This window comes from Halichoerus grypus, chromosome 12, assembly GCF_964656455.1.
Source record: "Halichoerus grypus chromosome 12, mHalGry1.hap1.1, whole genome shotgun sequence".
Taxonomy (NCBI): domain Eukaryota; kingdom Metazoa; phylum Chordata; class Mammalia; order Carnivora; family Phocidae; genus Halichoerus; species Halichoerus grypus.
In genome coordinates this window covers 29,348,017-29,420,105 of record NC_135723.1, presented here as the reverse complement: position 1 = coordinate 29,420,105, position 72,089 = coordinate 29,348,017, and the positions used below count along the sequence as shown (strand labels likewise).

General features: G+C 34.8%; 1 non-coding gene and 1 pseudogene across 1 annotated transcript; both read left to right on the top strand.

Annotated features, from left to right (window-relative positions):
* The first annotated feature begins 14,646 nt into the window (after positions 1 to 14,646).
* On the top strand, positions 14,647 to 14,720 carry LOC144379737 (U4 spliceosomal RNA; annotated as a pseudogene).
* A 35,587-nt stretch (positions 14,721 to 50,307) lies between these two features.
* LOC118544037 (U6 spliceosomal RNA) lies at positions 50,308 to 50,409 on the top strand. Its single transcript, XR_004921376.1, has one exon. It is a non-coding gene; the product is annotated as a U6 spliceosomal RNA (small nuclear RNA).
* The last annotated feature ends 21,680 nt before the right edge of the window (positions 50,410 to 72,089 follow it).

The following is a 72,089-nucleotide window of genomic DNA, read 5'->3' as shown; positions in this document are numbered from 1 at the left end:
TAAATGTAAACAATGCTAGCAGTTATATGCTTATTCAGTGTTAATCATTGTAATTGCTGTGGTTGTTTATACCTCCTTGGAAACCTCTATGGTTATACAGACATTTTTCTTGCTATTATTATATCCTTCTCTTTCTCCCTCAACTCCCTTTCCCTCGCCCTTTTTTGCTGTTAAATAAAACTAGTATGGAATCTCACAGAAAATTACAGCTAGAAAAGCTGGGTCATAATCAGAACAAGAAAACAGCAAGCGATGCATTTTTTTTTTCTTTCTGCTCTCATAATGACTTTGACCTCTGCTTCTCTCTCTCTCTCTCTCTGGTATGCTTTATTAATCTTTTTGCACATGACACATGACACAAACATAATGCCACTCCAAAATAGTGGTCTAGAATCCCAAATCTGTATATCCCTATCTACTCACTTCAGGTATCTGGGAGAGAAAATCTAATTGGCCCATGTTATGTCAAGGGTCCACCCCTACTCCAGTACCTGTTTTTGAGATGAATAAGTTCTCTAAACAAAAACAGAACGATTGGCTTCTTTAAAAAACACTCCTTGTACATACTTATGCACCTGGCCTTTAGGAAATGTCTCTTGTTTATCTTGTTGATTGGGAGAATCGGGTATTTGCTTTGTGCTGAATTTCACTCACTAGCAAATTTTGTTAAAGTATTTCTAGGGTTTATGTTATTAATAAACTGAACTATTCTTACATATTTCAGTGACTTTAATAAAAAAATAGGTGTGGTTGATGGGGAAGATTGAAAAAGCAATCAAGGCTGAAGTAAGTTTATAGAGAATGAGAGGGAAATAAAGGAAAAGATAGAATATTCCAACAGAAGGGGTGCCTGGCTGGCTCAGTCAGTTGAGCGTCCAACTCTTGGTTTCACCTCAGGTCTGATCTCAGGGTCATGGAATTGAGCCCCGCGTAGGAATTAGCGCTGGGCATGGAAACTGCTTAAGATTCTCTCTCTCCATCTCCCTCTGCCCCTGTGTGGGTTTTTTCTCTCTCTCTCTCTCAAATAACAGTAGTTCCATCAATTGTTCTCAGTTATCCAAAGAATTATGAGGATGAGAATTATAAACATTTCTTTTTTTATATGTAATTAATCTTAAAAGTAATTTTTAGATAGTATTCAAAACATACATATTTCTTTCTCTTAGCCATATCCAAATTTCTAGGAGTGTGTTTCATTTTACCTATTTTTCTAAGATTTTATAAATTTCATTTTATTTGAAGCGATCCATGCAACATGACCAGTATTAATTTAGAAAAATTCATTTATAAGGTCTTACAACTGAACACAATTTGTTGCAATTCAAGGTACTTAATTTTACAGTTGTCTGAATAGTGAGTAGAATAATAACCAGAAGAAATAGGCAGAAGAGAATCTTTAAATATACACGTAAATAATTTTTAAAATTTTTAGTCCGAATTCTTAGTCACGCTTTTTACCAACCAGAAGACAAGCCAGGTCTTAATTATTAGTGTATTGGTAAGAAAAGAAAAAAAAAAAAAAAAACTAAACTAAATAGCAGCAGTGGAATAGGAAAAAAAGTGATTGGCAGCTTCTAGGGAAACAAAACCTTCACTACAGGAAATGAATGCCATTCCATTTTGATTTTACAAACAAATAGCTTAATTGAAAAGATTCTTAGTGTGTTGGAAAACCTGATCTCCTATTACATATTTCTAGTTCCATATACCATTCCTAAAAGATTTATTGATCCAAACCTGGTTAATAATACTGAAGTTCATCTGCCTTCAGAAATGTTTACAGATTCTCAGGTAAGTGGCTTAAATATTGGTTTTTAAATGAATGAAGTTTGTGTGCATGTATATACTTATACATATACACTTGTTATATCTATTAGTTTTCTTGTTAAATTAAAATCAATTACTACTTTTTAATCACTAAATATCAGATATATATAACATAAATGTCTTTCTAAACATTTTAGATTGTTGAAACCCCTCTCTATTTTTTCTCACAGCTTAGAAACCTACTCCTAGATGATAAGAGTACAATATAAACAAATACTTTTGCTCTTCCACATTTTTCTTTTCCAAAGAGACTCCCGGAAATTTTCCAGGGGAATTATCACTTGTTATGTTGAAAACCATGTGAAAACCAAAGAACTAGTTAACTTTTGTCTAACAAATTTTGGTTAAAATTTATGTTTTACATAAGTTATTTAGCATAACACTAAAACTGTCCATAGACAAGCAAGTGTTGTGATAAGCAAGTTTGCAAAACAAGTCATATTTGTCTTGCAATAGTCAAAATACTTGTTGTTTGTTCTTCCTTCCCTCTGATGTCAGAATCCAAAATTTCCTAGAGTCCACATGAAGGACTTTCTGATAAATGCCCCACAGTTGACACCTCATCTCTAACATACTCTTCTCATCAAAATACATCTTACCAGTTTCTTGATGCCACTTTCTCTGCACTCTAAGATTATTTTCTTGTTAAAATATTCTGCTTTTACATTTCTAGACAAAAAAAGAGATAAAAATAGGTTAGCCATAGAGCGGTGTATATTCCAGAATCACCGTTTGGTCACCCAAAAGAAATACAAAGCAATTCCATACTTTGTTTAGGACACTTGAAAGACATGGCAGCAAATCCAGCATCATTTATAGCAATAACTTACTATCTTATTTTTCTCTCCTATCTTTTTCCTCTTCCACCTCCTATAGGTGAGGCTTTCTTCTTTGGCCACTCCTCCCCATACATACTGTTATCACTTCCCTATCACTTCCCTCACTCTTAATATTTAATTGATGGTTCTCCTTTCCTCCCCTATTTTGCTTTTCTTTCTCCCCCATGGATACTTTTTCCTAAAAGACTATTCTCAATCTCTTATCTCAATCAAAATTTCCATTGGCCTACAGTTCTATTTAGATGACCATATAATCTTTCTCTCTAGACTGGAGTTTGATACTAAATTCTACACTCTGTATTTTAAGTGCATACTTTGGTTGGCTCTGACATCTATCCATAAAGTCTCCAGGCTATATTAGTTAAATTATCATTTTCCAAACACCTGTACTTTGACTTCTCCTCTAATAATGACTTGCTAATTTACCTCCTAATAATGACTTGCTAATTTCTATAGTTATAACTTACTAAAGCTTACATTTGCTCCATCTCTTCCATTGATATATGTACCAATTTATTAAAGTTTTAATCACTGCCACCTACATGTTTATAGTTCCTTCTTAACCCCTCTGTCAGTTTTCACACTCTTACCACTTCAAGTAAGACTCAGAGTGTCTCAGATAGATATTATTAAGCACACAGTATTAGCCCACTGAAAACAGAGAGAGAGCGGAGAGAGAGAGAATTTGCTCATAATAGCCAATTAAATTTGAGTAATACCAAAATCTTCAGAATATCATTCACTACTCCCATACCAATAATCTCTGTCAACCTGGCCTATTTATGGTATCAAATTTGTCTTTGCTTATAATATTGATATCATTTAGAATGCTCTCTTTATCTTGGTCTTTTAAAATCCTATCCATTAGTTTAAAATGATTTGAATTGGCAATTACATTACGGAGTTTTTTTTTTTTTTTTTTTTTAACTCTTATCTATTTAGAAAACTTTATCCCAAAAGCATTTTTTAATTTATTTTTTTTTTTTACTTTGTGCAGTTCATTTAAATTTTATGCCATGACTGCCTGTATGGTTATTAAAATAAATAGTGCCATTACCAATGCAAGATCTTACTTGGCTCAGTATATTTTTCCTTATTATTATCTCTAAAGAGGTGAATGGGAGAGAGGGATGTGAGGATTGAACTGATGAGAAGTGTCTGATAACTGTATTCCAGTTTCCCCAAATTTCAAAATTCTATTTCATATAATGTTAACAGTTTATTTCACATAAATATAGCACCTAAAACACCTCAACTTATTTATTCTAATATTATGAAACTAAGTATTTAGTTTATGACCTTGGGCAATTTTTCCATATGGATTTTTTATATCATACATCAAAAATTTAATAGGAAACAGTACATAAAACCTACAAAATATTTTCCCAGGTAACATTTTAGCTGAAAACATCATTTCTTGCTATTGTGCTTTTAGTCTCCAAGAAGCCATAGCTGTAAAATGATAAAGGAACAATGCTTATTTTGTTGCTTGATAAGATCAAAATACTGTGAGTTTATGTATACTAATTCATTGATTTTGCACAGTTGGAATGTAGTTATCTTCAATTTTATGCTAGAAGAACTTGAGTGTGAGAGAGATTAAGTAACTTATTCAATATTACATAGCTTCTAAGAATCCCAAGTGATATCTCCAATCTGTGATTTTTCACTATACTGTTGTCTTATCTAGACAAGGGCACTACACGTTTTGAAGGTGAATACCTAGTAACAGAATGCAAAGGCTTTTGTTGTTTTGGGTTGTTATTGCTACTGTCTTATACTATAATTATATAAAATTAATTATGGGATTTGGGTAGTTAAAATATCAAGATTTCCATTCATTTACATAGTGGATAGCTATTTGTAGATACTTCCATGTTAGTGGATATGAACTTCTACTGATTTTTCACTTGATGCTATTGTGGTCAGAAAACACACTCTGTATGACTTTAGTTCTTTTAAATGATTGAGATGTGTCTTATGGTCCAGGATATAGTCTGTATTGGGTCAGTTAGATGCTGTTGAATAATGGTATTGCTGAGTTCTCCTATATCCCTAATCTTCTTTTTAGTTGTTCTATTGATTATTGAGGGAAGGGTGTTGAATCCTCAAACTCTATTTGTGGATTTGTCTATTTCTCCTCTCAATTCTATCAGTTTTGCCTCACATATTTTGCACCTTTATTGTTTGATGCATGCATGTTTATGATTACTATGACTTCTCTATGGATTGCCCTTTTATCATTATGTAATGTCTCTCATCATCTCTGGTAAATTTCTTCACTCTTAAGTCTCATTCATTAGATATTAATATGCTGCTTTTACTGTTCTTAAAACTGTACAATGTCAGAGAAAGACAAATACCATATGATTTCACTCATATGTGAAATTTGAGAAACAAAACAGATGACATAGGGGAAGGAAAGGAAAAATAAAATAAGATGAAAACAGAGAGAGAGGCAAACATAAAAGACTCTTAACTATAGAAAACAAACTGAGGGTTGTTGGAGGGGAGGTGAGTGGGAGGATGAGGTAACTTGGTGATGGGCATTAAAGAGGGAATTTGATGTAATGAGCACTGGGTGTTATATGCAACTGATGAATCACTAAATTCTACCCCTGAAACTAATAATACACTATATGTTAACTAAACTGAATTTAAATAAAAAAAATTTTTAAAAAGAAGAAAAAAACTGTACAGTGTAATAGTTTTTCTTATAAAGTATATAACTATCACCATAATCAATTATTAATAATGTATTATATGTAACAATTATTATATTAATATAAATATTAAAATGGAATAGATGCTTTACTGATTATAATAATAAAATAAATCATCATCCTTCTTCTTCTTCTTTTTCTTTTTGTAATTAGGGTGGCACCTCTATATTTCTGTCAGTATTCCTCAGCTGGCTGTGGCTGACTCATTAGTCTTCTTTGCTGCTGCATACTGTGCTGCTGTCGCCAGAAAACTATACTCTCCATGGAGACCAGTGGTCTAATGTCTAATTTTAAGAGGATAAGGGAATGAATACCATATCCTGCTCCTCCCAAAACATCAGCCAAAGTGACTCAGTTACTACACTGTACAATTTCTCAGTCAATATGCTTGAGCCTTGTTATGGGCCACATTGTATCAACATGTGAAGGGACTGATACTTCTGCAAGGGGGCTGACAGTCCCAAGGATAGGCTGCTATAGCTCTCTTAAAAGCAAACCTGGATCCCTCCAAGATGGACTGGGAAGCCATGGAAGGAGATGGTTGATTATGAGTCAAGACCTGGAGACTCCCTGCCCCCTTTCCCTGTAGCCACCCAAAGAGTCATGCTAAGAGTTATTGAAGAAGAGGGGCGCTTGGGTGGCTCAGTCGTTAAGCGTCTGCCTTCAGCTCGGGTCATGATCCCAGGATCCTGGGATCGAGCCCCGCATCGGGCTCCCTGCTCTGTGGGAAGCCTGCTTCTCCCTCTCCCACTCCCCCTGCTTGTGTTCCCTCTCTTGCTGTGTCTCTCTTTGTCAAATAAATAAATAAAATTAAAAAAAAAAAAAAGATTTATTGAAGAAGATAAGAAGTGAGAATAGTGACTAGAATCCCAAAACAGGAAAGGAAAAAGGGAGATTGTTAGGAAAAGACTGCCAGCCTGGAGGGAGAGGCAGAGTCATGTCAGAAGAAAATTCAGAGCTGTGTTAGAGGGTGGTTTCAATCTGAGCATCTCTGGGTTGTGGGCCTGGTACTCTTCCACTGCCCCACACTGTTACTTATGGCTCTGTTTCAACAAAAGCCTAATCCTTAGGGTTATAGGGGAAAACATCCATAATGCCCTCATGGCACAGCAAAGGGGCTAATTCAAACCCAACTTAAGTCAGGTTTGGAGGCCATAAAACATACAACAGTTGTCCCTAATCCTGACAATATTGATTTGAAAACTCTAGGGGAAAAAATTTATCAATACGATCAATGTAAAAAGAGCCACCACCCCTCTTCAAGTATAACCGGTGTGCCGCCCCCCCCCCCCGCCCCGGAATTAAAGAAACCTGGTAGCAGCGGGAAGATATTAAAAAAAAACAACAAACCACTATCTGTATATGTGTGTGTATATATAGCTCAGCCCAGTATTCAACAGAACCACAGAAGCATGACCCACATCACTCAAGTGGGCATCCACTTGGGAAGGATACCCTAATCCTACAGTGGAGATGATATCCCCCACCCCTGGTTCAGGAGCTTACTACAGGAGAGGAATTCACACTGGACACTGAGACCACTGCCTTAGCAATGCTCAAATGCTGCCTCTCCTAAGACTCTGAAATTTTGGACATTGGACATTTGTTTTTCTTCCTTTGGTGTTAGGGATTCTATCATATTTCCTTAGCTCACTGTTTCCTTAGCCAAGATAGCTGCTCTCTGTCAAAACATACTACCCTATGCTCCCATGTCTGAAAGAAAATCTTATAGAGGTAACTACTATTTGTGCCATTCTAAAAATGGAGATTACTGCTTTCCTCAGGAGCAAACTGCCTCATATGGGTCCAGGCCTTGACTCTGTGGGAGAGGACCTTTCACTTCCCAGAGTCGTCTTCTTCTTTTTTTTTTTTTTTTTAAGATTTTATTTATTTATTTGACAGAAAGAGACACAGCGAGAGAGGGAACACAAACAGGGGGAGTAGGAGAGGGAGAAGCAGACTCCCTGCTGGGCAGAGAGCCCAATGCGGGTCTCAGTCCCAGGACCCTGGGATCATGACCTGAGCTGAAGGCAGTCGCTTAGCAACTGACCCACCCAGGAGCCACTTCCCAGAGTCTTCTTTCTCTCCCCACCTCAGCTTTTCACCACAGCTTCTGGCACTGCATCTCTGACCATGCCCACCACAACTGTCCCTTTCCCCTTGGCTACACCCAAATTTTACATAGACTTTACTGAACTATCAGTTCATATCTTCAAAAATCTAACTGCTGGACCTGACTCTCTGCCTCAAAGAATACACCAAGATATTGTCACCATGGGAATATAACTCAGACTTTTAACACATTTTGTAATGCCTCCAAGACACTGTTAGAAACCTCAGACATTTCAGATCTGGTTTCCTTGGCTAATGCCATATAAATGGGAAACTTGGTTATGGGCTGAACTACAAGGATTCTTTATGCTTCTACTTATTGTCTTCCTTTTTACTCTCATAATAAAATATTTTCTAGAAAGATAAGGGCAACTTATGCCCTACATTCTGGAATCTCTTTTACTAGTTGGGCCCCTTGAACAACCCAATAATTACGCTCAGAACTGATGTCAAGACATCAAAGAGTCAGTTGAAATATTGTTTTATTTTGTTTTGTTTTTGAGAACTTGGCTAGGGACTGGGTCAGTTCTTCCTCTTGAGCAACTGATTATGTCCACATCACTAACTCTTCAGTTATTGGGCTCTCATAATTTCGGTCCACCGTGCACCCACCCTAAATGCCCAGGACTTGGGTACCAGGTAGCTACGTACAGATCCTATTCCCCAGAACTTGTGAAATTACTCAAATTAGATAATCCACAGAGAGCTCACAAAACATACCTAACTCCATCCCACTTACCATACATAAGCTGCCCTCTACAACTTCGGCGTGCTGCTACAATGACTCCAGGTCCAACTCCCTGTGTGGCAGCCTTCTCTTGTTTAGAAACATAAGTACCAAAGAGTTCTGCTTTCATCAGTATTATGTACTGCTATCAAAAAAGTCCTTAAATCTTGTAAAACAGTTGTGTATACCTCAAGTCTGATATACTATGCTATTAATTTTGACTCTTTTATTAAAATAATAAAAATAATAAAAGGTAACCTCTGTGAACATTAGAAAATTCCTTCTTCTATTTACCAGTCATTATTCTTTTCACATAAATTACATGTTTAGGGATGCCTGGGTGGCTCAGTCGGTTAAGCTTCTGCCTTCGGCTCAGGTCATGATCCTAGGATCCTGGGATCAAGTCCAGCATCAGGCTCCTTGCTCAGCGGGGAGCCTGCCTCTCCTTCTGCCTGCCGCTCCCCCTGCTTATAATCTCTCTCTCTCTCTCTGACAAATAAATAAATAAAATCTTAAAAAAAAAATTACATGTTTAGATTTCTTCAGTTAGAATAGATTACATATTTTTGCACATTTACTGCACAAAGTATCAAAGGTATCTGCATTAATATAACAATTAGAACATAGAAAGGGAAATTATGTTTCAGAAATGGAATGTTTCAGATCGTATTTTTCTTTTTCTATAATCTTTCCACTCTAACCATTAAACTATTATATATAGCCTAAAAATCATTATCTATCTGAAATTGCCACCTAATTAACAATATTACTTTAATTATGAAAGATTATGGAAGTCCACAGATTAGAAGTTAACTCACAAATTTTAGTAAAGGAAATAAATTTGGCATTGAAATTTTTCTTATTGTTTACAAATTAAACAAAATAGTTAACAAAAAATACTCTATCTGTATGTATAGTATATAGTTCCATATGAGAACTAGTAGAATGAGCAACAGAGAAAGAATATATAAAACTAAAAAAATATGAAACTACAGAATTATATTATCATTGATTTCACTGTCTTAAATAATCAAGTAAATTAAACTTTCTACATTTTTTTAAATTGACACTTAAAATAGGGTTTGCTTCAATTTTTAGAGAGGCAGAGAGATGAGAGAAAACAGCTTAAACCCAGGGAGAAAGTCTCACCCTGTAAATATACACCACAAAACCACTGCAAAGCCCTGAAAATTATAGAGCTTTGGAGGGGCCCAATATTCTGTGTAGTGGGGTTTTAATAGACACCAGTGAGGCATTCTGGCAGAATGACAATTCCATCAGAATAGTGACTAAAAAGCCCTACACTTCCAGTAACATTTTATTTGTAAACTCCTGTCTTTCAGAGTTAAGCAGATGCCGTTTTGTTTAAATTTGACAATAATAAGCCAAAATTGAAATAGAGAGATGGAGATTTTAACATGTACTATGTTACTTTCTTACAGGAAACTAAAAAAAATATCTGATCATTACAGAATATGTTTAAAAATAAAGTTGGATACTTTAGAGGGAAAATTTAAAAGAAGTAAACATAAAGAATCAACTATTGCATCTGTATGTTGATTTAAAGTGTTCTAGTTATGTGCAAAACAGTTTCCTTCATGTCAATACAATTTATTCTGTTACATCAGTATCTTATTCGTTTTTCTCTTGAAATATCTCTTTTCCTTCATTTGCTACATATGCCAGATACTTCTCAGTAACAAGTACCTTTGGGTAAATGAATCTTATTTATATAAAAGTGATCTAGACCAGAAGAAGCAAGCAAACTACAGCCCTCATGCCAAATCTAACTTGCTGCCTGTTTTTGTAAATAAAGTTTTATTGGAACATAGTCATCCCCATTCATTTATGAAATGTCTATGGCTGCTTTCCCACTGTAACAGCAGAGCTGTGTAGTTGCAGCAGAGACTGGACAGCAAAGACTAAAATATTTATCTCTGGTCCATTACAGAAAAAGTTTGCCGATCCCTGCTCTAGACCAAGTCTGTTCAATAGAATGTTCTGTGATGATAGAAATTTTGTATCTGCGCTGATCAAAAAGGTAGCTACTAGCCACATGTAGTTATTGAGCAAATATGGCTACAGTGATTTAGGAGTTTAATGTTTTTGATATATTTTTAATGCCTACATTTTATTTTGGCAAATCAACCCTAGTGACTCTGAGAAGTTTCTACCAGTATAAATCTGTGCATATAAAAAACTTTCAGCACTAATACTGAAATGATTATTGGTGCTGCGATGGAAAGTATGTAGTAATTATAACTCTGCTTGTTAATATTAGATCTATCTAGTGAATTTTCTTTATTTCCTTTTCTGAAGACTAATTTATACCTTTCTCTTTCCTCAAACCTCCAAATTGCTGTTCCTTCCTTCACCATATCTCAATTTCGGATCTCACCTTTTAATTTATTGAGAAAATAAAATAAAAGGATGGAAGCATCACTATCTTCCACTATCAAATCGGCAAAACAAGTCTTCCCTCTGCACTCAAAGTTTTATATTCCTTCCTGTTACACTCTATATCAGTTCATATAGTTTGTTTATTCATTTTAATCTCTCCAGAACACTCTTATAACAATACCACAGTTTATCTGTTTTACTGCTAATATGCATTTGAATTTTTTTTTATACTAAGCTGTGTACATCTAGGTAAGCTGACAAGAGTTTTTCTAAGATACATTCCTGGAAGTGAGATTTCTGTATTGTAGGATTTAGACCCTTTTAAGTTTACTTGATATTGCCAAAGTGGTCTCCAAAATGACTGTGCCTATTTACATTTCTCCTACCAGTGAATGAGAGTTTTTCCTAAACCCTTGCAAAACTTGATATTGTGGCATTTTTAAACAAATTTCAAGGTATGAAATGCTACCTTAGTGTTAATCATTTACATTTTTAAAAAATTTATTAGTAAAAGCAAATGTCTTCCCATCTGTATAGCACTAGTTCTTTCAGCGTATCACATTGCTACATGAAGAACATCTATGTACTTATTGATAACATTTATTCTCTTTGCAATAGTGCATTATTACAAACACTGCTCTAGTGAAAGTACAGGAATGTCTTACTATCTGTATTCTCACCATCCAAGTATTTGCTATAACTTGCAAAACTTTCTATTCCAACGTCATTATTTTTTTAAGGGGGTGCATGCAGAGGGAGAAGGAGAGCGAAATCTCAAGCTGACTCCCCGCTGTGCGCAGAGCTTTACACAGGGTCAATGTCACCACACCGAGATCCTGACCTGTGAGCGGAAATCAAGAGTCGGACACTTAACCGACTAAGCCACCCAGGTGTCTCTATTCCAAAGTCATTACTGAATCAAGAACCTGCACCTTAGTCTGGGGTATAGAATGCACTGAAAACATACCTTGGTTGTTTATTAGATAGGATCGGGGTTATGCCTTATGAGTGTTGTTTGAACATATCATGAATCAACACTCATCTTCGCAGCACTTTTTTAGAGAGTGTAGCCTTTCCTAGGCCCTAGCATGAACCTTCCAGTTTCCTGAACTACTTGACACCATGTCTTCTCTTCTCTCTTCAAATTGTCAACAACTTTGTCCAGCCTGCAGTCTCAGTAATGACCTTCCTTATAATACCACTCTGATAAAAAAAGAAGGAAATCTTCAAAATCACTTGCATCTGTACTTATATATTAGGTCTTTTTTTTTCCTGTTCCTATGTACGAAACATCACTGCTGATATTGAAGATTAATCTCTCCACAGCTTTGCTAGATCTTGTCATTAAACTCCTCAGAGCTTTGTTTCCAAAATATCCATTTTGTTTCTACTACATAATCAGATTTTCACTCTTTCCTAGATTATTTCCATCAGCATATAGCCATATTCAAAAAAGCTTTCCTGGAACCCACATTCTTCAGTTACCACCCTATCATTGTACTTCTCTATAGCAACACTCTTGGAAGAAATTATCAATTCTCTTTGTCTATTTCCTCAGCTTTCATTCTTTTTTATCTTAATAACTGCATTAATAATCACCAAATTTCCAAGTCATCAGTCCTCATCTTACTTAACTTCTCAGTAGCTATTAATTTCCTTGCATCACCTTGAAATTCTTTCTCCAATTGGCCCCTAAGTTGTATTCCTACCTCATTAGCTACTTTTTCATGATCTTTGTAGCTGACTTCTCCTTCTCTCCTGTATTTCTAAATTATCAGGTGCCTCAGAGCTTACCCTTGGCCCTTCCTTCGGTAATTTCACACACTCCCTACAAAACTTTATCCAGTCTCATGACTTTAGATACCATCTATCTATTTTTGACTTCCAAATGTATATCTCCAGGCCTAACTACTTTCTTGATTATGATGACCACTACATAACATATTGAATTATTAAATTATTATATTGTGCACCTGAACCTAACATAACACTGTATGTTAGTTATACTTGAATTAAAAAAAAAAAAAAGTAGAATTTTTTTCCCCACATATCACCCCAGTCTGCTTTTTCTCCCCATCTCAGGGAATGGCATCACCTTTCTCTTGTTGTGTTAGATCAAAGGCTTTGAAGTCATAATTAATTTCTCTTTTCTTCATATCCTATATGCCAACAACAATTTTTAAAACTATTTAATATGTAGAATGAGATACACACTGTGTCTATCTGCAAAAGCAAGAACAGTGGTTTACAGTATAGATGCTCGTCAAATATCTGTTGAACGATGAATGAATGCAGCAATAAAATTGTTTTTGTGTGAAATATGTAAATCTTAAACCATAGTTAGCTTTCAGAACAAAAGGAATGAGGTGTAGCATTGCTTTTATATGCTTATGTAAAAAATGCTCTAGAAATAGTCAATCGAGATTGTGATTATTTATGTTTTAAATTGATATTCCACTGGCATAATGGTTATGTTCTCTACTTCTTCAGGTGTGTTGTTTTTGGCTTTCCTTCCTGGGTGGATTTCCTGATACTTTATGCTATTTCCACATCTTTCAATCTAAATATATAATTTAAGAAAAATTAGCCATTTGTGGAGAAAAGATAGTCCCTGGTGACGTTCCTGGGTATCTAGCAAAAGAAAAAGGCACACACAATTATCCAAGATGGATTTATAGTACTTCTGACAGCACAGGTTAAACAAATAGTTAACAAATTCAAAACAGAGCAATTCCAATTCTTCATTAGAACTCCTGAGTTCTGGTGATGAAACATACAGTAGTAGTTAATTATTCTGATTTAGACTATGAACTACTCTAAGCAATAGTAGGAAGGAAAGGACACTCTACATTGTTATATGAATAAAAAACATACTTTGATGGGTCACAAAATCTTTCAAATATTAAAGTTTGAGCCTTTTCGCTAATCTACACTTGAGTAGTGTAGTGAGTATCTGTTATTTTTATCTTGCTGGCATCCTTTTCTTTGCTGCTTTTCCTTTGAGAAGGGCAGTTCCTTCTTTCTCTGGGTGGAATCTATAATCACCTGTTTTCACTTCCTCAATTTCATTGTACATATGAAAGAAAAAGATCCAATTTCCTTTTTAAATATTGATACAAATCTTGGGAAAGGGATGCTATGCACTTTCCTCTGGCATTGCTAAGTGTAAGTATAATCCAAACTATATCTGATGATGGCAAGGAGACAAACTGCTTGAGCATGAAACCATCATAGAGTAAAATTGAGCATAGAGAGGGTACAAAAAAGAGGCATATTTTACAATATTTGATTACATTATTTGTATTCCTGGATCTAGCCATGGCCAAATGATCCCTGAATTTTTATGTTTCTGAGCCAGTATATTCTAGTACTTACTGATTTTTTTGTCACTTGTAACCAAAGTGTCCTTACAAGCGCAAGATAAGGTTTCTATGTAAATATTTATGTAATTGTTTTTAATAATTTGTAATTAAAATGTATTAAAGTCATTTTCAAAGTACTCAATATCACTAGAAACAGAAAATATAAGCATTTAGAACATTTGAGTTTTATTTGAAATGACAACATAGCAAATTTTTTCAAAAAATCAACTAATAATACACAGTCTAAATGTAATTCTCACATTGCGGATGTACTAAGAAGGGCAGGATTATATTAAGTGATTGGATTGTTAAATGCATGTGATTTTCTTTATTCTGTCACTGGTACTTCTTAGTCTTCTTTCTGCATCCCTTTCTCTCAATTGCTTTTATCACTCTTTAAACTGTGTGTTATTTCATCCACCTATATGATTTCACCCCTGACCAATATGCTGACTTCCAAATTTGTATCTTCTCCCTGATTTTCAAGTTTCTATATTCAACTGTTGCTGGATATTCTTTCTTACCAAAAAAAAAAAGAGTATAATTTATTTCTGTTATTTCTTAGTCTCATGTGAAGTCATTGTTAAAATTACTGGGTAAATATCAAGAAAGAGGAAATATGAGGAAGTAACAGCTTTAAAATCTGTTAGTGTACAAGCTTTGCGCAGTGGCAGTATCGTAGCCAATGAGGTTTATCCGAGCAATTATTGCTAATTAAAATCTGTTAGTGTACAAAATGATATAGTTAAATAGCAAGACAGAAGAGGCTGGGCATGTACATTAACTCCTTCTCCCCTGGGTCCCTTGCTGATCTACTTATTCTGGGTAATTAAATCTAACACTAATGAAACAGGTGTTGGGTGGCATACCCAACTCATTTCCCACCTTCTCTTCTCAATGCTTTTCTAGTCCTGTAGGGGCCATCTAAATTAACAGCCACCATATTCAAATTCTGGGAGTGGTTATTGATTTGTCCCTTTCCCCAAGTCCTGAGAGCTAATCAAAGAATTTCCCATTTCAGTGTTCTCCAGTCATTTCTCTGTTCTTCAGCCTGGATCCTACTATCCTCATATTTTGTCTAAAAACTACAGCAACCTCACATTTAGCACATATCACTTTATGTGTCTGTCTATTCCTCTCGATGAAGAGCAATTTCCCTTATTATCATTATTCAGTGTGGAAGAGGTAAGGGATCTTAAGTCCTTTGAAAATATGGCAAATAGCATTTACCAGGTTTTATTTCAATTTCTATTTAAAAGTACCATTGCCTGGCAACTGACCAATGAAAAATCTAGGGAATTTATCTAAGTTGTTAAATTTTTTTGTGTATTTTCAGCATTATATCTAGGGTTAATAATTTGCTTCATGATCCTCAGCCTTTTATACACTTACTCTTCAACTGATGGCTATGTGATGGTATTCCTCAGATTCTGTGACTTTGTAACATACTCAAAGTCATGTTTAATCCTCTGGATTATGAGATCTGTAATAAACCTAAATGAAATTCCTTTTGAGCCTTACATAATTTCAGATTTTAGAACCTGAGTACAAGTTGAGACATTCCCTTTGATGGAAATTTCCTTTCCAAGGTCATCTCCTTTTCCTCATTTCACTCTTTTCTCAAATGTCACACCTCCAGAAAGGCCCTCCTAAACCATAATTGCAAAATAGCTGTCGGGCGCCTGGGTGGCTCAGTCGGTTAAGCATCTGACTCTTGGTTTCAGCTCAGGTCATGATCTCAGGGTCCTGGGATCAGCGTCATTATGGGCTCCCTGCTCAGCGCAGTCTGCTTGTCCCTCTCCCTCCCACTCTTCTCCTTCTGCTCATGCTGTCTCTCTCAAATAAATAAATAATTAGAAAAACATAGCTGTCAATGTTCTCTGTGCTGAAAATCTTCTGCAAATCGCTATGTCTTCTTACCTTATTGTAAGAATTGCATAAAATTATATTTGTTTCATTTCTCCCTCTGTATTGTTCATTAAGGTATTACATTTTTTTGTTTGCATTATTAATCAATAAATTTATTTCTCCTTCCCAATTTCAACCATATTATTGAGGTAATCATTTCTCCATTTAATATAAGCATAATATATAAACATAATCATTTTGCCTTTTGCCTTACCATTTTGTTTTCCTTGTTTTTAGCTCAGCATCTTTGGTGATATCCTTCTCTCCCAGTACATTAACTAAGTATTCTTCCTTTACTTATTCGTCTTATTTTTGATGCATTTAATTTTTATGTATCTTTATTAAAATATCTCTTTTCTTACTTTATTTCTTGGCTAAATTGCAGAGGATGTGAAAAAACTATTTCTTGGTTAGTTGTAAGAGAACATTTGTATTTGGGAAAACTGTTTTCTCTTGGTTTCATCTCCTAAATTTAGTCTTATGGGGCAAAGAGGAAAAAGATGAACCGTTAGTTTCACATCTTAAATTACACTGTCTAAGAATGACAAGTAAAAATACAGCAAAGGATTTGTATAATGGCTGTGGAATGACACCCACAGTCCATTCATTCCTAAACAAAAGCGAACTCTGCATAGTGACTAGAAATGAGCAGGGTACTTTCAAATTATTGGTTAACCACATTAAAGGTGATGAACTGTAAAAACGCAGTCACCAATGTACCGCAGTTTACACTGCGTGGACATTGCATTCATCAGTCACTCTTTATGACTGTTGTCATGCTTCCATTTTCTAAATCTCAGGGGAGCTTGAGGTATAGGTGTTGGAAAAACAAGTAAACTCAGGAAACATTTTCTGCTCAAGTTCTTGGTAACTGTCACACTTGTGTACTTTGATTCATGTTAGGATTTAAAGGCAAATCTTTTTTTTTTTTTTTTTTTTTTTAATTTTTTTATTGTTATGTTAATCCCCATACATTACATCATTAGTTTTAGATATAGTGTTCCATGATTCATTGTTTGTGCATAACACCCAGTGCTCCATGCAGAACGTGCCCTCCTCAATACCCATCACCAGGCTAACCCATCCTCCCAACCCCCTCCCCTCTAGAACCCTCAGTTTGTTTTTCAGAGTCCATCGTCTCTCATGGTTCTTCTCCCCCTCCGATTTCTCCCCCTTCATTCTTCCCCTCCTGCTACATTCTTCTTCTTCTTTTTTTCTTTCTTAACATATATTGCATTATTTGTTTCAGAGGTACAGATCTGAGATTCAACAGTCCTGCACAATTCACAGCGCTTACCAGAACACATACCCTCCCCAGTGTCCATCACCCAGTCACCCCATCCCTCCCACCCCACCCCCCACTCCAGCAAGCCTCAGTTTGTTTCCTGAGATTAAGAATTCCTCATATCAGTGAGGTCATATGATACATGTCTTTCTCTGTTTGACTTATTTCGCTCAGCATAATACCCTCCAGTTCCATCCACGTCGTTGCAAATGGCAAGATCTTATTCCTTTTGATGGCTGCATAATATTCCATTGTATATATATACCACATCTTCTTTATCCATTCATCTGTTGATGGACATCTTGGCTCTTTCCACAGTTTGGCTATTGTGGACATTGCTCCTATAAACATCGGGGTGCACGTAGCCTTTCGGGTCCCTACTTTTGTATCTTTGGGGTAAATACCCAGTAGTGCAATTGCTGGATCATATGGTAGCTCTATTTTCAACTTTTTGAGGAACCTCCATACTGTTTTCCAGAGTGGCTGCACCAGCTTGCATTCCCACCAACAGTGTAGGAGGGTTCCCCTTTCTCCGCATCCCCGCCAACATCTGTCATTTCCTGACTTGTTAATTTTAGCCATTCTGACTGGTGTGAGGTGGTATCTCATTGAGGTTTTGATTTGGATTTCCCTGATGCCGAGCGATATTGAACACTTTTTCATGTGTCTGTTGGCCATTTGGATGTCTTCTTTGGAGAAATGTCTGTTCATGTCTTCTGCCCATTTCTTGATTGGATTATTTGTTCTTTTGGTGTTGAGTTTGATGAGTTCTTTATAGATTTTGGATACTAGCCCTTTATCTGATATGTCATTTGCAAATATCTTCTCCCATTCTGTCAGTTGTCTTTTGGTTTTGTTGACTGTTTCCTTTGCTTTGCAAAAGCTTTTTATCTTGATGAAGTCCCAATAGTTCATTTTTGCCCTTGCTTCCCTTGCCTTTGGCGATGTTTCTAGGAAGAAGTTGCTGCGGCTGAGGTCGAAGAGGTTGCTGCCTGTGTTCTCCTTTAGGATTTTGATGGACTCCTGTCTCACATTGAGGTCTTTCAACCATTTGGAGTCTATTTTTGTGTGTGGTGTAAGGAAATGGTCCAGTTTCATTCTTCTGCATGTGGCTGTCCAATTTTCCCAACACCATTTGTTGAAGAGACTGTCTTTTTTCCATTGGACATTCTTTCCTGCTTTGTCGAAGATTAGTTGACCGTAGAGTTGAGGGTCCATTTCTGGGCTCTCTATTCTGTTCCATTGATCGATGTGTCTGTTTTTGTGCCAGTACCATACTGTCTTGATGATGACAGCTTTGTAGTAGAGCTGGAAGTCTGGAATTGTGATGCCGCCAGCTTTGCTTTTCTTTTTCAACATTCCTCTGGCTATGCGGGGTCTTTTCTGGTTCCATACAAATTTTAGGATTATTTGTTCCATTTCTTTGAAGAAAGTGGATGGTATTTTGATGGGGATTGCATTGAATGTGTAGATTGCTCTAGGTAGGATTGACATCTTCACAATATTTGTTCTTCCAATCCATGAGCATGGAACGTTTTTCCATTTCTTTGTGTCTTCCTCAATTTCTTTCATGAGTATTTTATAGTTTTCTGAGTACAGATCCTTTGCCTCTTTGGTTAGATTTATTCCTAGGTATCTTATGGTTTTGGGTGCAATTGTAAATGGGATCGACTCCTTAATTTCTCAGGATTTAAAGGCAAATCTTAAAATCTGCCAACTATTAAATCTTTCTTGAACTATGATTTTTTGTCTTTGGGTTCATCTATTTCCTAACTAGTAGAAAAATACATATGCCTATTTTAGCCTTTTGAGAGGAAAACATGAAGGTGCTGTGGTATTTGGAATGGATATTTTATAAATTGGAATTTGATTCTAATTTGACTTGGTTAACACTCTCTCTCTCCCTCTCTCTGGATTTGGAATGAAGCTCTCTTGAAAATTAAGTATTTTTGAGTATGTGAAGTTGGGTAGGGGCATGGATTCTGAAAAAATTGCCTGTGTAAAAATCCTTTCTTTGTTCTACTTCCTACTGATTACATGACCTTCAGCAAGCTATGTTGTCTCATTCTTTTTAACTATAAAATGATTATAATATTGGTACTTAAATAATAGTGTTGTTGAAGGACTTAAATATGTTAAGAGGTGAGAGTAGGGAATGACATATTAGGTGCAATGCAAGTATTTGGTGTTATAATTACTTCTCAGATTTGCATTAGAGATTATTAGCTGTTATTTAGAAAAAAATAAAAGCAAATCAAAATATAAGTGTTGTTTAGGAAAAAAATAAAAGCAAATCAAAACATGCATAAAAGAAAATTAAATCACTCATTTAATATGGTCAATAATTGGATGGGTAAGGAAGTTTTTAAATTTATACCAGTTGGAAGCCAAAATGAGTTTAGGCTATTAGACCTACTTATGGAGTATGCATTTTTATGCAGTTCATAACATTTAAAATATTCCATACAGTTTAAAATAATTATTCGACAGAAAATGGCATAATTAATATCTACATATTCCCATATTCCTATTTCTCTGCAATTTGGAAGCTTGTCTAAAAATAGAGGTGCATATGCCAATTTGTAAAAATATGATCAAGTAGGACAAAGGATGCCAGCTGACTTGAACTCTTTAAAGGAGATTAGTGGCTCCCTATCTTGTAAGTAAATTCAAAGTAATATTTGGTTTTGATAGGGGAGGAAATTTTTTGTCTTAATGTTAATTTGTTAAATCAAATATTGATAATACTCAGCAACTGAAATTAAATTTTTTAAATTGTTTTTATTTAAAATACTGAAATCACTTTTTAGAAAGAGCACTATCTTAGAAAGAGATATCTAATATCTCAGGGTACTCTGAAATACCTTTCTCAAATACATATCTTTAACTTAGTGCCTATTGATTTAATTAGATAATTCTATTAAAAAATGTGTAGTAAATATTAGAGAATAAACCTGGATCTCAAGAGAGGTTTGTTCTAGGGACACAGTGGAAGATATCTTTACTGTAAAATGCCTGGCAAATCTTGGGAGATTTTAAATATTTCCTTCAATAGTATTACTTTGAACAAAGGAGGGGATCCAAGTTTTGTGGAGCCTAAAGCCTAAACAACCTTGGGATTCTTCTTTAAGAGGGAAAAAAAAAAAAAAACAAGGACAAAATTATAAATACAACAGTGGGTGCCAAGGGATATCTTGAAGAGAAAAAAAATACAGCAAAATATAAATACTTAAAAGCTTCAAGTCTATAAGGATCACATTCATCATCAATAGAATTCATCATAGTCAATTATAATTTTTTGTCATTAAAATAGGGATGTTTATTTCAGTTCACAGTATTTTTATTCAATGATGAGATGGTCATGATTGTTTGGAGGTGTTTCATGAATTTAATAGTATCTTCATCAATGTATTTTATATCTAATTGCCAATAAAATATTTTTCAGATATTTTCATGTATTTCTCTTCTCTTCATTAGATTATCAAAACTCAAATGGCTTATTTGTTACTTTCTTTTGAAATGAATATCTTCTTAAAGAATTACTACATCTAGTATTATCTTTAAAAAAGTACTTTTATCATTCATCTTTACTACCTTTACTTCATATCTCATTAATATTTCATCTACATTTTTCTCAGTCCTTCAATAAATAAATTTTAAAATGACAAAAGAAGACAAACTACAAGAAAAAAATGTGACACAAATGACTAAAGCCTTAATGTTAAACTGGAGTCATTAAGACTTCACAAAAACACTAATAATATGTGAATTATGAAACCAGTGATATAGTCTCAAACTGACCCTCATTTTTTAGAATCTAAGTTTAAACGTTACTCATTCATGAAGGTTTAGATAAAGAACTGTTCATTTTAGACTGATTGTATATTTATATGGGTTAGATGATACAATATTCAATATACTCAACTATTTCATGCCAAAAATTCCTTCATTTTATAAATGTTACTGAAATAAAAATATAATAAAACTCAGATCAAAAAGTAATGCTGCAATGAAATAAGTATTTAACCAGTGAGTAAATTTCATATAGCAACTCCAGGAAAACATAAAAAAATGGTTACCTTGAAAAAAAAAAGTATAATCTTCATTAAATCCTAAAAGTACCTTCATTCCCAAATTGAATAGTAAAGAATATTAGCATTATACTGCATCCTCTTTAGTCCTTTTCATAACCTAGGTAAACATTAAAAGGTTGATTCTAATCTGAACAGGGAAGTGTTATTTTGAAATGAAGGTTGACGAACATGTTGATAATCCCATTAAACTCAAATGATATAATTAACTTAAATTCAGAAAATTAAAAAGGTTTGTTGGCTCAGGGGAGTTGGTTTTTAAAAATCAGACCTTTCACCTTTATGTTACCATTTTGAATCCAAACCAGATAAAAAGAGACCGAAAATTGCTAACATATGATGTTAAGTGATGGTTTATAGGAAATGGGTTGGTGGTCTCAACTTAATCCCATGGACAGGTATTCACATCATTAAAAAGACCATCAGAGTTTGCAGTAATTTCTCTCTTTACATCCAGGCTTAAAAGAAACAAAGGAATTACTTGTAAAAAATCTGTCAAGGGCGAAAAAGCAATTGGTTGAAATAGATTCAGAAAAAAAAATGTTTCAAAATAAAACTTATTTTTACAAATGATATCTGAACAATAAAAACTCTAAGATTAATAGTTCAATTATTTTGATAAATAATCTATACATTTCAAAGATCCTTTGGATTTGTCCATATTAGGGGATAATAAGGGAAAACAGATCAAAAGATATTTGAGCAGAATTAACACAAAATTGAGTGCATGTGTGTGTGTGTGTGTGTGTGTGTGTGTGTATGTGTGTTTGTATATGCCTGAGAATGAATAGATTTTCATAAAATGTATTTAAATTTTCTCAAAATATTCAATGTAGAGTTAAATATACTCCTATATCTTTTAAATATAATAATTTTAAGTTCAAGTGAACTATTTTATAATGTTCATCTGTGTGATGAAAACGTTTCACATTCAGTAAACCGAACTCTGTTTCTGTAAATTAAAATAGTCCTGAAATTCAATATAAAATACACTTGAACTAGGATTTACTTTAAGTCGTTCAATTAAACTCAAACCACAGAAGCTGAAAATCTCGAACTAGAAACATCCTTCACTATTTCCTCATGCAACTTTCCTTTTTTCCCATTTGACATTTGAATTTCCTTCTTTAATTTGTGGTCATTTTTTTTTCCTTCTACTTCAATACATTTAGGAATGGAGAAATTATTTTTCATAAAACATCAAGTTCCATTCTGACGTTGCTTGAGTGAATATTCTTATATGTATTGCATTGAAAATGTATATCCCAATCATATACATCAGTGGGTCCTAATTCTGCCTTCTATGGTGACATCTAAAAAGTATTTTGTCTTTTCCCAAAAATGGTATTTCAAATTGATCCTACCTTTCAGGCATACTCAGTTACTGTCTAAAACTACATAGCTAGCAACAGTTAAAGTAGCAATAGAAACTTTGGCTTGGCACCTTCACCAAGTCCTGTGCTTTTAACCATGCTGCTATCCTGCTTTCACACTGCTGATGAGGAAGAGAACAATGGTTTCATGAATGAGAAAGAAATAAACACATGTTGCATAAATACCACTCTGAAGACATTTGATAAGGTTTTAAAGGGACAAGGCTTGGACAAATGGCTGGTTACAAAACTGCAGAATATTGGGCAGGACCAGGCATGAGTAATTTACAAATCGCGTGACTGGTTGGGTGTCTCAGGGTCCAGCAGGGAGAGGAGGTAAACAAACTCCAAAATTCTACTTTATTATATTAAGAGATGTGGCACAATCAGCCAAATAACGTTCTCAAGAGAAAGTACAGATTGCCCATCTCGGTGGAGATAAGTTTTCCTTTTAGGCTTCCATTACCTAAGATTGGGGGAAAAGAGGACTTCTTTTTTTAGCTTTATTGAGGTGTGACTGACCAACAAAACTGTAAGATATTTAGAGAGTACAGAGTGATAATTGATACACATATACGCTGTGAAAGAATGCCCCTCATTGTGTTCATTAATACATCCATCAACTTACATATTTACTCCCTACCTTTTTTTTCTTCTTTTTTTGATGAGAACATTTATGTTCTTCTTTCTTTGTGAATTTCAATAATATAATACAGTGTTACCAATTTTAGTCTTTGTGTTCTACATTAGACCATCAGACCTTATTCATCTTATAACTGAAAGTTTGTACCCTTTTACCAGCCTCTCCTTATTTTCCCCCCAGCCATTGCCAACCACTTTCCTACTGTTTCTGTGTTTGACTTTTTCTTTTTCTTTTTTTTAGATTCACATATAAGTGAGGTATCAGACAGATTGCATTTTAATAAGTCTAAAATTTTAGATAATTGGAATAAGGATTCTAAGATGAAATTCCAAGTGAAATTGAACATATTTTGGTGAACGTGTATTTTTAAAAAATAATTTAATATTCCACCTGTGAAACAACAGTGGATTTAACAGTTTTCAATTCTTTCACAAAACAATTCTATTGTAAATATTTGAGTTGTGGTCAGGAATTTCAAATGTGTTAATTACGGAGACTCAAGTTTTTAAAGACCTTAGTGGATCTTTAGAGATGTTATGGAACTTTAAGATAATGTAAGAATTTAAGAAATTGAGGTCCACAGAGATTGATTCATCCACACATAATAGCTAATAAATGGAAACTCTAGAAATTAAATTCAGAAAGGTAGGGTGGATCAAATCTGAAACATTTTATACCAATGGTTTTATGCCAGTAAGTCACAGATCACAGACGCTTGAGGTTTTCATATAAAACCGCATGTCTGTCAGAGGACTCTCACCCTGCTTTCCTTTGTAATAAATACCCTTAAAAAGATCAAAGCATTTTTGGTACCAAACAACATAATGTAATTGATGGTTTTCTTTATTGAACAAAAAGCCTATATCCATAGGGTCAAAGTTCTGCACTTTAGGAAAGCCTACAACCTGGGACATATGTAACTACTGAGCAGGTCAGTTCATGTGGAAGTTATACTTGACAATAAGCAGGATTCTACTATTGAAGAAATTTTTTTTCAGTAGGATGTAGGATTTAAAGCTTAAAACCATTTGCACGACACATCAAGATATCATGCTTATTGCATATTTAAATGCATACAAGAGCCAGCAGCTATCTCAGATGAGTGAAATGAGCTTGGTAGGTAATAAGGACTGGTGAGGACTGTGGCAAACTAAAGAAACCACATCACAGCTCAATTCCAGCCATGTGGGAATGTAAACATAATGTTACCAGATTTTTGGTTTTCTTTCAAGATCATTTGGAAATTCATGGTTTTGAGTTTTGGTTTTGTTTTAGGTGGAGGAAGGTGGGCTAGAAAATATACTGGCTTTGCACCTTAACAACAAATAGACTTCAAAAACATTTTATTAACCCAACAAAACATAACTCTAAATTGCATTTAATCTAGAGTTCTTTAATTTTCTATCTCCACTGTAGCTATATCAAATATTTTTGAGATGATGGAAAATAATGACAGTGAAAGCAAAGTATGCAGATTTTTTTCTCAATTATCTTAAATCCTATGGAAAATTGTGAAAAAACACTAAGCATATACAAGAAATAGTTTCTATATAAGGAATGCATATTCAGGTCTACTATATGAATATACTCTGTATATGTTATATACTAATGAGATTGAGAAATATTTTGTTTATAAATGCTTTATTTCCATCCATTTGGTTGATATACAGAAACCTGCCAATAGTAATTCATGTCAATAGCACAGCTACTGGGGGAACGCATCTTTTTGGATGAAATGTGGGGCCTGGGCACAGAGAGCAAGTATCTGTGCTTCCACACTGCTAGTGAACTGCTGTGTCTTGATTAACTGGAGGTAGGTTAAGATCTGGAGACAGAAAAATAAAACTGAATTATCTGTCAGGGACAGGAGACAAGATGCTTGGAAACACAGAAATCAGGGTTATATTGTGAAACAGATGCAGCAAAATGAAAGTGAGACTGAACCCTAGTAGCTTATGTCAGATTGCACACGGCAGATGAGATACAGGGGAGGTCAGAGGGAGGAGGAGGGGCAGAAGAAACTTGGGCTGAGGCTCAGAGACTGAAAGAATTTATAGGCAGATCATCAAAAGACAGCAGAGTATCTGGAAGGCTTGGATACCTGGCAGGATATAGTGGTGAATCCCCCACCAAGTCTGGTTCACATTAAGATGTGTGTTTCAACTTGTACACTTCCATTCTTGGCCAGCCAGGACAACCTGGACCTAGAATAGAGGTGAACACATGGCAGTATTTTTATACCTTCTCTTAATGCTAGGTTCTGAAAAACAGACAACAAATCTACAAATAGCAGTCAAGGTCAGAGACCAGGGACTGTTTTCTGTCTTTTCACTTTAACTGCTCAGTCCACTTTATCGTCAGTATGTTTGATCTCTAAGGACCCTTTTTAACAGACAACACATCTCTTGGTTTTAGTTATGGCATTGAGAAAAGGTACGGTTGGAGTCCAGTACGTTGAACTGTTTCATGTGTCTTGGTTAAGGACTAATAACTACTTTGAATGAAAACTTTTATTTAACAGAATGATCTGGTTAACATTCTACAATATTGTAGCAAATCAGGTTTCATCATTTTTTGAAGACATTTTATGAACATGTACTATGTGTCATGTATCATCATTGCATTCTGAAATGAAGAAGCTATACACGGTCCTAGCCCTCTGAGATTTCAGGTTCAAGAGAGAAACATATCTGCAGACAAATGATCATAATAGCATGATAAAGCACTGTTAACGTAGATATTAACAAATGCTATGTGAATACTGAGGAGCAAGCTGATATTTACCTAAGATTTAGGGAAATCTTTATACTGCACTAAAAATAATAATCCTTCAAAATCTTCCTATAAACTTCTCTTTTCTCTGCCCACCTGATTATTTGATATTGATGAATTAATTATTGATTGATACTGAATTTTGTTGCAGTAATTTGTTGGGAAGGTCATAATATGGCATTGCAAACTAAGTGGCTTCAACTCTGGAAATTTATTTTCATTGTCTCACAGTCTGGAGGCTGGACATCTGAGATGAGGGTGTTCCACAGGGCCATGTTCCCTCTGAAGGTACTAGGGAAAGATCTGTTCCAGGCCTCTTTGCTAGATTTTGGTAGTTTCTTGGCTTGTGATAGTGTTAACTCCAGTCTTTGCATGATGCTCTCCCTATATGTGTGACTCTGTGTCCAAATTTCTCCTTTTTATAAAGATACCAGTTGTGTTGTATTAGGGTCCCACCATACTCTAGTATGACCTCATCTTAACTAACTACATCTGCACAATCCTATTTCCTAATAAAGCTATATTTTGAAGTACTAGGCATTACAATTTCTGAATTTGGAGGGGTCAATTCTACCCATAACATTTATCTCAACCTTGTTTATTTGATAAAAGGCCTGAGTTCCCTGCAAAGGTAGGATACCCCGAATCTGAACTTAGACGCTAACATTACCCGGTGCATACAGACCCAGGTGTGCTTTCTGTACACTCTGGGCACTTGAGAATACTGATAATGAGGTCTGCAAGTGACCTGGTGATTTGAATGATTTGTGTAAGAGAAATAGATGATTACAAGGTGTTCTAAGATCTAAGTCTAGAAAAAATTTCCCTACTAACAGCAAAGTTTGTATTGGATTTATACATTTTTTTAATAAAGTCCCCTTCATATTTTGCTGGAAGTTTTGTATGTTTTTCAGTTATACTAGGAATTGAGCAGATCTTCCATGGTTTCTTGCAAAAGAGAATCTGTGGTAATACAAAACTATTTGGTTAGATGCATTCAATTTGGAAGGAGTAAGAATAGGTTCACCACGGCTCAGTTTGGTTTGTCTGCCAGTAGGTGTTATATTGAAATGGTTAGAAAAGTGAGAGAGACAGATTGTTTTATTTATATAAAGAAGGATAAACTATGGTTACTCTACATAAGCGTTGGTAGATTACCAAAGAGTGATTGGCATATGCTAATAAGAAACCTATGTTTCATTGTGATTGATTTATCATATTGAAATATAGGGCATAAACTTTGCATTACAGCAGAGGCCTGTTACACAGAACCTGGGAGGGGTCAGGGTTGATAAACAGGAAACTTGTAATTCTCACCACTTTGACACAAGTGACACATTTGAAGAGGTGGCATAGCCAATACTGAAATTAGTATGTTGTTAAAAATTTAAGTCATGAAGTTTGTCTCACTGTTGGATAATAAAGTTTGTTGTTTTTGTTTTATAAAAACAGAATTTGGGTACTTGGTGTTGGTATAGCTTCTGTCATTTCTGACTCATTGGTCTGAGAGTAAAAGATGAGAAATTTAAAATTAGCAGTAGCGATGATATAATCAAATTTGACATTTTCATAGAGAACATTACATCAAAGGAACACCTGTAGATACTCAAATCTTTAAAAGAAAAGTTTAAGAGAAAAGAGAGAGAGAGAGAGATTAGCCAGAAGAGAAGAGGTGTAGGAAATTAAAATCCAGAGAAACAGCATAGATCCTGCTTAAGGATACACTACTGGGAATTTGAACACTTGAGGAAAGTAAACTTAAAATGAAAGTAAGATGTTAGGGTTTGGGAAGAATGAAAGGCAAGTGATAAAAGCCTGAAAAAATGACTTTTAAGGATAATGTTTGAAACCAAAAAAAAAAAAAAAAAAAAAGCCAAAGTGATCCCCAAATGCATAATAAAACAGCTCCCTTGAGATCAGCATATCAGAAATGCAAAATCCATTGGAGATTGATTTGATCTATTAGACCACTTTGTTGGGAATGAAGCAATCCAAAGAGACTGCAAAGAATGCAAAGGAATTGAATGGGTGCTTTGTGCCTGGCCTTTCCTCCAGGATGATAAAGAAGTGTCTACCCTGGAGTTACTTTGTACAGAGAAGGTGAAGAACTGTCAGAGAAATCAAAACAAAGACCTGATTGAAAAAATATGAGAAATTAAGTGGCCATAAATCACTAAGTTCAAATGGTCTTCATCTAAAACTTCTGAAGAAGTTAAAGAACGATGTAGCTAAGCTACCACCAAAAATGTATCAACACCTTCCATCAAAGAGGAGGGTGATGAATGCCCATCCATCCCTAAGAATAGTCCAGTGTTACTTGTAAGGTTAGGTTTTAATAAAAAACATGGTGTTGTTTAGAATTATTCATGCCTTAAAAAAAGGAGTTTACTTTTTCCCCTGTGGAAAATATATATTTTAACAATTAGTTTAGTGTTGTTGGAGGATATTTCTCCACACATAGGCTTTCTTCCATTTTTGTTTTGTTTTGTGTTGGTGGTTGTTGTTTATTTCTGAATGTGTTTCTGTACAAGTTTGCAACCTTGAACATTATTGAACATTACTTACTAGACACACGCTGATGGGTTTCCAAGGAGAGGATTGTAATCCAGCCTGAAATAACTCATGGCAACATTTGTTGGTTGTCAACTTGGTCTGGTTGATAAGCAATAACTTTATTGTTACAACATGTGGTGGGGTTTTAAATACTAAGCACCATGCTGAGAAGAGTACAATAAAACCTGCTTGGCAAACTTGATTACCCAAAGTAATGCATGCATCGACTTTGCTTGAGAATTTTCTCACATATTGGGAGAATTGTTATGTTTAAGTTAGAGCAATTCCATAATGCCCAAATTAACTCAAATTAATAAATGGCTTGTGAACATGTCAGAGTTTCTGGTGACAAATTTAGGACCTCTCCTTAAAGACCAGGCATTGATTGCACAAGAGACTGCAGATCTCTGTTTAATTCTTAGCAGGTGGGCACAGGCCAGGCCTTCCCAGCTTGCATCGCCAGTGAACCTCGAACATGACCTCTCGAAGGGAAGGAGGGGAATTCATTCACCATGTTTACTTTATACTGAAACTCTTTTTAGATAAAGGCTCCTAACTGTGCAGAATTGTTCTTAGTTAAGAGTGTGAGATGTGTGGCGTGACTGGTGTTTTTGACAGTCTCGGGAACAACTCCAAAGCCTGACCACCATACCTAAGGAATAGGTTCATGTGATACACCTATTAAATCAAATGAGCTTCTTAATGGACTTTCCTAAAGGATGTGATATCTAAAAGCGAATTCACTTTGTTTTGCTAAAAGAGATTCAGGGCACACTCTCTTTACTCCCCCATTCTTGGAATTGCCAATATAAGCCAGGGTATCTCTGTTTCAAAATTATGGCATGGTTCCTTAAAATATACATCTGTCCTCCAAAAGAAAAAAATAAAACTTAACAAGGATAGAATATTGCATTAGGTGGTAGAAAGGAGCACTGGTTCAGAGGATAGTCAGGTGTTTGAAGACAGCATTGGATCTCAACTGACAACTTTGAGAGTCTAACAAAAAAAATATGGACACATTCATCAGAAAAATGTACATGGTATACATTTAGCAATGCAATTTCCAGTGGCTCATAGACCTGCCATAGCTGTGTTCAGATTAAGGACCGTGGACCGGTTGATAAATTGAGTACAATAAATTACTACTTATAACCCTCATTCTGTACAATGCCCTATAATCCTCCTCTTTGCTTCAGGGATGTTGCCTAGCCACACTGAAACATGTTGCCTACTTTTTCATCAAATGAAAGTAGAAGATGGTCTACTACATATATGAGATGTAGTGGAACCATTGTTACATTGATCATTAGGAAAACTAAATCTAACTCCCATTCTAACTGCAATTGCTGTAATGTACAGTTTTCTTAATTCTCTGAGCAATACTTTCTTTATCAATAAATTAAAGAGATTGGATTAGGTTTTCTCTAAGGTCCATTCCTGCTTAGAAATTATATGACTACCTATATTTTTCAGGAAAAATTTCCTACTTTTATTGACTGCTCACTTAATAATAACAGAAGTCTTTTATCAATTGAGAAAAATTCAGAAATGGTAGAATTATATGAAATTGGACATCTGGATGTTTAAAAAGAAAAATTTTAAGTTGTTTTTAAATTTATATTTTTACAAGTTTATGTATGTCTCTGTTTATGTCTGCCATTGGATTTTGTCTCTTTTTATTTCCTATACATAATCACTACAACATATATATATATATATATATATATATATATATATATATAAAATATGTATATTATATGTATAATTTATTTTTGTCTGCATTAGTTTTTGAAACATTACCTATTATGTGCTTAGTAGCAAATATAGAAAATATATCTTGGAAACTGAGTAAAATTTTCAAAATTTCATAATTTGATCTTTATGATTTTTAGAAAAAATGAATTTCCTTCTTTTAAATTTATATTTAGTTAAGGAGGCAGAACATCCTGACCAGGAAAAGCCAAGCATTGCTTTAAGCTGCCTAGTTCAAATGCTGAGTCTGTCCTCACTAACTCTATGACCTTGAGCCTTCTCCCCTGTAAACTGGCACAGGTAATAATAGTGCCTACTTTGTAGGGTGTTGGCAGAATTAGATGAGAGACGTACATCTTGGTAAAATCTTAGCTCACCAAATGTGGTCTATAAATGTTAACTGTTAAACAAACAAAAAAAGTCACAAAAAATAAAAAAATAAATAAATGTTAGTTGTTATTCTACTTGATTTTTTTTATTTACCAAGAGATATTTTAAAATGGGGGGTGTAAAACTAAAACTGTATTCACTTTAATTTCTTGGTTCCAAATAATATAAAAACTCCAATATACACATTTACTTATGCCTCTGATAAAGAAAGTCCAAATCACTAATCCAGGGAGAGTGTGATCTTCTGGGTGTTAGGAACCTGGGCTCCCTCTGTGTTTTTCTCTAGTATTTTCAGCTTGCAGTTTTTACTACATTGTCCAAGGAGACTACTCTAGCTCTGACCACCATGTCTGTATTTCTGCACATGGGAGGTGGAAAGAATGGAGAAGGATATCTTGCTGTTTTTTTAAGGACATTTCTCCTGCTTGTATCCTATGGGCAACAACCTAATCACAGGCCAGTCTTAGCTGCAAGATTTATGCTAGGTGTTGTGTGCCTGTCTAGAAGTTGGGGTTCCAGGGCGTCTGGGTGGCTCAGTCAGTTCAGTGTCCGACCCTGGGGTTCAGCTCAAGTCATGATCTCAGGGTCATGAGATTGAGCCCCATGTCAGCCTCCCTGCTTGGCACAGAGTCTGCTTGGGATTCTTTCCCTCTTCCTCTCCCTCCTGCTTTGTCCCTCCTCCTATCCCTCCCCTTGCTCACGTGCTCTCTCTCTCTCTCCAAAATAAATAAATAAAATTTTAAAAATAGATACATAAATAAATAAAATTGGAGTTCCATTAATAAGGAAAAAGACAATGTATATTTGGAAACAATTTAGTGTTTTTGCCGCAAAAAAACTAAATAGATTATTTTTAATAACCAAGATTGAACTAAATCCACATAAAATACAATGTAGTTACTTCATGGTTTAGTGATAAGTAAGAACAGTCCTTAGTTTCCTCAACAGTCATTAATCCCTCTAATTATTGAATAATGTTGTGAACTTTTTTATTACTCCTTCCCCGTTATTCCCTGCACTTATTGTATATAACTGAAATATTTCATCTCTTCAGGAAAATTTTCTAACATCTCTTATCTTATTTATATACTTCTTCCCTGTAATTCAGTATCTTTCACATCATGCTCTAATCTTAGCAGTTATGACACTGTAATCATTAGTTACATGCCTATATCCCTTATTAGAATACTCCTTGAGGGCAAACTCTACATCTGACATGTTTTTGTAACCTCAGCCCCTAGCACATTCCTGAAACATGGTACATTCAATCACTGCCTGTTGAAAAAAAATGAGTGGACTGTGTGAGGTAATTTATGTGCAGCAGCATGTAGAACACTAGTAATTGCTTGATGCACGCATACTAGAAATCAGCTATTAAGTATGCCACGTATATTTGCTTAAGCTACACTAGTAATGTAACGGGACTTTGAATTATTGCTCTTATCTAATGTAACAAAAAAGATAAGCAGATTAAAAATATCCCCTTTCCCTCCCTCCTCCTCTGCCCATCGGTCAGGAAGTGAGGAATATGAGAAGCCAGAGCCATGATTTCAATTTAGCGTGTGTGAAGACTAATGTCAAAATTCTGGCCCCATCTTTTGTAGCTGAAAGAGTGGACAAATGACTTCTTAGTTTTCAGCTTCTTTCGTATTCTGGACAGACCTGAGAGGTTCACTCTGAAATCATTGGTAAAGGAAAGGTATTGACATTCTTTTGACCTGACTGCCAAAATGAAGTACTGTCCCAGAAAAGAGCAGTTAAAAAAATATTTCTTACTCTTCTGGGTTCAAATTGTACTGTTTCTGAGAATGAATTTTTGTCTTTAGAAGGGGTGTGTGTGTATGTGTCTTGGCTCTACCATTACTGCCTAGGCAAGTCTTTCCCTGGGTGCATGACATGAATTACCCATAATGTGCAAGAGAACTGAGTTGTGACAGGGACTGCACATCTAGGTCAACTCACTAAACAGCGAACACATGACATTGACCATCTAGTCTCAGAAACAACATGCACAGAATGGTCTGGTGGAAACTCATGCCGTGAACACACTTTTCTCTACCCATTTACCCTTTTCTTTCTGTTCTTTTGGAGACCTTGAGCTCACATTACAAGACTGTCTCTCTAACGTCTCCCCAGTTTCCACACTCTTCTTTTTTAATTTTTTTTTTTCTTTTAGAGCTTGTCCTTCCTCTCAAAACCATGGATCCTTCCTGTGTTGCAGCCCCACCTTACCCACAATCCTTCATCCTCATATTCGTAGTTCAGTCTTTGATGGCCTAACTGTGGTCCAACTTTCCGTCAATGATGTAGTCTCTCCTTTCAGGTGGGATGACGGACATCCCATGTCGCTCCACCATTCTTGTTGTCAGACTCTTGCAACCTGAGGTACCAGGCCCAGACCTGCTATGGAACTCTTAGTCTTCACCAGCTCATAATGGCTCTGATGCTTTGATCTTGGAATCTTCCGTTTTCCTTTGTTAGTCTTCCTTCACCACCAGATTTATTTTAAAAGCAAACCTCTTTGTGTCACATATTCATTGACAGTTAGCCCTATTCTTCCCTTCTAAGCTTTTCCTGGACTGCAGAGAAGGAAAGCTGGGAATTACATTTCCCCGCCTCCCTTGCCTGTCAGTTTCTGGTTCAGCTCCAAGAATGAGAAGCACTCATACAAAATTTGGAAGGCAAAGAAGGAGAAGACATTGTCCTCTGGCAGCATTTGCAGACTGGGTCATAGGAATAAGTTTACAGCCAACTGGGGATTTGCCAAAAACTTTTTGGGAATCCCCCACCATAGGCAGTCCAGCCATTGGTTCTAGCTTTTTTGTGACTCCTGCACTCCCTGATTTCTTGGAGGGAGTCTTCCCAACTTTCATTTCTCCAGTCTTTCCCCCTTGTATAAGTCTCAATTTTGACTCCATAAAGCTTGTTCTTTCAAAAATGCCTAAAATGTCCTTCACATTCCTGAAAAAAAGCCTTGATCCACTCCTTACTTAAGTTAAAAAATGTACAAGTGCTGCTTGGACATATCAGAAATGGCAAAGGTAGTACATAGTTTACTAACATTTGGGAAATGTCATTTTGGGAATAAGGAAAATAAACAGGCAAAATTACTTTGGCTGGTGGGTAGATTTCAATGTGCATCAGACCTGAAGAGGACTGGTTGGGGTCTCAACCATCTGATGGCACCTGGAGCATTTCTCTGACAAAAGAACAAAAACTCACATGATTTCAGGGGGCAGCAAGTGGGAAAAATAAATAAAACCAGCAGGATATAACCAATGGAGAATAGCAGTTCTATGACAGTCTAGAGGTTGCACACTTTTCTTCTGAGGGATGAAGCCACTCCATGGTATCTAATTGTTTCCATGTAGAAATATGGATCCTGGGTTTCTAACTTTCTCAATTTATTAGAAGACAAGAATTGAACTTTTTATACAAAATCTCCAAAATTTAATTATTTGGCAATAAATTAAAAAAAAATTTCTGACCATTGTGTTTTCCCCCAAAGTACAGTTTGCCAGCCATTTCCATAGGCTGACATTTTCTGACCTCTTGTCTAATTCAAATATGGAGAACACACCACTGGAGGAAGAGGAAAGGTCCTTAGTCAAAGTCAGTTTATATTAAAAAGGATTAAATAATTCAATGATGGGTAGAGATTTAAAACATGGAAATATGAAGAAAGGCATCTTTTATAGTGGGGTGCACAAATTTGAGACCAGGGAATCTAGATTAGGAAATGGGTATAATAAGAGACCAGGTTCCTCTATGGCTTTAATTACTAGGTTAATTTACACCTGAACGATAGGAACAGACGTTTTACATCAGTTGCACATTTTTCATTCTAAGTTATTATTCCTTTGAGTTACCTAAAGCCTGATCAACTCCTGTGGACCTGAGAGGTTGTGTGGAGAATGAATTGGCAGGGCAGTAAGGAGAAACGTGGCCTTACCCATCTTGATACCAACCTCTCACTGTGTGAGTCAAGAAAACATGGGAAGGGCTGCAGTAGAAAACAGTGCAAGGTGAGCAGTGAGGGGTCCCTGCCAGAACCTGAGCACCAGAGGCAAGCACAAACAGAGGCTTCCTGTGGGTTAAACAGGAAGGATATGAAATAAACCACTCCCAACAGTACCCTGGAAGAAACTGAACCTTGTAAAAAAGGAGGGGGTTATAGACAACTCATACTAAATAAGTAAATTTTAAATTTTAGATGCCTCTAAAAATGATTAACTTTTATTAGTATGATCACACTATGCTTATTTCAACATAGTTTTGATTAATGTCCCAGAGAAATAAAGTATTTCCTTCTACATAGTTTTCAACATACTGAAAGAGGCAATATTAGCCCCTCTCGGTTTGGAAAAATTAATAAATATAAGCTAGTTCAAATGAAGGCTATATATTTTGGGTAAAATAATAAATTTTAGAGCCTGTTGAGATAAATTCTACCTTGTTTACATTGTCTTATGTTAAAGATAACCTATATGAAGCAAGAAATTATTCTTAATTCTTAATAGGTCATTCTCATAACTATTGCATTGCTTTTCTCCACATTTGTATGAAGTAAAATACTATATATCTCTGGCTCACTCTTTGATTTCAGCATCCAACACAACATATGGCACAGAGCAGGAAAGAAGTCAACAAATATCTATTGAATGAAGAAATAAATAAGTGAATTATGAGAACATTGTTCTGATTTTTCTTAGATGAGGAAAATTTGTTATACAAAGAATTCCACATTTCAGAGTTTCCACTCCTAGTGCTTAGAAGCATGATTTTTGAAGACAAATGTAGATTAAAATACTCTTCAGGACTGAGTTGTGTAAGTACAGACAGAATACTCAAAACCTCAGAATTTCATTTTAGTCATCTTTATACCTAGAATGATACCAATGTCAAAATGTTGCTTTGGGAGATTTAAATGACTACTCTTCGACAAAGTGCCTAATAAATGGTTAAGCACAAAGTAGGCCAGAAAATGCTAGACATTATTTAATGTCTATCAACATTTGATGACTACAGGGCTTTCTTGGATTCTGCTTAACTTAAAAAGCCTAGTTCTTGACGTCTAATGGTAAAGTCTGTTAATTGTCATCCACTGTTTATCCTTCTCCTTATTTATCTCATTATTTAGTTTTTCATATTCATGGTATTGTGCATATTTATTCAAGACCAACTCTAAGCATCATGACCAAAACACATAAAGCCACTGCTTTCACTGGGTTTGTAATTTAGTCAAAGTGAACTATGTTCAAAACAAAAATAAAATGCAACTTTGGGAAAATGATATTGCAAATACATGCTTTGAAGCTCACCCCATCCCACTTCAAATGTATAACCATGACAGATAAAATATAAAAAAGCAAATATTAAAGAAATTCACTCAAAAATGATGAAAAAAGATAAATATCTCCAAGTTCAAGAAGTTGAAAAGAATTGGATAAAATAATCAGAATTGAATCTGATGGCCTATTGGATTCTAGATCTGGAAGCAGTCAGAAGCTGCTAGGAGTCTAACTTCTGTGGAGCAGGAAAGACTGAATGTATTTGGGGTAAATACTGGGAAAACAGCCAAACTCTGCTGGAAACCAGTTGCCAGAGTGGGGCTTTCCATCCCGCACATAAAGGAGGGGAAAAATATCTGGTACGGGGGCTCTGCCTAGCATGAAGCAATTTGCTTGGGGAGGCAGGAGGATACAGAGCCAACCTCCCAACCAGAAACTGAGACAAACTCTCCATGCTTGGATTCCTGGATTTTGGAACTATTCCCATGGTGTAAATTCCTCAAACTTCTAAAATAAGACCTGATTATACACCAGAGTCCCAGGGACCAGGTAGAAGCAATCCCAATACCACTAAAAAATGAGAGAGAGAGAAATAGAGAGAAACAGTTTGTGTGAGTGTGCACGTGGAGCTTAAAATACCAAAACACTTGAATAAATATAATTCTACCAAAAAAAAAAACATCTAAGAACAGCAGTAATCACAAGATTTCAGAGGAGATTAAAATAACATAATAGTCTTAACTTATTTAACACCACTACTCTTGGAATCCTCAGAAAATATAACCCAAGGAAAAATAGTCTAGAAATATATTTGAAACAAAATGAAGCAAAATAAAACAAATGTAGGTGAATATAAACAATTTAGAAAACTTGGAAATAAAATACTAGTTGTTGAAAGAAAAAGAAATCATAATATATAAAGTCTGTGAGGACTCCAAAGGGGTATAGCAAACTGTAAGTAAATTGTGCTGAGGAAGTAACACAAAATGAAGCGTAAAACAGATAAAAAATATTAAAGAGTCATAAAAACAGAGATTAAGATGCCTCGACATAAATTTAAAAGCAATTTAAGAAAAACAAATACGGGAAATAATACGGAACAAATATTTAATAAGACAATGGCTGAGAAGTTTCCAAAACTGAACATAACATAAACCCATTAAATTAAAAATGAATACCAAGTATTGCTCAGGATAAATAAAAACAAATCCACACTTAGAAAAACAAAAGCGGGGCACCTGGGTGGCTCAGTTGGTTAAGCGTCTGCTTTTGGCTCAGGTCATGATCTCAGGGTCCTGAGATCGAGTCCCATGTCCGGCTCCCTGCTCAGTGGGGAGTCTGCTTCTCCCTCTGCTCCTGCTCATGCTTTCTCTCTCTCTCTCTCTCAAATAAATAAATAAAATCTTTAAACAAAATAGCATCAAGGATAAAGGATAAATATAAAACCTTCAGTTGCACCACAAGTGAAAGACAGTTTTTCCTCAGTGGTCTTACAGCAGACTTCTTATCCACAGTAATGTCCAGACACAATGGAGTAATATATTAAAAATACTAAGAGACAGATAACTGCCAATGAAAATTTTTTGTATCCTCCTGAACAATTATCCAAATGCAAATGACCATATAAAAGCATTTCTAGACAATCAAGGAATAAGAGATTGTACCATCTTCAAATCATAATGTTTAAGTCAGAGGGAAGGTAAAATGAGAAGAAATCAATGGGATGCAAAAGCAGTGGTAAGCCCAAAATATTTTAACATGTATTGACTTATTTCATTAACTGCTTCTGCATATAAAATAATACAAAATTTTATTTTTAAGAATAGAGAACTAAGTTCTAGAGAATTATGTCAAGGAAGATGGAAGAAATTTAGTGTGCTGGTTAATTAAGATGTAATCAAGCCTTATTTTGTATGGAGAGGTTAGTAGAGATATTGAATGGTCTAAGGCGTTGTAAGAAAGACTTACAGTGAGAGATTGAATAGATCAATAGACAGTAACCAGGGCATATATGATACAAGAGCACAGACCTACATTTCTACAACACCCAGCCCGAGTACCAATTCACAACCTTTTCAGCAATTGGCCCAGAATTGTCGTGACTTAATCAGTGACTATCAGTTTCCTATATTTTGTCCACCAACTCAAGGATCCACCAGCAAAAGCCAAATATGCCTTCCAAACCATTCACATAACTCATTTTTAGTCAGATTTTCTTCTAGCTTCCCCATGCCAGCAACCACTAATCAGAGCATACCTGAAACTTTCCTCGTTTTCATTATAAAGCTTTTCCTCTCCACTGCTTGGCTTTAAATCTTGGCCAAAAGCAAATGATGGGGCAATTCCCCTGCTAATACATGCTCTCAGTAAATAGCCTCGCTTTGTTATCATTTATATTGTTTTGTTTATTTTCCCAAAAGCTAAATATGCGTGGCTAAAACCATTAAGGATAACCATTAAAAAAATGGACATATAAATTATAGGTGGTAAATAAACAAAGTTAAAAAAAAGAAAAAGAAGAGGGAGAGCATAAATAGCTTTGTCAAATTAACAAATGTCAAGAAAAGGTAAGTTAGGTCAAAAGAAGAAAATTTAAAAATTTAAAAAAGAGCACCAAATAAAATCTAACAAATCAATCTAAATATATCAATAATAGGAGGATTAAATTCATCAATTAAAAGAACACTAGATTGTATAAAATTGTATCCATGTAAAAGGCTATAGCCAATATAGACACACACCGATAATAAAGCTATCTAGAAAGTTTGAAATGAATTTTCATGTAAAAGATATATCAAACAAATACTAAATATGTGAAAACAGATAATATTAATCTTATTCACAGAATTAAAAATAATCAAAAGCATTAATTGGAATAGAGACAAGAGTTGCCCAATAACAAAAGCAAAAGTCTGCCAACATAATAGAAAACTTATGACTGTCCATGCTTTAAATAAAATAACCTTGAAATATACAATGAAAAATTGATAGAAATCTAAAGAAAAATTAACGAAGTCACCATCATAGTTAGATATTTAAATTATGGGTGAGTAATAGATTATACAAATAGAAATTGATGCATAAAACAAAAACAAAGTTGGGTTAAGTAAGGGAATGGAATATTTGAACAAAACAACTAAAAGGCTTGATGTAAAAGATACAGAACTATTAAATTATAATACAAATATTATATATAATACATGACGTAACAACATAATATAAAATAGAATTAACAAATTCAATACATTAAAAAACTTGAATCAAATAGACAGTGTTCTAAAATATATATTTACTACCAAAAGTGTCTTCTGGTGAAAAAATTTGCATAGGCCAGTGAGCTTTTTAAAAGTGTATTAATTAGGTAAATGTCTACCCTTCAAAAAGTATCTTAGGCACAGATGATTTTAAAGAGGAATTTTTAAATGAAAAAATAAATAATGGCTAACTTCAAGAGGCCATTTCAGATAATAGAAAAATAAGGAAATCTATTCTGAAAATTTCATTTAAATGGAATCATACACTATTTGCTTGTTTGTGTCTGGCTTCTTTCACATAGCCTAATGTTTTAAAGAATCATCCATGCTGTAGCACGTAGCAGAACTTATTTGTTTTCATGTCTGAGTAATATTTAATTGTATGGATATACTACATTTTGTTTATCTGTTCATCGGTTGATGGATGTTTAGGTTGTTTCCGCGTTTGGACAGCCCAAGACATTTATTAAGGCATTTACAAAGGTTATATAAGAAAATGATATTATATACCTATCTCACTTATAACTATAAATAAAAAATCTTAATAAAAGAATTTCAAATGAAATTCAGTAAGGTAATAAAAATATATCTTGTTCATGTAGAATTTAATTCTAAGAATACATGCATATACAGCTACAAGTCCCCTATCAATACTATACACCGCATTAGAAGGAAAAGATGGTAATCTCAACAATGCAAAGCCTATTTTGTTCAGTCCTTTTAGCAAAGAATTAAGTGAAACAAATCCTTTAGACTTGTTAAAGGGTGCCTGCTAATAACATACAATAAACTTGATACTTAATATGAAAATATATAAATATCTCTATTAAATCATGCTTACTATTTAATCTTATCCTGGAGGTCTTACACAGTGCAGTATAATGAGGAAATAAGAAGTATGAAAATTGGAAAGAATAAATACCTTTGGTGTTTCTGTGTACATGTTATTTTCTACAAATAAAATACTAAAATAATTTTACTCTTTATAATGAAATTATTAGGAATAATGAGAGAATTCAGTATGGCTTTTGAATATAACATTTACAAACAAAACTCTGTATACCCCAAAATGTAATAGATTAATATATAGTAGAATATATATATATACACATATATATACACATTATACATATGTGTAGTGTATATTAGAGAACATACCATCACAGTGGCAAAAAACAAAAACGAAACAAACAAAAAAACTGTAAAGACTAAAGCCATCTAAAGTTGTACAAGGCTTTTATTAAATATGTTACATTATAAAATTTTATTACAGTACATTTAAAAACCTTCTAAAATGGAGAAATAATATATATATATTTAATCAAAAACCTTGATATTACCAGTAATCTTCTTAAATTTTTCCTAGGATAGTTTCTGTCACAATCCTTTCTGGGATTTTTATGGACCTTGTCAAGGAAAGACAGAATTTATATGGAAGACTAAATAATCAGGATATCAAATACAGGTTTAAGACATAAGAACTGAAATGACAATGGATAGGAAAAGATTATTTTTAAAGACACTAAAACAATTTATAAATTTTTCAAAACTGATGATCTCATTTCACTAACAATCATTTCTATGAAGCAAAAGACACTGTAAAGCAAACTAAAAGTAAAGTGAATTTAAAACCACACACAGACTAGGAGACAATATTTTCAACATATATTACATACAAAGAATTAATATCCTGAACTTATAAAAACACTTCCCAGAAGTCAATAACAAAAAAAATGACCAAAAACAACTCAAAAATAAAATCAATAAATGTTATGAAAGCAAGTCACAAAAGAAAAATAAGGACATCTTTGGGGGCAGTAAAAATGGGAAAAAAAAGTTGCCTAAGAAACTAACAATCAGTGAGAACAGGTGCAAGTAGGAGACTCCGTACACATCAGGAGGATCAGGAGAATGGAATAGCCTTATGCACTGTTAGATGGGGTGAAAACAGGCACACTTCTAGGAAGGCAGACATTGGTAATATTTTTCTCCTCTCACAACATATTCAAGAAAATTGGGCAGTATATTCTAGTCAATAGCAAGTGTCAGTAGACTGTTGTGTACTTTTTTATCTCTTGTATTTTTCTGGGTTGGTTTGTTTGTTTTTTTGACCAATATCATTGTAAAATAAAGAAGACAAACAAAGCAATAAGTGCTACAAAGAAAAAGAAAAGGGGTCTATGAGACAGAGTCACAGAAAAGATACCATTTACATACATTGTTTGGTTAGGACAAGTCCTCTTGAAGGTCCTAGCTTGTAAAACTGAGGTTTAAGAATTTAAATAGTGATTTTCTGAGGCATGGTTGGGAGAAGAGCCTACCAGATACAGAAAAGGGCAGATACTAAAGCTCTGAGAAAAGAGGGAGTTAGAACATTTCTAGGGAGAGAAAAAAAGCCAGGTTGGCTTGAGTCAAGTAGATGATGAAATGCACCTGATTGAAGGTGATCCTGGAAAGACTATTGGTGTTCTTTATGAGCAGAAGGGAACCAATCAAATGATGGTAAGCAGGGGCATCGTGCCATTAGTTCTGTTTTATGATTTTATTCTATTTTGAGAAAACTAGATTAAAAGGGTCAAGAAGAAACTAGGAAATACTAAATTGAAGATTGTTGCTATTGTCCAGGCAAGAAAGGATGGTAGTGTAGGCAGAGGGAAGTGAAACAATTTGAGAAATAGTTTGAACCAGAATCAGCAGGACTTCGTGATAGACAGCATGTGGGGGGAGGAGAGGGATTTTTGGCAGTATGGCTTTCAGACTAGCTCAGGCCAGTACTGTTTAGACTACAAAAAGAGCAAAAAGTTAGAGAAGGAACAAGTTAGGGAAAGGGGTGGAAGAATAAGGAGAGATCAAGAATTCAGACACCAAAGTGGAGATTTTTAAATGCCCACACAGATACAAAACCAAGCAAGGATCAACCTATATCTTTTAGTCCAATAGAATGCATTGCTGACTCTTTAAGTTGGGTGTGTTTACTTCTTACTTTTCAAAATTGCCTCTTATTTTTCCACATCATCCTCTTAAAATATTTGAGTGCTTTTATGTATGGAATTTCAAATAAATTTGATTTTTTATTGAGTTGTAATTTTTTAAATCCACTTATAGAAATTCTAACAATATATATGTTACTAATTGGATATCCTATAAGCTATTGTTAATTTGATTCTTTTGGACAATATTAATAATTTGTTACTTATGATAATATACATCTTCATGGGGCTTTGAAAATTTAAGATGTTTTTGTATAGAGAAAAGAGAAAGATTTGTAATTAGATGTGTGGCAGCCAATGGGAAAAACATAATGATGTTTAAAGACCTTTAATCATATGTTTTTCATAACACTTCCATTTGACAATTGATTTTAAATTCAATAATTTGCTCATTTAACGTTACGGCAAGAGCTCTGAGCCCTAAAAAAATGGATAAAAACAATAACAGTCTTAAAATTAGCTAACATTTCTTGAGGACTTACCATGTGCCAGACATTGTACAAAGCAATTTATAACCCTCCCAATAATCCATATGCTAAGTGTTATTATTCCCTTTGAGCAGATGGGGAAATAGAAGCAAAGCAGAAACAATTATATACTTGGAAAATAAAAATTAAATATCCCTATTAAGATGAGATTATCTGCTTGTAGTTATATATGACAGACAGCCAGATCTTTAATGAACCTCAAATTTGGAGGAAAAGTGTCAACTGAGGCAAGCTTCCAAACCTGAATTAGGAAGTGATTATTATCTGGCTCCATATTATTATAAGGGAAATTACATTTTATCCACTATGCTTATTGAATAGTGCCTTTTGATTCAGGGAAGAAAGTCTATTTTAAGTGTCATCATGTAAGTTTACCATAATCATAGTTTTATTTCCAAAACCCAGACCATCAGTCTTAACTGAAGAGGGTACTAACCATATTAAAACAGTTTAATGTTATTTCAGAAATCTTGCAAAAGAAAATGTGGGGGGAAATATTTAACATGCCTTTGTTCTAAAAGAAGGCTGGTTTGTATTTATAGAAGATGCCCACCTTTCAGAGCGGTATGTAATTGCCAAACTGTACATTTTTAGCTAATATACTAAAACCAAACTAGATATGTCCTATTGAATAAGTCCGTTTCTACTCTATTCATATTAGATAGATACTGACAAAAATATCCAGAAGGAAGAAATGGTGATTCTAATACGAATAGTTAAAAACAAAAGAAAAATTAAATGGTGTATTAGTACTTTGACAAATTACCAAGACTATTTCCGTGGGCTTTTTAATAAAAGAATATGGCACTACTTTATCATAGTAAAAGATTACAAGGTTTCATTTTCCTTAGGATATCACAACCTTTTTATTTCAAAGTTTAACCTGTAGATTACTGATTATTTACTTCCACTTCATAAAAATCTCAGTACATGGAGCGCTGTACACAGAGAAGTCAGCATTTTTATCTTTTCTGTGTAAGACTCACTTCAGAATCTAAGTACAGTTTTTTTTTCTGTCAAAGAAAGGTGTGCTTATCAATACAAACATTTAAGTTTGATTTTCTAGTAACTACAGTATCCATGGAGTCTTAAATTCACCATAGTTGTTGCCTTTTTGTTTTTAGTCTAAGCTGTATTTTTAAATAAGAAATTACTGATTTATCTTATGTTCAGCAATGCCCAGATAATACAAATATTTCTTGTTATCTTGTTGTTTGGCAACACCCACAAGCTTGATCAGCTTAAATGTGTTGTTGCATCACTATGTATATAAGATACAACTGCTATCCTAAGACTACAGTGCTAGGAACAAAATCGGTATATTTCCAAATGTAGAAATTCAAACCTCTTCCACCAATAGCATGAATTGACATGTTTGGTTATCTTCAAACAAATCCTCTGAATTCCTTTTTGGTGGTATGAAGTTTCTACTGTTTTTCTTCCAGGTCTCTTTCAGTCTTCATTTTACCTGTTAGAATCCTGATAAGTTTGGGATTTTTTTTTTCTCTTTGGTTTTCTTTTGTTAGTTTTTACATCTAAATAATTTTTCATTTGCACAAGAAGGGTCTAGAGACCACACAGAGCTAGCATATTTTTCTGCATTGGTATTCCTTTTCATCTTTACCTCGTAGCTCATATCAAAGCTGTAATTGTTTGCTAGCCAGCAAAATCTAATGGCTCCCTCTGGTCAAAAGCTGTCAACAGCAATCTATCCAGCAGTGGGGGCATTGCCTGAAATAGAAAAGCATCGCATATGGTCCTATTCCTTGGTGAGCTACAAACAAGGAAGGGCTTAACATTTTCAAATACAAAACCATTACTAACTCTACATAGTAAGACCAGGATTCTAACATCATTAATAGATGTATTATTAGAGTCTAGCATATCATTACTAGAGAATATCACTTCTTGATTCATTAATGTCCTATAGGTGAAAGATATACCAGTCATTTATTCTGCTTTTTTTTTCACTTTGATTTAGCAATGTGGCAATAAGTCTGTTTCTTAGATGTTAGATCATGATTTATTAGGTGTCCAAAAGTAAACCCGTACTCCACAATGGATAAAGAAAACAGGCCTCAAATGATCAGTCCAGATTTCCTGCTAAGTATAAAGACTGCTAGATTCATTAAGGAATCCAACAAAGAAAAAAACACTACAATATTTAAAAACAAAAATTCTCTAAAGGCTGTAAAGCACTGTTTAGGAAATTCTGAGATGGGTGATTTGTTTAACATTTGTGTTATCACAATGGTATGGTGTAATCCTACTGACACAGTCCAGTATAATGACTCTAAACATCAAACCAACTATTTAGCCTCATGCTGAGTTTCCCATCCAGGCTAATTAGAATTCTTGTCTTCTTAAAACATTTGCACTCATGGCTTTCCAATGGTTTTTCCACTTGTGGCCCAGCCTTTTGGATATTTCTAAATCAGAATGCACTGCATGCTGCTAGCTTTACTTGCCTCTTTATTCCTTCTGTCCTCCACTGGATTGCCAGAATTCTGTTAGTAATTCCTCAGAAGAACCCCAAGAAAGAGTTTCTATTATCTCAGTTTAGAGGTATCCAAATTTAAGCAGACTAAAAACAAAACATTCATCAAGTAATTTTCATATGTTCTGGAGTCCCCTGTAGCTATATAATGTATAATATATGATGGAGTGTGTGGATTGTTCTCGAGTTAAAAGTGAAATTCCTCATATACACATAAGCTATATAGGGCTTGATGTAGTGTTTGAAATATATGTCTAATCTTAATTCATCTGAAAGAATGACTGTCTAGGTATAGGCTTTAGGTAATAAATTGAAGGAGAAAATAGTCTCTGGCCAGGTAGAAGAGGAATTATTACTCATGTGTTCACATTTAGTATCATGAACAGCAGGATACTATGTAAAAGCAGGAGGTTGCACAGCCCTGTGGTCCATTACAAGGAACGTATTGGTAAGGTTCAGATATATATATATATATATATAGACAGATAGATATAGATATAGATATAGATATATATACATATACATATACATATATGTATATGGCATGTGTTTTTACTAATTTCTTTCTAATTAAAAAACTTCCATGAATCACTGGTAGGAAATTCATCCCCTACTGTAAATTTTAGACAACTCATCAAATGCTACCTTATCCTTTTATGGAAATCTTCAGAAAATTCTTCAGAGATCATTATAAGCAACTGATGGCAAGTCCTACTGGAACTTGCCAGTGGTTTAATCGCACTAACACATCCTACAGCTGAACTAAAAAATGGAAGAAGCCCTCAGTCTAAATTCAGACGCATGAGAATGGCTTTGGTTTAGTGAAAGCATGACAACATATTTGTTATTTTGTCTACTTTCCTGACACATAACTCCAAGGTTCAGTGAACTGGTAGTATGTTTTGTTCATTATAACATCTTCAAGCATTTCTAAGATGTCTGGGGTTTGGCAAGCTCCAAAATTAACTTGCCAAGAACATTTTCCATTAGTATTTACAGCCATACGTATTTTCAAGGAAACGGTCTGAATGTTTCTGATTTAATAAGAACTATTAAATGTACAAATGGCCCCTTCAGTACACTCTGATAACTTATTTTTAAGGGAAAAATGAAAAATGAAAAAGAATTAATATTTGCCAATGAGCCTCAATTTTAAAAGATTTGAATTTTGTCTAAGCCTTAAATCAAGATATTATTAAATCCTAGAATTGAATCAAAAACATTCTTACCATGCGTAACATCTATGCAATTTTCTATTCATTTTTCCATCTCTGTTTAATTTATCATACCTCACCTAACACCAAAACGTTTTAAATACTTTGACACGTGTATGTCAATTTACTACCAATGCTTTCTGGATTGCCTTTTATTTTAAGTAATCTAAGTTGGTAGTGATGGTAGTTGTTCATAGAGAAAGGCATAATTCAGCTTGCTAAAACAAATAACAAAAATTAAGTGGAACTTTATAGAGTCTTTCCCTAAGCACTAATATATAACACGTCAAATAATAATTTATATACAATACATAACAATGTGTAAATATGCATAAACATACCATTGTATTTTGAACACTATAATAAGGCATTAATATCTAGTATATTAAGGCACTAATACCTACTATAATAATACTGAAGACAATATTTACTAAATTTTATCGTCTATCTCATGCTTCATGAGGACTACGTGTCACTGTTGTAATAAGCTAAATGCCAGATCTCTGAAGTTTCTAACCCTTAAACTTGAGAATCTTTTCATGTGGAAGGGGGCTGCTATTTGGATCAAACTATGTTCATCTGAGGAACAGCAGATTTCAACCGACTCAATTTAAGTCTTTTCAGGAAAGAGAACATACAGGTTTCCAGAAGATCAAGGAGAGAAGTGAAGTCAGACAATGTTGACATGTTAGCTGCTAAATTAGTTTCTTGAAACGTTTCAGCATCTCTTCTATCAACATTTTTTTTTTTACTTTAAGAAGCACTGTACATGACTTTTTTATGACCTATGACTGTGCTCTTCAAACTGAGAGGTATTTTCCCCTGAAAAACTTACTTTCTGAGGGAGAAGCAAGTATGAACAGTGTTAAGGAAGTCACTTTCCCACTCCACTTCTCAACTTTCATGAATACTCTCTGCTAAAATGTGTGTGTCCGGAACATACTTGTAGTCAAGATATTACACCGTTTCCCCCCTTTTATTTTAATTGAAATATAGTTGGCATACAATATTATATTAGTGTCAGGTGCACAACATAGTGATTCAATAATTGTATATATTATGAAATGCTCACGTGATAAGTATAGTTACCATCTGTCACCAAAAGTATTGCAGTATTATTGACTATATACTCCCTATGTGGTACTTTACATCTCTATGACTAATCTTAATCCTCTTCACTCATTTTGCCCATTCCCCACAATCTCCCCTCTAGCAACCACCAGCTTGTTTTCTATGATTCTGTTTTAGTTTTTGTTTATTTGCTCATTTGTTATGTTTTTTTAGACTCCACATGTAAGTGAAATCATATGGTATTTGTCTTTTTCTGTCTGACCAATTTCACTTAGCATAATACCCTCTAGGTCCATCCATGTTGTTGCAAATGTTAAGATCTCATTATTTTTTATGGCTGAGTAATATTCCATATTCTATGTGCTGTTCCATGGTTTATGTCTTGTGTGTGTGTGTTATGTGTGTGGTATGTATGGTTATGTGTTGTGAGTGCTCTATGTGTGATGTGTATGCATGATGTATGGATGATGTATGTAGTGTATATGTTCTGTGTGAGCTGTGTATGTGTAGGGTGTGTGTTTGGTGTATGTGATGTGTGTGTGGTATAAGCTTGGCATATGTGTACTGTGTGTGGTGTGTGTGTCTTGGTGAGTGTGACTTATCTGTGCTGTGTATGTGTGTGTGTGGTATGTGTTTGGTGTATGTGTGTTATATGTGGTGCATATGTGTTGTTCAGAGATACAGGTCAGTTGTGTCTGTGGTGTATGTGTGGTGTGGGTGTCAAGAAACATCTTCCTTTCATTAACTTATAAATGATTTTGAATTTATGTATACAAGCACTTGGGAAAAGCCATATGCTTTCATCCATGAAACTACACTATGCTTAGAATAACCCTCAAATAACATCTTCCTTTCATTATAATAAAATTATTTTTAAATTATGTGTGTAAGCACTAGGAAAAATGATGTGCTTAACTCCTTGAAATTATACTGTCCTTAAATTATATTGTTTTCTTTTTCCATTCACCTACTGATGGACACTTTTGTTGCTTTCATATCTTGGCTATTGTAAATAATGCTGCAATAAACGTAGAGTTGTGTATATCTTTTCAAATATGTGTTTCAATATTCTTTGGGTAAATACCCCCAGTGGTGTTATTGGATCATATGGTATTTCTACTACTATTCATAGTGGCAGCACCAGTTTACATTCCCACCAATAGTGCATGAAGGTTCTCTTTTCTCTACATCCTCACCAGCCCTTGTTGTTTTTTATCTTTTTAATACTAGTTGTTTTGATTGGTGTGAGTTGATATCTCACTGTAGTTTTGATTTGCATTTCCCTGATGATTAGTGATGTTGATCATCTTTTCATTTGTCTGTTGACCATCCGTAAATTTCTTTGGAACTACAAAAGACTCCAAATACCAAAGCAGTCCTGAGAAAGGAGAACAAAGCTGGAGGTATTCCAATCCCAGATTTCAGATTCTATTACAAATCTATAGTAATCAAAACAATATAGTACTGGCACAAAAATAGGTACATAGGTCAATGGAACAGAATAGGGAGCCCAGAAGTTAACCCATGTTTATATGATCATTTAATCTATGACAAATAAGGCAAGGATATACAATGGAGAATAAACAGTCTCTTCAATAAATGGTTCTAGAAAAACTGGACAGCTACATGTAAAAAAGAGATTGGACTACCTTGTACACCATACATAAAAGTAAACTCAAAATGGATTAAAGACCTAAATGTAAGATGTGAAACCATAAAACTCCTAAAAGAAAACTCTTGGACATCAACCTTAGCAACATTTTTCTGGATCTGTCTCAGGGAAGTAAAACAAAAGTAAAACAAAAATAAACAATTGGGGACTACTACTAGGTTGATAACTAAAAAGTTTTTGCACAGTGAAGGAAGCTATCAACAAAACAAAAGGCAACCTACTGAATGGGAGAAGATATTTGCAAATGACATATCTGATAAGGATTAATATCAAAAATATATAAAGAACTCATACAACTCAACACCACAAAACAAATAATCCAATTTTAAAATGGACAGAGGACCAGAATAGATATTTTCTGCAGATGTTATGCCAGTTCTCTTTTCTGACCCCGTCTCCCTCTTCCACTTATCCTCACATATCTTGGATCTCGCCATGGTGCATTTGGCATTATATGTAAAAATCCCCAGTGTGCCAAACAACAAAACAGCAAAAAAAACCATTGCCTAAGAAACCTCCTTTAACTTCAGACATTTGTATGAAAACCTAGAAACTTGATAGGTCTTGGTATAGCCTGTTTTTAAACTTCCCGAAAGTTGAAGATATGCCTGACTTTGATGACTGGGTAACAAATGCTTTTACAATTCTAGTGGTTTCCAGTGTTTGCTTTCAACAAAATTAAAGGAGGACCTAATTGAGTTGTCAGCTAATAAATCATTAAAAGTAATTTGGTTAAAAGATCACAATATAATTTTGGCATACAACACAGAAAAAGTTTAAATAATTGAGTGATATATCTCTGCTAGAATAATTTTCATTTCCATTTATTTATTTTTTAAAATATGAAATATATTGCTTACTGCTGGCATTTGTAACCATGAAAAAGAGGAGTAAATTTGAGGATGAATCCTGGATGATTCTAGAAATAAGTTATATTAATCCATGTCTACATAAAGTAATTAGAGTAAAAACTCATTCATCTCATTAAAAATGATTTGTTTAATAATTACCTGTCAAATCTTGATTGTATTGATTAATTGTGTATTAGTAATAATTCTATAAAACTGAAAACAGTGCTTTCTTTGGCAGCATGTATACTAAAATTGGAATGATACAGAGGAGATTAACATGGACTCTGCAAGGAACGCATGCAAATTCATGAAAAACGAATTCATAAAAAACAAACAAAAAATTGAAAATAAATAATAAGTACATTTTTTAAATCAGAATTTACAATCATCAATTTTTTTTTAAATTGTTTAATATGATCTATTCTTCCATTTCCTTTGCTTGGAATAAGGGAATAAGTAAAAAGAGAAAATGTTTGAATGATACATATGTCATTAAAATATCTACTGATGAGGGACGCCTGGGTGGCTCAGTCAGTAGAATGTCTGTCTCTTGATTTCGGCTCAGGTCATGATCTCTGGGTCCTGAGATCTAGCCTCGTGACGGGCTCTGTGCGGGGTGTGGAGACTGCTTAAGATTCTCTTTCCCTCTCCCTCTGCCCCTCCCCCAGTCCCTTACCGTGTGCACTCTCGCTCACTCTCTCTCAAAACAAAACAAAACAACAACAGCAAAACAACAACAAAACAAAACAAAACAAAAAACCCAAAACCAATTAAAATATCTACTGCTGATACGATTTGGGTGAGATAGTTTAGACCCTTGTTTTAATAATGATACAAATAAGTTTTTTAAAAGTAGAAGTACATGAGGGGCACCTGGGTGGCTCAGATGGTTGAGCGTCTGCTTTCAGCTCAGGTCATGATCCCAGAGTCCTGGGATGGAGTCCCACATCTGGCTCCCTGCTGGGCGGGGAGCCTGCTTCTCTCTCTGCCTCTGCCTCTCTCTCTCTCTCTCTCTGACTCTCATGAATAAATAAATAAAACATTTAAAAAAATAAAAAATAAAAGTAGAAGTACATGAAAATACAACGTTAAGGATAACTTTGAAAATTATATATAATTTATATAATAAATTTATATATTTATATATATTTATAATATAAATTATTATTTATATTTATATATAAATTATTTATTTATATATATAAATTATATATTATATAAATATAATTTATATTTATAAATTTATATATAAAATATAATTAATTTATATATAAAGTTATATATAATATATATATAACTCTAGCAACCTTAACAAACACATTTTCAATTATTTTTGTCCTCTAGTCTGTGTATTATTTTTATAAAATATATCAATCTATTTTAAAGAAACTTAATCCTAATTTTTGTTATTAGACATATCTCAAGGGAAAAATGTACAACAGAGAGATCATTTATGTTAACAAATGTGGTGGATAATTTTAGCATCATTGAGGGTAGGTCAACCAGATATTATGTAATTTCTGCTGTGATATAATATGAGGTATATAATTTCACCAATGATTATTCTAATCAAAAATGTCTCATTTGAATTCATCAAGCTTTTACATTTAACTTACAGTTTACTGAAAATATGGCAGAGCAATAAGCTAAAGGACATCAAGAGGAAGCAAGCAGACAAAATCAGAAGGTAGGATGTTCTTTTGGACAACTGTCCCATTCACGTCAACAAATCAGTGTTAATTAAAAACATACCTCATTAATGAAAATCTGGAAATATTCCAAATTGAGGATGCAATGCCAGTGTAAGATAAAAATGGCATCTCAAATCAGGGAGGAAAAGATACAACTTTGTAATAAATAAGTTTGTGTAATGAGAGCTACATAGAGAAAATAAATGTAGGTCCAGTCCTCCTATCATGTGCTGGATAACTTCTAAATGGGTTAGACATTTAAAAAAAAAAAACAAAAAACCTTAAAAGTACTAGAAGAGAACATAGGTGGTAGGTTTGACTAAAAATCCAAAATGGAGAAAATTGTCCATATTAGGACACAATTTATAAACAAAATAATGGAAAATATCAGTAAATTGATAAATTCACCACTGAAAAATAGAAAATGACAAACTGAAAAAAAAAAGTAATTTGTACAGTAGATATGGGTAATCTGTTAAATCTATTAACGTATAAAAACAAACAAAAGTCCCAGTGCTATAGAAAAATGAAAAAAATATTCAGGTAGCTCAAAGAGAACAGGAATAGAAATGCTCTGAAAAATATGGAAAGATGTTCTGCTTTGCTCATAATAAGAAATTGCAAATTAAAACCACCTTGAGATCCCATTTCTCACATATTGTATTGGCTAACATCCAGAAGTTTGGCAATACCCTGTGTGGATGAAAAAGAATAAAACATTCTCCTATATTGGTAATGGAAATGCAAAATGTTAAAACCACTTTGGAAGGAAATTTAGTAATTACCAGCAACATTTTTGCATTTGTTTTGTGACCCAGTAATACTGCTTCTAAGAACATATCCCAAAGATACACTGAGAAAAATATGAAAAATAAAATGATGTGTAAAAGGCTATTTATGGTAGCAATACCTGAAAAATAAAGCCTGGGGGAAAAAACCCAAATGTACATCAATAAGGGACATGGGTTAGTTAAATACACACAGTAAAATAAACCAATAAAGTTCTAGGCAATACTAATCCTAACACACAAAAGGAATATGTCTATAAACTACTAAGGATTTTTCTCCAGTATATATTGTTAAATAAAGCTAGATGGAGAGAGTGGTGTAATATGCTATTGTGTACCTAAGAAGGGGACAGTATATGCAACCTGTTAAGTATAAATAGGAATACATTAAATATAAGCAAACAGGGGTGCCTGGTGGCACATTGGTTAGGCGTCCGACTCGGTTTGGGCTCAGGTTGTGATCTGAGAGTCATGAGATCGAGCCCCGTGTAGGGCTCTGCTCAGTGCAAAGTCTGCTTAAGATTCTCCCTCTGCCCCTGACTCTCTCTCTCAAATAAATAAATAAATCTTTAAAAAATATATAAAAGCAAACATATTAACTGTTAGTATATACGTATGTATATAGCTTATTGTAAGAGCTGGAAAAATAATTTTGAAATTAGAAAATATATGGATATTTTTGGAAATAAGAGAGAAGAGGACGAAGAGGACAGAAATAACAGCTAGACTTCTTCGAATACGCTGTTTCATAGGTTTTTTCCTAGAACCATCTAAATATTCTGTATAATTGTAAAACAAAACATATTTAAAAGGGGAAAAAAATAGCATTCCTAAAACCTGAAAGCAAATTGAAACAAATGAAACTATGTATTGAATTGATGGTAAAAAAAAACTACCCAAAGTGGAATTAGTCCAAGTGCCTTTAAAACACATTAATTTAACTGGACACCCCTGACCATATAGAGCAAGGACAAAAACGTTTTTAAAAATAGAACTGTTCTCAGTATATATTTTGTTAGTAATTAAGGGTATTATTAGTCTCATACATAAATACACACAGTTATCCTCTTTCCCATTTCATAAGTGTTAGATGTTTTGGTCGTAAAAACTTTTGAAACAGGTGGAGGCATAAGCGAATGTGACAGATGAAGTTTTCGAGAACATCAAATTGGGGCGCCTGGGTGGCTCATTTGGTTAAGTGTCTGCCTTCGGCTCAGGTCATGATCCAAGGGTCCTGGGATCGAGTCCCACATCATCATGCCTCTCTCTCTTTCTCTCTCTGTCTCTCATGAATAAATAAAATCTTAACAAAAAACAAATAAATGTGAGAAGAAATTTTAGAGACATCAAAGCAAAAAACGATTCTTAGGTACTGATTGGAACAACTTTAGGTTTAATGAAGATAATTTAAATATAATCTGTGCATTAAAGAGTCAAAAAGTGCAATGGAAATGGAAGAAATGGAGACAGAGGTACAATACAGAAATGGTGAAATGAAGACAAATGATGACAAACAGAGGTCACAAAAGAGGATGTACTGTAAGATCACATTTCAGAAAAAAAAAGAAGGTCTTTATCCTTAGAAAAAGTCTGGAAGTATGTTTGGGGTTGGGGGACAGTTCATATTGTTCTTGCTCCCTTTATTTTCTAATTTTCTACGCTGGATATTTACTTCCTCAATAAGAACATGTAATCTTATCTAAGAAATAAAACATTCATTTTTTCTACCCTCAGGCCATGATCTCAGGGTCCTGGGATCAAGCCCTGCATGGGGCTCCCTGCCCAGTGGGGAGTCTGCTTCTCCCTCTCCCTCTGTGTGCTTGCTCTCTCTCTCAAATAAATAAATAAATAAATCTTTAAATCTGAATCTTTAAAACAGGATTATAATTTATTAAATTATTCCCCATTTCTTTTGTTATATTTGAGACCGTTAATACTCTGAATGTTTTAAGAGTCATTTAAATGGAACAATGTAAATTTAACTAAATTAAAACTAAAGTCTTTATCATTTATTCCTTTACAGATCGAAAGATCTAACATTTCTCAAACCACTCCTCATTCAAAGATTGATTTTCCCGAAGTTTAGTTTTTCTTCTACCACTTGCCACTTAAAAGCTATACTTGATTTTGGTCATGCAATTGTTCTTAAGGCACACACGTAGTGATTAAAATAGATTTTATTTCTGCCTGTACTTTTCTTTACCAAATAGAAAATACATTTTATTATTTTTTATGTCATTACTGAAAAGACCTCCATCATTGCTAATTGATTTTTTTAAGTATTTTTATGCCATTGTTACTATGAAGACATATTCAGTGATCCAGACCAGGCATTATCTTACTAACCCAACACAGTCAGTTACCATAGTTTATACTGTATATTGTAAGCTAAATGACAAAGTATGAGAATAATTGATGGGAATTTTACATGGTCCAGTGATGTAAGTATCAAAAAAGGCATGCTTTATCTGCAGAGAGGGTATGCTTTTCTTTTCTACAATTCCTTCTTTCAATATTTTTAAATTACTATTATTTACTAATTTGCTTTACGCCTATAATTTTTTACCCCTCTCTTTAATAGCCTGCTTCTTGAATCTTCCCTTCAAATTATAGTCAAAATTGAAAAAAAATAGATATATTTATTATAGGTGATAGTTACTCATGTCCCCAGAAGTATAATTTTTAGAAGAATTTTAACTACCATTCCTTTGGCAGACTGACAATATAGCTTTAGTCAAGAAGAGTAATAATTCTTTCTTATCCCATTTCTCACCGTGGTAAACAACAGCTCTTGGTTTTTTTAGGACTGGCAGCATTCATGGTCAGCAGTTGTAACTTCAGCATATGTTACTGGAATGTCATTCTGTTTAGGGCTCCTGCATGTTTGGGAAACTATTAGGTTTGGGTATTGTGATTAAGATGAAGGTCAGTTTGGCCATAACTTTTTTATGGAGACTTTGAGAGTCCAGGTTTACTACTTACTAAACTGTTCTAAAATGAAGTGTGTATCCTTTATAAGAATCACATCTTAGAAAAAAGTGTGATCCTCATAAAAATGATGCAAGTGATTTTAATAAAGGGGCTACAGAAAAGGGAAGCTATAACCTGCTCCCCCCTTTCACTCTGGTCCCATCTGTTGTAAATGAATAAAGGCACAAATTGGGTTTTATGCTGAACACTTTAAAGTCAGTAGTGGTTTAAGGTTATAAGCAAATGAAAACCAGAAGGAGACTTGGAAGTTCCTCGAACCTATGTGCTTGAAGATACAAGTTTCTACCAGGTAACTATAGTGAGAAAAATGACGAGGATAAAGCTGGCAAGTTCAAGAAAGGATACTCCCATATTCCCAGTCACTTTGTACTCTGGAGTCAGTTTGTGAAAAGAATCTTCTTGAGTCTGGGCCAAATTAAAACTAGAAGATGTTAGAATAAAAAATGTATAAAGCTAAATTATTTCACTTAATGACTTCATTCTTTGCTTAAGAAACCTTTCTATGATTTTTGTTGTTAAAATGACCTTTCTTTTGTGAAATGATTATACTTAGAGGTCATATTTTGCTGTTGTTTTTATTTTTCCTTTTAACTCCTTATTTATCCAAAATACATTGTTAGTAACTCTATACAGATTAATAGTTATTTTTTAAATTGTACTGACAAGTGAAATGGAAAGGTAGGAGAACCACAGAACTGGTCCAATTACTCACATAAAAGTGCTTTACCCCACATGACATCGTGTTCTGGCTGTTCTAACATACCCGGGTGAGGAAATAGACTAAGATATGAAATATAAGGCATGAAGGATTGAATAGCTTAGCATTGAGAAACTCAAGAACAGTAAAGGAAATGCATTTAAGGGTACTGTTCCCTCAGCCTGGTAGCCTCTACTTTATAAATCCCCACACTTTTGAAAGGCCTTACTCATTTAATATTTGTCTCCTTTGTTAAGTCTTCTGGGCTACCCGCTTTTAGGCTAAGATCTGCCTCTCTGTTTCACCAGAATATCTCCATAGGGAGTACATACTCTTTAAAAACTGCCTGGCTCGAAATGGACATTTATCAACTCAAATGTTAGCTGAGCTGGATGGAGTTTATCTTACTTATTCTGCTTATTTGGCTTTTGATTACAATTACCATAGGTTTTTCCTATATCTCATCTCATTTGGGAAGAAGAAGCTGGTGCCATGTAGTAATTCTGGGCTTTCTTTGTTTGGCCTGTCTGCCAGGATAGAAGCAGGGCCTCCAAGTTCAGAAGGTGAACTAGGATCAGATTACTAAAGTCTGACCTAATGCTTTTTTCCTACTGACTTAGGATAATGAAAAAAAATGCACTCACTTTGTATATGAAGATTCATGTAGCATCCCAGCCCTTAAAGAAATCCTATCAAATACATTAAATGATTTTAACAACTAGAGAGAGAGAGAAACAGAGAGAGAGTGCTATAGGACAGAAAAAAGTATTACTTTAAGAACTGACTGGTAGATTCCTATGAGAACGTGTTCTTAGTGTTTAGCAAATTTCCCCAAAGTGTGGAGATAGAAGGAACATCTACAGAATACTTCCATTTATAATGAATTTGCATCCCAATAAAATAATTTTTGCCAAAACCTTTATTACTGGTAGTTCAAGTAACACAGTGGTTAAGCTCTAAATGCGGCCTTACTCTGGTTCTTTTGGATTCTTGGTATCTTCTTCCTCTCTAGCTCCAGGCCCTCAAGCCATGTTTGGTGGTCAGGACTTTCCCTGCAACCTTCTTTGATGCTCTTTCTTATCTGTGTCTAAGTCCAAGACCTCTTGGAAAGTACAGAGGCTGAAAGGCAACACGGTAGTTTCCTCATTTTTTTTTTTAAAGAAGGTGATCTTAGCTGTGATAATCCAGCTCTTTTAGGGTGAGACCTTATATTTTCATAATTACTAGGGAGACTTAGTAAAGGAATTTTGTAAGTACATAAATTAATCAAGGAATTAACCTAAATATATAAAGACCAAGTGGAATGAGAATCTATGTGATATATTGGGAAGACTTTCTGATTGAGATCAATTTTGGATTAGCACCAGAGCAATGTTGATACAGAATGGGATAGTCCAGAGCTTTGAGGAGTCAGGAAAACACTGGGGCATGTCATCTGCACCAGGGATGGAGTAGGCAATTATGAAGAGTGAGTGGGAACATGGTAGAGTCCATGTAGTGCTTCTCAGCATTCTTTAAATATAATGGCACATAGAAAATAATGTCCATTGTTTGTACTACAACTGGGGTAAATAGAAGAAGATTGTTATGATGGTAAGCATCCTCCTTAGACATCTAAGGGCTCCATTCAACAGCTCCCAGACCTAAATGATGAATGCTTGGATAATCTAAAACCCATTTTTGGTGTATGAGTTGAAAAAAAGTGGATAAACTCCTTTAAGCAGTTTTAACAGATTCTCAAGGTCAACACATCTAGGATTTCATGTCCTGGAGAAACCACATTTCTACCTGCAGTATAGCTGTGGATTCCTATGTTTGGTCCTTAAGAAATGCCTTTACCCAACAGCAAAACACACACTAATGAATTGATGTTTGAAATCAGGACAGGAAGAATGCCCTTCTTAAAAAAAAGTTACTGCTTTTCAAGTTAAAATTTTAAGCTAAGTTATTAACTTATTAACGTAAGTTAAATTATCTCAACCCTATGAGGACAGAAACACCTGCTTTTGTAGTTCTGACAAACTATACATAAAATCATTTCTGAGGATGCCAAATCCTTGGAAAAAAATAAAGCAGAGCAAGGCATTCAAATGTGCTGGGGATTGGGAAGTTGCTTCCTATTGGAACATCATGACAAGCCCACCTCAAGGTCAGCTGAGCCCCACAGTATGTGAAGAAGCCATGTGTCTCTCTGGGAAGTTAGTTACTTTCCAGCTCAGGACATGGCAAGCTCTGAAAGCAGAAACAAGTTCAGAATACTTGATGAACAGAAAGAAGGATAATGTGGCTAGCTAGCTCTTAGTGAGATGAGGAACATATGCTGGAGGCATATCACCTACAGGCATAGTAAAATTTTGAGTTTTATCCCCAAATTCAAAGGTTTGAAATTGGTAAATCATCATGACATGGCTTACATTTTTTGTTTGTTGTTTGTTTTTTAAGTTTTTATTTAAATTCCAGTTAGTTAACATGCAGTATAATATTAGTGTCAGGTGTATAATATAGTGATGCAACACTTCCATACATCACCCAGTGCTTGTCACAAGTGCACTCCTTAATCCCCATCACCTATTTAATCCATCCCCACCCCCCTGCCTGCCCACCTTCCCCCTGGTAAGGTATGTTCTCTATAGTTAAGAGTGTTTCTTGGTTTGCCTCTCTCTCTTTTTTCTCCTTTGCTCATTTGTTTTGTTACTTAAATTCCACATATGAGTGAAATCATATAGTATTTGTCTTTTTCTGACTGACTTGTTTTGCTTAGCAACACCCATGTTGCAAATGGCAAGATTTCATTCTTTTTTATGGCTGAGTAATATTCGTGTGTGTGTGTGTGTGTGTGTGTGTGTGTGTGTGTGTGTGTGTATACACACCACTTCTTTATCCATACATCAGTCAAGGGACATTTGGGCTTTTTCCATAATTTGGCTATTGTTAGATAGTCCTGCTATGCACATCATGGCGCATTGAGCCCCTTGAATTGGTCTTTTTGTATTCTTTAGGTAAATATCTAGTAGTGCAACTGCTGGATTGTAGGGTAGTTCTATTTTTAACTTTTTTTTTTTATTATATTATGTTAATCACCATACATTACATCATTAGTTTTTGATGTAGTGTTCCATGATTCATTGTTTGTGTATAACACCCAGTGCTCCATGCAGTACGTGCCCTCTTTAATACCCATCACCAGGCTAACCCATCCCCCCCACCCCCTCCCCTCTAGAACCCTCAGGTTGTTTCTCAGAGTCCATAGTCTCTCATGGTTTGTCTCCCCCTCTGATTTCCCCCCCTTCATTCTTCCCTTCCTGCTATCTTCTTTTTTTTTTTTTAACATATAATGTATTATTTGTTTCAGAGGTACAGGTCTGTGATTCATCAGTCTTACACAATTCACAGCACTCACCATAGCACATACCCTCCCCAGTGTCTATCACTCAGCCACCCCAACCCTCCCACCCCCCACCACTCGAAGAACCTCCATACCATTTTCACAGTGGGTGCACCAGTTTACATTCCCATCCACAGTGCATGAGGGTTCCTTTTCATTCACATCTATCCCAACACTTGTTATTTCTTGCATTTTTTTTAAAGATTTATTTATTTATTTTAGAGACAGAGAGAGAGAGTGGGGCAGGAGGGGCAGAGAGAGAGGGGGAGAGAGAGAGAATCTCAGGTAGACCCCCGCTGAGCATGGAGCCCGACCCAGGGCTCAGTTTCACAACCCTGAGATCATGACCTAAGCCAAAATCAAGACTCAGACACTTAACCCACTGAGCCACCCAGGCACCCCAACTTGCATTTTTTATTTTAGCCATTCTAACAGGTATGAGGTGATGTCTCATTATAGCTTTGATTTGCATTTCCCTGACGATGAGTGATATTGATCATCTTTTCATATGTCTGTTGACCATCTGGATGTCTTCTTTGGAGAAATGTCTGTTCATGTCTTCTGCCCATTTTTAATTGGATTATTTTTGGGGGGTATTGAGTTATATCAGTTATTTTTTGATACTGTTATTTTTTGATATATATTTTGGATACTAACCCTTTCTCAGATATGTCATTTGCAAATATCTTCTCCCATTCAGTAGGTTGCCTTTTAGTTTTGTTGATTGTTTCCTTTGCTGTGCAGAAACTTTTTATTTTTTATTATTATTATTTTTTTATTATTATGTTATATTAATCACCATACATTACATCCTTAGTTTTTGATGTAGTGTTCCATGATTCATTGTTTGCGTATAACACCCAGTGCTCCATGCAGTATGTGCCCTCTTTAATACCCATCACCAGGCTAACCCCTCCCTCCACCCCCCTCCCCTCTAGAACCCTCAGTTTGTTTCTCAGAGTCCATAGTCTCTCATGGAGAAACTTTTTATTTTGATGTAGTCCCAATAGTTTGTTTTTGCTTTTATTTCCCTAGCCTCAGGAGACATATCTAGAAAAATGTTGCTACAGCCAATGTCGAAGAGATTACTGCCTGTGCCCTCTTTAAGGACTTTTATGGTCTCAGGTCTCACATTTATGTCTTTAGTCCATTTCAAGTTTATTTTTGTGTGTGGTGGAAGAAAGTGGTACCCTTTCATTCTTTTGCAGGTGGCTGTCTAGTTTTCCCAATACCATTTGGTGAAAAGAGACTGTCTTTTTTCCATTGGACATTCTTTCCTGCTTTGTCAAAGATGGGGAGATGTATTGCAGAGAAGCAAGTGTGGAATCTTAGAGACTGATTGGAAGACTCTTGTGGCAAATTAGGCAAAAAATGATAGCTTGAAGTGGAATGGTAACAGTGGAAATGAAACAAATTGGCTAAATTCTAGCTATAATTTGGAGAAAGCATCTTCCAGAATCAGAAATTCAAAATTGTTAGAGTCCCAGAGATTATTACATTAACTTACTTACTTCAGAAGAGACTGATATATAAAATCAGAATGCTAAATTTTTAAGAAAGAAGATAGCCTAAATCTAACCTGTCAAAATAGTCTGTCTCTGTATATGGAAAACAACTTGGGAAGCAAAAAATATTTACTTGGGTTGAGTGGAAGGCAGATTAGTCCTGCATAGACTTTGCCAATATTGTCCTTTGATTTTTTTTTTTTTTTTTAATGATTTAAAGGCACACAAGTCTATTTTGGTGGATGTAAAATATACAATCTGGTCACAGTAGTCATCTGTTCATTTGAGAATCATTCTTTCTCTGTTGGAGAACATGTTTCTCTCTGACCCATTTATAATATGAGTCATGATGCCCCAGTAATAGCTCAACTTTCAAAATATAATATTTTCATTATAGACATGCCCCATAGAATATATTCCTGGTTAATATATCCCAGTAGAACGCTCCTTGTTTTTAATAAACAAACCTCTATCTCTCATTTAATATTTTCACCTGAAAATAAAAATTGGGAAAAGTAGTTTTCATGCTCCCCAATAATACATGGTAAGCAACAATATTAACAACAAAAAAGGTATTTGGGAAAACTCTTTGGTTATATTTCTTTTTTTTTTTTTTAAGATTTATTTATTTTAGAGAAAGAGAGGGCATGAGCGGGAGGGGCAGAGGGAGAGGGAGAGAGAATTTCAAGCCGACTCTGTGCTGAGTACAGAGCCCTAGGTAAGGCTCAGTCTCAGGACCCTGAGATCACCTGACCCGGAACCAAGAGTCAGAGGCTTAACTGACTGCACCACCCAGGTGCCCCTCTTCAGTTACATTTCAAATACAATGGGCAGAACTCAGAATCTCATGTCATTGCCTTAAAGATTACTCTAAATGTCAGTACAGGGAATGTTGCTGGAACCAAGAGTGACCATGTTAATGGAATATAAAGCAACTATTTTTCAATAACTATATGAGTTGCTTAGTGATCAGGAAGTAATGTTTTAGGTTTATATCCTAACATGGTAGTATACTTCTTAGACAAAAAATTGTTTTACTGTGTTGCAATTAAAAGATATTGGATGCAAATTTTAGTTTATCATGTAGTTCATAATGGTTTTTCCAATTTAAATAATAGAAAATGGATCCTGTAATAGGCAGAATAATATCTCCCAAATATACAAAGTTCTAATAGCTGGACCTTGTAAATGCCACCTTATTGGTTAAAAAAAAAAAAAAAAAAGGATCTTTGCAAATGTGATTAAGTTAAAGATTTTGAGATGAGGAGATTATCCTGGATTATTTGGGTGGATCCTAAGTGAAATCACATGTATCCTTATAAAAAGGATACAGAAGGAAGTTAGATACACAGGAGAGACAAAGGCTGTGAACGCTGACAGCCCTCAGAAGCCGGAAGAGGCAAGAAACAGATTCTCCCCTAGAGCCTCTGGAGAGATTCAGACTCTGCCAACACCTTGTTTTGGGCCCAGAAATACTGACTCAGGCTTCTAGCTTCCAGAACTGTGAGAGAACAAATTCTGTTGTTTCAAGCCACCCAGTTGGTGGTAATTTGTTATAGCAGCCACAGGAAACTAATACAGGTCCCCAGTCAGCATTTTATAAAGAATCTCTGAATTTTCAGAAATGGATTTCTGATGTTAAGTAAATGATGTGATGTGTGCATTTCCCAGTTTCTTGGATGAAAGCCTACTTTTGAAACACAATTACCTTTTATGTACCCTTTATTGTGACGAATTTTAACCACAATTGCTTGCTCCACATCCAAAAATGAACTGACACTATGCTCTCTCCTGTCGTGACCACTTGCTTAAGCATTTGATCCAGTGTTTCTCCAGGCTTCTGTTTCTGCCTCTATGCCAGTATCATCTACTACCTAAAACTACCTAGTGGGGGGTAGAGGATGTTGTATATCGAAAGTCAGAGTTTTAAGCTATTTTGAAAGAGAAATCTAGTCACAAAGCAACTATGCCTTGACAATAATAAAGCACCTGTATTATTGATTATGTTTTGTAAAACCAAAGGATCGATGATAGAAAATAGTCCCATTTTGCTGAAATGTAGAGGAAAAGTATAATTTTCAAAAAGTTAAAAACATGATTCTCATACAAATATAGAATGGATGCATATCAAAAATGTTATTTGAGGTGCGCCTGGGTGACTCAGTCGTGTAAGCATCCAATTCTTGATTGCAGCTCAGGTCATAATATCAGGGTCATGGGATCTAGCCCAGAATAGGGCTCCATGCTGAGCATGGAGTCTGCTTCTTTCCTCCCCCCTCCCCCCCATTCTCTATCTCTCTCTCTTTCTTTCTCAAATAAATCTTTTCAAAAATGTTATTTGAGTCTCAGTGTTTTCCCCCTCAGCTCATGGTTGACTTGGGTCCTTCTTGGCTCTTGCTGGTCTGGAATAGTTCTGAAACTCACCTGTCTCCCATCTGGTTTTGGCCTGTCCACATGTAACCTCTGCTATTGGCTCCTCTCACTCTGGTCATAATTCACAGAAGTCTCGCTACCTTTGAAGTTATCTTTTCTCCTGGTAAAGATCAGCTGTATCTCAAATAAATGAAATTAATTTGTGTTGTGTTGGATAGGATTCATTTGCATTGCTTTCAGGTAAGAATCCTTTACAGTGCTATCAATGTTCTACGGGTTAAGCTCACCCCACAGAGCTGTAAAACAGTCTAATCAATAGAAAGGCACTCCCCTATAGGATCAGATAATCTCTGGAAGGTCAGTTAGACAACACCCAGTACTTAATGGAAGGAATACTCAGTAATCGGCTTGGTAAATAGTCCAAGCAGTATTGATTTATTGTGCTGGCATCTCTGATTAAATATTGATTTTGGGTATTACCACTCATTCTTATCATCACTCTTGGTCTATTTGTTTCTGGCTAATTATGCTTGCTACCCCCATTTTTGGAAGAGATCCAGGATTTTCCTACCTCAAAGTGTGAGCCCAGCCAGAGTATATCTGGATCCAGACAGAGTATATCTCTCCTCACCTCAAATCAGAGATCTTTGGCATTCCTGACTATAATGAACCTCTTCCCAAGATAATAGACAATAGGCAAATCCCAGCCCCCCGCATTATGCTATGGTCTTTCCCCAGGGACCTGACAGGGCAATTACCATCAGCACGGTCTTCTGAGTAGCATCAGCAGGGCAGCAGGGCAGTATGCACCAGGCAGCCCCTTTCTGGGGACGTCAGCATGTGATGCAGCGGCTGCAGAGCAGTCCATTATCGAGGGAGCCCTTCTGAGCTCCATCTTCATTAGGAAGTGGCAGAGGAAGCCAAGGCTGATATTTTGGATGACAGGAGAGCAGCGGCCAACTCTCCTCAGGTCAGGCAGAATACTACATTGAAATACTATAGGTTAAAAGAAAAAAAAAAAGATGATTTTGTTTCACGGTCAAAGTCTAATGAGGGCCAGGATATATATATATATATATATATATGGATTATACACTAACAGGAAAAAAAATATATATTTAATAATCGTTCCCAAAAGAGGTTGCTTTTGCCAGTCAAGTGAATGATTCCCCTAACTAAATCACAGAATCAAAAAGAAAAATAAAATTAGTTTATATATCTTAATGAGTAACAATATTAATATCCAAATTGACATTACCATTTACTTGCTAGGTGATGTTGGGCAAGTTTTGTAATCTTTCTAAGCTTCAGTTGCTTTATCTTTAAAATGGGCATTACTCATAGGATTAGATGGTACACATGAAGTAGATAGAACAGACTCTAGAGTATTGCAAACAAATAACGCTAGTCACTGCTGCTCTTGCTCCTCCTCCACCTACTACTATAACAAATTGTTTTATATTCCCAGGGTGTTTATTAGTCACACTTACTGAAATAATGGAATTAGTTGAAGAATGAAACCTACTTAAGCCAAGCCAAGCCATTAGAGCATATTTATCTTATCAAAAATAAGGTGTCAGATGGGGTGCCTCGGTGGTGCTATCAGTTAAGCGTCTGACTCTTGGTTTTGGCTCAGGTCATGACTCAGGGTTGTGAGTCGAGCCCCGCATTGGGCTCCACACTCAGTGCGGAGTCTACTTAAGACTCTCACTCCCTCTCCGTCGCCTCTCCCCGCTACTCTCTCTCTAAAATAAATAAACCTTTGGGGAAAAAAAATAAGGTGCCAGAGCTATTAAAAAATGATAAGACTTCATTATACCACAAACAATTAAATGACAAAATTGAAATTTCAATTATAATAATGGAGCTGCCAAATAATTCATGCTTTGGAGGCACCTCTCCTAGTACATAACCAAACTAATGTTAAGAAGTCTGTTGAAAGCCATACTTGATTTTCTTCTTCCGTAAGCACTTATAAAGAAAGCACTTCTCTTGCCTGAGGCACAGTACATAATAGATAGCTGTAAAATTAGTTATCTAAATTTCTAGAATACCACAGAAAGAATGATTGTTAATGAAAGAAAAAGATTATTTCATTTGTTTTTGATTTTTAAAAAATATCTTCAATGTATGTTCTAGTACTGTTGTGCAAGGCAGAAAAAAATGTGTCAAGGGAGAAAATAGATGTAAAAATTATTAAAGTAATTAGACCATTTAATCGTTCCAATTAATAATTAGGTAGTATTTGAGATAATTCATCATCTGTTTTCTAACCCATTAGTAATGACCTAGTTTTGTTACTCCCTCTTGCCCTTCTGTTTCATTCACTTTTTTTCCTCACATGAGCTTATGCTTGCAACACTGGCAAAGTATCTTCTTTTCATAATTTTCATGCTACCTACATGGAAAAATTATCTGAATTTGAACACTCATATTTGCCATGTTTTGACATTAAGTACAGAGTTACACCATTTAATTTTTTAAAGATTTCTTTTTTTCTTTTTTTTTTTGGTTAACGTTTTGAAAGTTTTCTGAGTTCCCACAACTGCCTCTGACTTGCACATGTGTCATTGATTTCATCATAGTAGCTTCAGAATTTTAATTTTTACCTAAATCATTGGAATAGGTAAAAACCCAGAATGAATACACAAATGTGATATGATTTCTTATGTTGATACAACTTTTCAGATTCAATTTGAATTTGAATTTCAGTTGTGTGAACTACTTGCCATTTAAAATGATCCAGACTTGCTTTTTTCCTTTTACCAGGTTCCTAGCGATAAGTAATATTAAGTATGTACCACAACCAAACTGTACCATTCAAAGGTTGGATAGAACAGATAATCATTGCTTTCTGGAAGAGATTTTCTGGTGGCCTACCCAATAAGGGGGTCTAATTTGTAGTATTCATATTGCCAGGGACTTTATATACATAATTTCTTTCCATTTTCAAAGTAATTCTCTAAATTATATAACTATGCTTATTTTAGACATAAGTAATTTCATTGCTATGGCTAAATCTGAATTTAGAGTCTGCGTTGGTTTCACTCCACCAAGATATTCCCTATCATGCAATGAGGAATAAGAAAGTACAAGTAGATCAAATAGAACATCTGTCAAAAGGCATATTATTAGGAATATGTGGGTACAGCAAAATACCTACTGGATAATGACTAGTATTATAATTGAGTGGTAATGATCCAGCAATTTGAATAAAATAAAAATTTAAATAGAATGCTAAATCCCACCAATAATTCCTGCCATGTCGAACCAAAACAGTACCAAGGACAAATATGTTCCTTAAATCAAATGATACAAAAAGAGTTACATGTTTGATTTATTCCTTTCTTCATTACTTATACAAGCTTTCAATCTTCTGTATAAAAACATCACAATTATAAGCCCTAAAAAAACAGGTAAACTGGGAGATCCAAATTTCTTGAAAATCTCAAAAGGATTCAACACACACACACACGTACCCTTAATTAGTTATCCCCGATACTCAGGTTATCCCTGAGTATTTGAAACCTCATCTTTTTGCACATGCTATCAATATCCCCTCTTCCTGAGAAAAATTCAGAGCATCAGTTCATTGAAGTCTCAACTGCAGCATTTATTGAATGAATCATGCTTGCATGTATTTGGTTACTATGAGTCAATAATACTTGGTGGTGACTGAAAACTGTGTTTCCAAACTGCTGTACTGAGAAGCAGAATTTCATTTTGCTTTTGAACACTGTGCGCTTTTCATCTATTTTTCTAGATTTGTTTGGAGTTTTTCATAAGCTCATGCATTCATTAGAGATATATGTTTATTATGTCTTTATGACACGCAAGTTATTTATTGTTTTAATGTTCTAGGTGTTGACAAAGTGTTAGTTTAAATATAAATTCTGTTTCTCTAAATTACGCAAGGAATATATTTCTTTTTTTAACTTTTTAAAATATTTTTATTTAGTTTCAATTTAGTTAACATATAGTGTATCATTAGTTTCAGGGGTAGAATTTAGTGATTCATCAGTTGCATATAACACCCAGTGCTCATTACATCAAGTGCTCTCTTTAATGCCCATCACCCAGTTACCCCATCCCCCCACCAACTTCCCTTCCAGCAATCCTTAGTTTGTTCCTTACAGTTAAGAGTCGCTTAAGGAATGTATTTCTTAAGATGTTTTAGTCTATATGTAAAATCACCTCAATCCAACAGAAGAAGAGGGCTTGAGTGTGTACCTCATATGCAGTCACATGGGAAGAAAGCTGCCAGAAAACAGGCTCTGGGTCGTATCATTAGATAATGTCAGATTGTGCAGTGGTGAATATAATAAAAATACAGGAGAAATTGCATATCTAAGCAGGCATCATTGCAAGGTAGAAATATGACAGACATAGGAAAAGGCATAAGGGTAATAGCAATATAATAGCATTTATCAGTTCACATTAAGGGGTAAAAATGTTTATATGCAGTTGTTTTGTTTTGTTTTTTAATTTGTATATTGTCCTGAGGGAAATCTGTAAAGAGATTTTATGGGCAAGGTTTCCTCAGTGATGTTCATGAGGGTATCCTCTAAATTTTCAAAGAATATGATTTAAATAATTTGATTATATTGCAAGAAGCTTACAGCATCTGGTTTAAACTCATCTACCCTGCATAGTAACATGAATAAATGGAGACATTCATCACTACAAACACAACAGAAATTGTGTTCTCCTATTGATATAATTAAATACTCATAGAAGCCTAAATGCATAATAGCTTCCAGACCCTTTGTTTAATGCCAAAAATCAATGGCTCCGCTTCCAATGAACTCGATAGGCATATGTTCCTAGTCAGAACCATTGTGAACCCTCTCCAGTTTCTAAACATTTATTGCTGGTACTGTAATAATAAACATCTTGCATTTATAAAATGTAATGTTGCCTAGAATTTTTCATTTTTCAAGAATGCCGAGCACACTATCTAATAGCTCTCATATGTCCAGTGTGCCCACGAACAATTTGTCTTCTGAGTGCAGTGTTAATCTGACACCTCAAGGACAGACCTGTTTTCAGAGGGACTCAAAGAAAAGCTAGAAACATTCATAGGCTTAATAACTACTGAAAATCCTAGTGAACTGTGGCTGGGATTACTCAGATTTCTGGATCGCATTACTTATCCATGCCATATTTTGCTTAAATAAGAGTTATTAAAAATGCTGGGAGATTATTTTTTGACTTATTGCCAAATATGTACACTAAACACACATTTAATATATGGACATATATATAAAATCAAGCTAATGATGACATTTATGGTTCAATTGTTTTGTTTCTCAACTGGCTCAGAGATGGGTGTGTAACAGTAATGTGCTTTCCATTTGTTTAAGCCAGTTGCAAGTGATAACCCCACAGCAGTGATGAAGGAAGCAAATATATTCTTTGGTCATAAACACTGGGGGCAGAGAAAAATCCCACCTTTAAAGACAAATCCAAGATTTTGATCTCAGGTCAAGAGTAGCACATTAAACGTGAAGATTTCTGTGTTTTTGTTTTTGTTGTTGTTGTTTTATTTTGTTTTGTTTTTTGTTTTTTTAATCTATTTCTCAAAAAAACAAACACACACACACACAAAATGGGGATTTCTTAATAGTGCTATTCTGTTTGGAGTCAAAAATTAGAAACTCACATCACCATAAAATAATGGAATAAAAGATTGCTTCCTATGAAAAAATAATAATTGACAGAGAAGAAAAATACTGAACTAAAGCTAGAAACAAGCCGAAGATATTCACACCTGGATCCATAATGTTTGTTTCTCTAATTTGACATGCATTATTAATCTTAACATTCCCGGGTGGCTTGACTGAGACTTGAATATTCACACCAATACTTTGCAATGTTTTATACAGGTGTGAGGGTGAAATCAAATGAAAATGATATCCATCAGGCCCACATACAAATTTTGCTCATTTCTTTGTCATGCTTTGTATTTATGAGTAAGGTATTTCCCCACCAAAATTGTGCCTTCACAGTGATTTTTAATGCTCTCTCCATATTTCTTATTCCAAAGAAATACTTAACTCAGAGCTTTGAAATAACGACAATAGCTCAAATGGAAAAAGCAACCATGCCCCTCATATATGTTGGTCATAACTGTTCCTTACTGATCTCCTAGGTTATTTTTTTTTTCTACCCACAAGCATATAGGGAACAATTATGGCCTGTATTTGATATTCAAAAGGCCAAAAGAATGTTTAAAGTAGAAACCATTTTTCATTTGAGTTTAGTATTTTAGACCACTTGACTTTTTTACTTAGATTTTAGCTACCAATATTTCCACTTGGGCTAAAATGATTCACCTAACTTCCAAAGTTCACCTATCTGTTCAAACTCTAATATTGAGAATTTGGTGTTCATACTCTATAGGCTGGGAGTATCTCTAGAACAGAGATCTGGAGTTTGGCATAAGTTCTGTGGTCCCATGATGAGAACGACAATCCTGTCTCCTGCCTCCTTTTTTAAAATTTTTATTGAAAAGGGTTTTATTGAGATGTGATTGACGTATAACATGATACTGGCTTCAGGCATATGACATAATGATTCAATATTTGTATATATTGCAAAATGATCACAGCAGTAAGTCTAGTTAACACCCGTCACCACAAATAGATACAAATATTTTTCTTGTGATGAGAACCTTTAAGATTTACTCTCTTAGTAACTTTCATATATACAGTATTATTAACTATAGTCACCATGCTGTACATTACATCCCATGACTTATTTGTTTTACAACTGGAAGTATGTACCTTTTGATCATCTTCACCCATTGCACACTGCCACCACCCACCCTGCCTTTGGCAACCACCAGTCTGTTCTCTGTATCTATGATTTCGGTTGTTTCTTGTTTGATTTTTAGATTCCACATATAAGTGAGATCATACGGTATTTATTTTTCTCTAACTTATTTCACTTAGCAAAATGCCCTCAAGGGCCATCCATGTTGTTGCAAATGGCAGATTTCCTTCTTTGTTTTTCCTTTTTTTTTTTCATAGTCCGCATGTTCAATCACTTTAAAACCACTAACATTATCTCGTGTCTATTAAATAGAACCAACAATGCTGGACCTGTTTAAAATACAAGGGGAGGAAAAAAGCACTGAGTGCCAACCCAGGATGATACAAAACCAGCCAGCAGGCTGGCCACTAGGGTGGAGAGGTGGGAGAGGAGGGGGCACTCCTGGACAGGTGGCTGGGTGCCAGGAGGGGCTGGGAAGAGAAAGAAAGGAGGATAGGAGGGGGGTGATTGTCCTAATGGAGGGGTGCAAAAGTCACATCAGGAGAAGAGGTTTGGGGATCAGGGCGGATCAGGGATCTCCCCACCAGGGAGGAGCTTGGTACCACTGTCTTTCCCAGGACCTGCCTAGCCTGCCTCCCTCTTCAGGACTTGGGGTTCAGATACTTCTCACTCTACACAAGAGAGGGGAATCTTCAAGGGTTCGTTTCCAGTTTTTAAATCTTTCAAAAACATTCCCCCCCCCCAAACTAATCTGATTGGCATGACAAAATTGAAGGTGACTCCATACACAACTTCCTATGTTTAAAAAGGAAACCGTGGTTAATGGAGCAAAACTGAGAAAGAGGTATTCTTTGAGCTAAATATAGCTTCAACATTCTTCTCATAGTTTTTTTTTTTTTTTTTAAATCTTGGCAGAAAGTTTTCTAATCAAATGAACAAATCCAGAGTGATGTAAAAGAGCCCATATGAGTAGATGTTTATTCTGAAGAAGTTTTCAATGCTGTGCATGACCTCTTTGCTGAGTTTCTGATTTTATTTATTGCTCTTTACATGCCAAGAACTGCTTACTTAAAGCTACATTTATCTGCAATCTTTCTACTGGCGTCATGCAATCTTTTCCGTTAGTAAAGTGATAAAGGCTGTGGCTCGTGAACACGTATAAATGTTTTTTTAATTCAACCTTAATACTCAGTAGAAGTTAAAACACTTTGCATTTAACTGCCAGCATTCCTCCTCGAAAAATAGAATTTAGAAAAGAGGTGAAACACTTATACAATACCCTATATTTATGTTTTATAACTGAGGTGTCATCTCTAGTATAGACAGCTGACTATTCTTTAAGTAATAGGTTTAATATCTTTCTAGAAATTCTTATATTCACGTACCTATATTTTATAAAAAGTATGATTATACTCCACATTCTATTTTACAATGTTTTATTTGCTTGATATCACAGGAACATCTTGGCATGTAAATAAATATGTACAACATCATTTTAGTGACCAAATAATACTTTACTGATTGTTTAATAGCTGTTCACATTTAAGCTGTTTTCAGCTTTTCCCTGTCATGAATAATACTGTGGTAAAATCCTTACAGCTATTGCTTTGAATCTCTACCACTCACATAGTTTCTTTATATTCATTCTTAGGTGTAAAAATTCTGAGTCAAAGGGAAATATATATTTTTCCAATGTCCCTAGTTATGTACATATAGGCAATGTGATTCAGTTTTTCTTTGGAGGGGTGGTTGTTCATAGTATCGGAAAAGGTAAGAGGAGTATTTAAAATTTTATTATGA